The following is a 72,089-nucleotide window of genomic DNA, read 5'->3' on the forward strand; positions in this document are numbered from 1 at the left end:
TTGGGAAGTCCGTATCTATATGACAGGAAGGCAGTTTTCTTTCGGCACGAAAAGAAATACCACCTCACGAAGGACGGGGTGGAATATATAGTCAAAGCTCATCATACGAAAGTTAGTGCTAGCCTTGTCAATGCATGATAGATTAAATGACTAGTTAATTCCAGTAGAGGGTGCATGCTCATGGTAGTGAGAGTGAAAGAGGCCGAGAGGCTAACGCTTTCAAAGATTGTGATCCTGATCATAAGAAAGAATTGTTTGAAATTATTTCTAACTATGAAGGATTGTTTCAAGAACCGAGAGGATTTCCCCCAAAATGGGAAATCCAACATGAGATCCATTTACAACAGGATGCTACTTTACCGAATATTGGCATGTACAGGACGGATTCTATCGAGATGGGGGAGATCAAGGAACGGGTGTAGGAGTTGCTAAATCAAGGGGTCATCAGACCAAGTTCTTCTCCGTGTGGCTCATCGATCGTGTTGGTGCCGAAGAAAGATGGCACATGGAGAATGTGCGTAGACTACAGGGTGTTAAAAAAAATTACGGTGAAGAATCGATACCCTCTCCCTCACATTGATGAATTATTAGATCAATTGAAGAATGCTATCTATTTTACAAAACTGGATTTGCATAGTGGATATCACCAGGTTAGAGTTGCAGAACAAGATGTTTGGAAGAATGCATTCAAAACTAAACAGGGGTTGTTCGAATGGATGGTGATGCCATTCGGACTGTGCAATGCTCTGGCCATGTTTATGCGGGTAATAAATGATCTATTTAGGCATTTTCTTGATAATTTTGTGCTTGTATATCTGGATGATATTCTTGTGTATAGTAGGACATGGGATGAACATGTATGTCATGTGGAGAAACTTCTTGATGTTCTGAAAAAAGAAAAATTGTATGTAAATATGTCAAAGTGTGAGTTTGGGAAAACCTCCCTGGTTTATTTGGGTCACATAGTCGGTAATGGGCAATTGAAAAAAGATCCCTCTAAAGTAGAAGCGATTATGAACTGGCCTGAGCCCACAAATGCTACAAAGGTCTAAAGCTTTTTGGGTGTGGTACAATATTGGAGAAGGTTCATTGCGAACTTCTCAGTTATTGGAGCCCCGTTACACGCATTGACAAGTGTGAATTAGGCCTTTCAGTGGGGAGGGAAGTAGCAGAAATCCTTTGACACGTAGACCCTGACTTGGCAGCAGGTCGGGACCTTTGCCTTGAGCAGCAGGGAGGTTATGATAAGTTGCAGAAGGACCGATTATCTGAATTGGGTGTTCGGATATGCGTTTTTGCACGATTCTTTGCCAGGATTTTGGTGGTACTTTTTGTTTCTAAAGTTGGGCTCTCCATTCTTCATACATCTTCCAGATTGGAGGTATAAGGATTGTAAAGAATGTTTCTTGTACTTTTATCTCTTTTTATGCCACTTAATGAATTAAGGCCTCCCCACTATTGAGCAGGACCCGGAGACATAGTCCAAATTGGACGAACTTTGTAATCAAATATTTGTGTCATGGTTTCTTTATTATCGTGTTATTTCCGCATTGTTTCATGTTCTTTTAAGTTCCATGGTTTATAAGCTCTGTTTCATGTAATTTTGATGCATCTATAAGCAAAATATCTTCGATCAAGCATGCATTTTAGGTTGCTTAGGTGGAGTAGGATGAATGAGTTGTGGCTAAGGTTGGGGTGGATGTAGTAAAGAAGGAGGTTAGTTAACTTTAGGCCTCCACCCTTGTGATGGGTTGACCCATTGAGAAGATTGGGGTGGATATGGCTGAAAAGGATTGTTGAAAAGTGGAGGAGGATATGGAGGAGCATAAGGCAAAGAAGGGGGTGTGGACTAGGATGGGTGAGTGGAAGAGTATCAAGCTTACAAGGGTGTATTATGATTTGGATTATAATAAGATAGTGTGCACCTTGCATGCCTTGTTGATATGGCCCAAGTCCTTGAGGTATTCTTTGATTGATAAAACAAACTTGCTCTGAACACCCTTTTGCTCCTTGATACACATCTTTTAATCACAAAAAATAAGGGCACTTGTCTGTTTCATCATTTTCTTCATAGACTAGGCATACCTCTATGACATTTAAGGGGCACTCGTTCCTAGGATATCTTTTGGTGCATCTTAGGCAGAAAATAACTAGTGCATTTCCGCTTCCTCCTATTTTCTTTTGATTTGCATGGTATCCATTTGTAGTGAAAATATATGCAGCATTTCACTCTTGAAATCCTCCAACATGTTGCCTATCTCATTCTTAATGGAAGTTGTGGAGGGAGAGGAACTGACCAAGCCTTGACTAGCCTGACCCTTCTTTCTAGTAGCCCTAGAGTGATTCTTGAACACAGTCTTAATGTCATCATACAATAACTAACAGATATATCCCCCAGAAAGCATGTTGAGGGTCTCCAACATGTCTTCCCTGATCCCTCATTGAAGAACTAGTTTGAGCGATTCAGGATCAAGGGTGCCGTTGGCCCTCCTATAATTGAGTTGAGATCTCTCATCATAGTCTTCTAGGGATTCATCAAGTCCAAGAGTCATCCTAAATATTTCTTCCTTGGTTTATTTGGTCCTATAGTAGTCCTTGTACTTATTATTAAGGGCTTGTTTCAATTGGCCCCAAGTAGTGATGCTACCCCCAAGCAGATCCATAAACCAGGAAAGGCTACATCCTTAAGGGTAGACGGGAATAAATTTAGCTTATGTTCATCATAGGCATAGTCATAGGTCCTACAGACAAGAGAAAATTCTAACATGAAGGTATCAAGATCATCATAGGTTAAGTCATGGAAGTGTGGAAGGGCGGTAGGGCTTATATTCTTCATTCTAGCCTCTCCATTGGTCTCTCAGATAGGGAAAACCTCATTGTCCATGTTTTCAGCCATAGTTTGGGTAGGTGAAGTGGATTCTTCTTCTTCCTCAATAGGTTCTTAAAAAACTTTAGGTTGCTCACCTAGAGGGTCTTCTAAATCCCCTATAGTCAAAAAGGGAAGTTGACAGTCACCGAAGAAGAGTGAAGGTTGACTGTTTGAGGGTGTGGGGGTTTTTGGTAAAATATTTCCTTGAGTATCTCTACTCCTACGAGGCATGAAATAAAAATTTTCTCTTTTTCTTTTATGTTACTTCTTCAAAACTGTATCCAAAACAAAAAACAATGCTTAAGAAAAAACAACATCTACCTAGACACCTCCCCAAAAACGGCACCAAAAATTGGTGATCCCTAGTATTGCACCAAGGATGTTGCAACTCCCAAGGGCTCCTCAACTCAAATTATCAACCCGAGGTTCATACAAACTTCGAGGTGACATTGCTAGTGCTATAAGTGATTGCTACAGGAGGCTTGTAATGCTACAGGAGGGCAATCTGAGTGGTTTTTGAAGGTGAAAACGTTGGTTTGAGGGTATGGAGAGGTGAATAGTAGTTGAAGAAAATGAAAGAAGGATGGTTTGAGCCCTAGCCAAGCTTAGGACCTCTCAGAGGCCTGTCTTGAACTAGGATGAGTGCTCTCACTGACCTAGATAGAATAGCTTATAAAACAAGGTTTTTAGGCCAAAGCTTGGGGATGGAAGGAGAATGTGAAAGAGCTCAGGATGGAAGTGATTAAGGTGCCCTTCCCTGTAGATAAATCAGCCCTACAATCAATCACATGCATGAATCCATTTATCATTTGCAAAATGAAATAACTTATGATGGAAAACATGAGTTGAATTTAAATGACATCTAATTCATGCAAACCATTGATCTACTCGTTGAACTAACTTATAAACTACATAAAGAAGATGTAAAATAGGACAACCAATACTAATCTATTTCTAAGAAATCATAAACACAATATTTTTCGGTTGTGGTTGTGAATCCTTCCACTCATTCTCCCACAAGAGAGGTGATGTAGAGGTCGCAGCCATAGGATTGTATAGGTTAACTTATACTGAAATTCAATAAACAATGAACTAAGAGGGACCAAAGCCTATGGGTTGGGCCTAAACCCAAGGGTCTCATCCCTCTGAAGCTAACTCAGATGCAACTTAAAATCCATCTTCTCATTATCAAAAAGTGCAAGTCTAATACATCACATAAAAGTTGAAAATAACAATGTCAATTCTTGGAGCTCAATAGCTACACCTGGCTTAACAAAAACTTTAAATCCTAATGATTTATTCTTCTAGTTTGTTTATACAAAAGGGCAGCTGAAACAACTCCCTTGAAAATAGGAATGTTTCCCTCCTTGATCTTGAAAATGGTGGATCTTGTCCTCCCTGATCTTCACTTAGACTAGGAGTCACTCGGCTACCAAGGAACTCGAACTGGTGAGCGAGGATATGGGGATACCAAACCAATTTTAGGGAGTTAAGGAGGTGGAAAAATCCCCTAGATTATCTCCTATTTGTCTCCACTGAGCCCTGCATAATAATAGCCTCAAAAATGCCTCATTTTCATGCAATTAAACCACATTAGGCCACATACTATGAAAAACACCTTCTAATCCTCTTACTAAGCATAAATTAATGAAAAATGTGAATTCATGCAAGAGAAGGGCAGTTTTAAGGCCGAGATGGCATATTAATCTTCAAAATGTACCTATTGGTGGGACTCATCAATGTTAAATGAAGTTGATTAGGTTTTGGATTTATTTTCAGGTTTATACTAATTTACTTACTTATTTATTTTGTGCTTGATGATTATGTACAACACTAGCATGTTGCCTACAAAAAGGAAGAAATTGCATTGCCATTGAAAAAGACCCACTACAATGCAATTTTATTCAACAAAGAATTAATGCTCTTCAATTTCTTCCAGATGCAATGCAAGAAGTTGGTTTGAGGAAAGGAGATTTTAATGAATCACGTGTGGCAAAAAAGGCAAAGGAACCTCAACCACTGTTATATGGAATGATTGGAAAATGACACTTTGGGAGATTTGCAGACATGAAAGATCCATTAGAAGAGGAAAATGAGGAAACTGAAGAAGAAAATATTGTGGAAGAAGAAAATAATGAAGCTCTAGAAGATGATGAACATGGATTATATGATATTGTTGATGAACTTTAAGTTATGCTTGCAAATCAAGCTCAATTTTGAGAGATATTCATTAGTTTTACTTGTAATGTTTTGACTTTGAGATTTTATGAGAAGAATGAGTATTTGATTATTGTTGTTATATGTTTAATATTTGTATTATCTGATTTTCACTTTAATTTTTATGTGAATCATTTTTTTTGTTAAAAAATTGTGATTACTATTAATTTTTAACATAAAATTCATAAAAATGTTATTTGTTTGAGTTTTTTTGTTAAAATTTTCCCATATAAATCATTTATTTGACATGTCATTTTTAACAAAAGTCTCAAAATGTGTAATTTTTTCATTGTATTTATATTGAAAATGTGTATTTTTTTATCAAATGTTTAAAATTATTGTTTTTTTAGTAACATTTATTATATGTGTATTGAAATATTAATTAACATTACATAAACATATAGAAAATACTAACATTAAAATATTCACCCTTTTTTTATTTTTTAACTATGCAAAAAAATTAAGATTTCATTACAAAAAAAAAATGGAAAGGAAAATATAAAAACACAAATACATAAATACACTTAAAAAATAATATCTTAGGGAAGAAGAAGACATTAGAAAATTTAAAGTGTCAAAAATAAACCCTCTAAAAAAAGGGGGTTGATGTTGCATCAACACTTTTTAAAATCATCATGAAAATCGCTCACATTTAAAAAAAAATGTTCATACTTGATACATAAGAAAATTCAAAGTGTCAAAAATATGCTCCAAAAAAAGGGTGTATTTTGAATCACCACTTTTCAATATCGGGTGATTTTTTTGCTACCTCAAAAAAATGGGTAATCGGTAATTTTCTCGTTTGATCAGTAATTATGTTCATGGGGTAAGCATAAAATTGATCTACTATTCATCGCTCCTTTTGAATAGATATCCCAAACCACTCAGAGTAACAAGGGCCAATGCACAAAGTAACAAGAGCTAGAGCATAGGAATGAAGGTCAAAGCTATTCAAACCTTTGAAAACAAAGACCAAAAAAACAAGACCCTCAAAAAGGTTCAAAATGCAGCCGACAACATAGAGTAAAGGAATAAGAACACCCAAAGACAGTTGAACAATAGGAATTTGAAACGTCTAGTAGGAAAGAACTAAAATTAATTAGCTATAAAGTTTGAACAACAACCAAAATGATAGGGAAGTGAAGATTAAAAGTAGACCTAGCCATAAAAGCTTTGAAAAAAGGTGGAATCCTACTGCATTATTCTCTAAAGAGGCGAGAAGTTGTTGAGTCCCTCTACTCTGCAAAAGATTATTCCAAATGATGTGCCTAAGCATTTCAATACTTGAATGAATTGTCCAACTCCCTCATACTTGGATCCTTCTCCCGAAACAAGAAACTACATCCTTGTGACTCCAATCACTTTGATGAAGAACCTCAATTAGCCTAGTAGTGATGACGGTCCACAGTTGGTGGAATGTCATGTGCACATCCCATATACAGGGTTCCATTATTGCCCATCAGGCGTCCATCAGCCACCTCATAACATGCATTAATTGTCTTTGTTTTTCACTCACCATAGGGAATCCTCTTGAATTAGAATTAGAAATAGAGAAGATTGTTAATTTACCATATTTAATTAATCATAGTCACAAAGATTTACTTTTTAGAAAAAATACAAGTCGGTTTTCAAGTAAAAAAATACAACTCAACATTAAAGTAAATTTAAATATATGAATTTTAGTTAGAACTAAAATTTTGAAAATTAGTGAAAAATAAAATATTGTTAATTTTACCATATATCACCAATAATAGTGACACATATTTAGGTTTTGAAAAAATACAAGACAATTTCAGAGTTAAGGAAATATAAATTGACATTAAAGTAAATTTGAATTCATGTTTCTAAGTTAGAAATAAAATGAAAATTATTGTAAATTTGATCATATGGCAATAGCAATAACAACAAATATTTAATTTTGATTATGATTTGGTCTTGGAAATAGAAAAGAAAAAAAAAAAAACAATTTCCACTTAATTAGTTTGTAATAAGAAAAATAAATAATTGGGGGAGGTAGGAGCAGGAGGGGTTATCTATTTCCTCGATGAAAAATAGAGATTCAATATGCTTGGGGGTTGGGCAAAGCTACAAACAATCAAGTGGATTTTTCGGCATTGTAGCAGGGCTAGAATTGGTCATATTGAGACAAATTTGATATTTGATGGAATTTGAGGACTTCTTAATTGTCATTCAACAAGTGATCAAACCACGATCAAACTCAAAAAAAAATTCAATAATGCACAACCTCCAATTTTACAAAAGATACAAATGAAAATAAGGAAATTTGACACAGTAGAGTTCAATCATGTCAATATATACTTAACTCCATGGCAAATGCGCTAGCAAACAAAGGAGTAGATTTGGAACAAGAGATGTTGGAAAAGGATGAAAGTGATGCTATATTTAAACATTTCCCATGAGACTGGATCCAAAAGACTATACAAACGGTGCTATAAAGGGAACCAGAGTCAATTGTAGTTGAATTAGAGTGGTGGAGGCCTATTGGATTCACATCAGGCCTCGGCCTCGACTAGTGTTCCAATTAATACAGTAAATTATATAATGACGACTTCAATTTAAAGAATGGGCTTGGACCACCTTAAACACCTAGCCGAGGATTGTTATGGTATGGGAAGCTTGGGACAGATGGAGGTATGGCATCAATCCTTATGAATGAAAGTGTGAGTTGCATTATAATTCTTGTTTAGCTTTGTTGTGGAGAACATGCTTGCATAGTAGATACTTAATGGTGGTGGTAAAGATTGTTAATGGGGAAGGAATGCATGGGGAATGTTTTCCCAGTGCAATGAAGACTGCATAGTACCAATTTAATGAGATTGAATGGTCATGCTAGTTAACAAGGACGAAAAATCCTAGAAGAAGCTTATGTAATACCAATAAGGATAAAATATTAAACATAGAGATCAATGAATAGAAGTAAGACCCTGTCGCAAAGAAGGTTGATCGATGCATTGGTAAAGGTATGGAGGAGGAAGCTCAAACATAGATAGGTGGTGAGAATGAGGAGGTCACTTATTAATTGGACTATATTTTAGTGACAATGGAGTACATAATCACTCTTCTCAATAGGCAAGGGGAAATGGTGATGTCAAAACAGTAGGCTAAGATGCATCTCCTCGATCAAAATATAGATTTGGTCTTAGAGTAAATTTGAGGGACTTCAAGCCAAACTGGATTTGATGGTGACTCACCTACGTAGATGGAAGTTGTGAATAACAGTGATGGCTCAGAGGCAAGGGAGGAGGCGGAACCGATACATGTTTATGTTGATGAACAACCACTGCAGTTGGGAGCAAAGGCTTCAAGTGGGAAAAAATTTGACAATGAAGGCCAGTCTCAATGTCTTTCTGAATTATTTTTTGTAGATATGTTCTAGTATTAGGAGTATTTTGGAAGGTTCTCAGATAGTTTCAATATTTTTATCTAGAAAGTAGTCTAGTGGTGTAGAAATCAAGGCCATTTTTGGACTTGTGTGAAAAAAAATGTAGAGATATCTGTTGAAAATGTAAAAGGACTTGGCCTTGAATACAATTTTATGATAATACAAAAACCTATCTATTTCATTAAAAAAGTGAGAAAAATAATGAATACTTATTTATGTTCATGAGTTATTAATGAAATTTAAAAGTGATTGTTTTATATTAGTTGACAACGATGAAAAATATTAGACTTTATTCAAAGTTGATTGCATCACCAAGTGTTTTATATCCCAGTGGAGGGGAGATGTTGTCACGTAACATTATATGACAACATAATTATAAATAACTACATATATACATAACTACCAAAAAAAATTACATATGTATATATATGTACATGGCAATATCTAAAAAAATAAACTAGCATATATCCATCTTAAACATGGATCTATCAAGTATTGAGAGGAATCAAATTTCTTAAGGCATCATTTTTATAATCATTTAATATGAATGAATTAATACATTATATGGAATAAAATGATAAAAAAAGTTACAACATAAGAAATTTTATCTCTCTCAATGCTTGATAAATCCAATTCTAAAATAAATATGAATTGGTCATAATATAATAATTGCAAAGGACATGCATATAAGTTAAACTAGAAAAATAATTAAATGTTAGGGTTTCAAGCATTTTAGAGGCGAGAGTCAGAGCATGGCTCCATCTGAGGGAGGGGGACCAACCCCCTCCTATCGAAATGCAATCCCTGGGAATGGACCATTGAGGTAGCTGTGTAGACCTGAGAACACTGACATAGGGAAAATCCAATATCGTGGACTTCAATCCATAGGGAAAAAGAAACCAACATACCGAGGGCATAACATGAAAAACAAGTAGAGGAAATGGTTGTGAGACAATAGGTGAAAATGGGGTCATTCATTCCACAAGTAGAGAAAGTGCCCAAACATGAGATAACTTCTTTAAAAATTGTTGAGAAGATATTATATGTGCAATATTGTGCCCTAATTCGGAAATTTATAGGCCTTTGGCCCATAGAAAGAGCCTTAATAGGATCAAGAAAAATTGGAAGCCGAAAGAGGATATGGAATTATTAGGCTCTAAGGGATTTTTTCTAGGAATATTAAACAACCTAGAGGAAAAAAACAAGATATTTCATAATAGGCCATATTTATTTTAAGTTAACAAGGTTGTATTTGTGATTTTAGAAGGATTGTTTCCATATATACGAAGAGTATTTCTCCACTCCTTTAGTATGTATCAGACTATATTCATTCCCACAAGAATTTTGGAACATAAAACCTTTGGAAGGTATAGAAAATGCTTCAAGCTCATATGTCATGTGCTTAGAGCTATAAGGCAAGGAAGATTCACTTTATATGCATGGATTTCTTTATACATGAATATATCACAGTTGTTGCCTACCAAAATATGCATCAGTGATTAAGATAAAACCTAGTATCAACCAATAGACTATGAGCATATTTCATTTAGGTGCAGAAGTAGCATGAGCATGGCCACCTATTTTCGAAATGCCCACTAAACTCTCTTCTGCAAGCCATGAAACCTCACTTAGTGAAATACCAAGATGGATTCAAGAAAGTCCTCAACAGAAAGTGAACTAATAGAATGTTCCCAGGTAATGCATAAAAATACAACATGAAAGGAAGCAATAGATATGAAACCTAGAAAATATGGAAGGGAACCAACCAAATAATGAGGAAGAACAATCAAATAAATAACAAAACGATGAGTATAATATGCAATCCATACAAGGGGAATCGATTCAAATAAATGTACCAAAATCAAAATCTCAGAGAATGTGGAAATGATGAGGTAGCAGGATGGGGCCATTAAGGAAAAGGAAGCAAAGGAAAAGGAGTTAGAGAGCATTGATCTAGTGGCTCCAACAGCGACATGGGAAAGCTAGGGTTCATTAAAACTATTAGATCAAGAAGTGGAACTAATTTGAAGAGAATATTTTCACTTCCAAATATCATTGCATCACCAAGTTAAAGGTAAGAACAACCCTGGTTGCTCCACTTTAGGATTTATAAAAGTTAATAGAAAGGAAAATATGAAATATAGCAAAGAAGATAAAAAAGAAGCCAAAAATCCAATAGGCAACTCATTTTGGAAATGGGAGAAAAAATAGTTAATTATGGTAGGATAAGCCTAATGATAGACTCCTACCAACCCACTTACATGTTGGAAACCTTTGAGCACTATTGAGAGCGGGGGGGGTGTTGAATCAGTAGTGTGACCTATATATGATTTTTTCCAATTATTAACTTCACTCACTGAATAACACAAAAATGCACCAACAACTCATTAGATTATCCATGCATATAACATATACGCAAATAAATCATAAACCATGTGAGCAACATAAACAATAATCAACACATCAAAATTACATCCACACAAGAGACACGAGATTTCTAGTGGAATCCCTTCCAGGAGAAAAACCACCCTTGTTGTTGTTTCTCTACTCTGAATTTCTATTATGTAAACCAATTGATCTTTTACATACTATGTTGACTCCCATCATCATGGAGACTTTACCTCATATAAAACGTCCCAACCACCATTGTCTAGGAGACTTGATACTACTGATTAGCTGGAAGACTCTATTCTTTAAGTATCTATGGATTACCATCCGCTGAAGGCCACCACGATCAATGATCCTTACCTAGTTATTCATGAACTATCAATCAACTCTTACAGACTTTGATTTGTTGGTCATCACCATTACCAATGAGCCTCACCTAGTTTCTTCCAAACTATCCAACCACCATTGGATGAGAAACTTGTTCCTTTGCTTAAGCTTCGCTATCTTTGCTCCTATCTCATGAAGTCACTACTCCTCTACTACTATGCATACCTCCTTTCATGTATTTTCAAACTGGATCCCAAGAAACTATGCTCAACCAAAAAGCAGCTCTGCATATATGCTCTCAACAGCAAGATCTCATCATAAAATCAAAATAAAAATAATGCACAAAACATGTGCGCTTATGGCCACACAAATCAGATATCAACATATATCAAACCCTCACATCAAAAAATAATTGTTTCATACTACAATTAGGAAACATACAACACTAAGGATATGCACCAAAACTAATAGCATCTCCTGCAAAAACATATGTGAGAGTCTCCACAAAACTCTATCCAGCAGCATACAAAACTCTCCAATCGATCTCTTCACCAGCAACTTCAATTCTGATCTATTTTGCAGTATTCTTCAGATCTTCTCATTATTCAGTCATTAACACTCATGGACTGAAGCATATAAGCTCACAACTAGGTTTGAATCTTATTTCCTAACCACAACCTTAACTCATTCACTCACTCAATGAACCAACCAACATCCAACTCCAAGATCAAGTATATAAAACATGTAGGGTGAAATTGAGATTGGGGTTAGTATCAAAGTTGCAAAAATTGGACCAAATAAATCCAGTAAGGTTGCCACTAGTGCACTGAATGCATTCACATCATGAGAGGACCTTTTCAAACCATTCTTGACTTTTTCAAAATGTCATGAAATCCCTCAGTCTCACCCTTGGCATTGTCTGACCTTGACTAGGGTTATAACTGTTGCCATAGATTTCCCTACATGCGACTGGAGCATCCCAACCACTCCCATAGGCCTTTATGCATGCGACTGGGGCTAAAAGTGAGGAAAACCATCAGTCCTTCAACTCAAGACCTCAGCCACCCATTACATCCTCTTCCCCTTCATCTATGCATGCCTCCATATCTCTAACATGGCCTTAGACACCTCTGAAAATCGATCAAACAAGTATCCCAAGTGTCACTGCCAAGTTGACCTAGAAGGGCCAACAAACAAGTTGGAAAGTGTGCCAACAAGTCCTCCACTCTCCATCAGACCTATGAATAAGATGCAACACCTCTTTCAAACCTACAAACACCTTTTTAGCACCATAATCAAGCCATCACATCACTAAAACAAGTCTTCTCATAGGCATAGCCATGAACACCTAATGACTACCTAGTTGACAACTCAACTAGTGTGCCATGAATGATCTCCATCACATGTAGATCTGCATGATCAACATGTAGTAGCCTCCTCTACATGTAGAAGCATCAAAAAGCAATTATTACATGTCCATAAATCCACATGCCAAGACATGCCAACTCTTCCAAGACCATCCTGCTACCATAAATCTCCATCATTGTCAACACATACTGACACACACCATGGTCCAACAATCTGCATTATCATGAGGTTGACATAAGTGTATGACCTCTAGAGTTGACATCAATGCCAACACATCCATTTCATTGTCCATGCATCATGCCAACGAATAGGATCATCAAGTCAACATCCATCACACATGCATATGACAAGTATGACTATGACCATGGCCTTGTTGACATCAATGCCAACAAACTCCCCCTTTGGCATTGATATCAACCTCATCAACATGTGGCGTTGATCTCCATACACTCTCCAAAATCTAAAGTTGCACTCTATTTATCCAAATATCTCCAAATTTCCCCCCCTTTGACATCAATGGCAAAGGGTAAATTCCATATGAATAGGTAGCAAGAACTAAAGCACAAGAACTAGAGTAGTACATGTCTACATGGCTGAAATATAATGCATCAAAAATCATCCATGCCTCCATATAAACACAAGTAGCATACATATACAATCAACATCCATAGTAGAATACCAGCCAACAACTAATAGCATCAAGCAGCATCATACCAACATAAGGAAACCATAATCAACATATACAACATCATCATCCACATGAGGCAACCACACACAATCTCCCCATAACTACATAGCAGAAACTATCAAAATATCTCATCACATGAGGTCAAGAACCCCACTGTCATAGCATAGTATGAGGTATAGCATGAATATCTCCAAGCGGATCACAATGCCAACAATGTATGGATGAAGTAAATAGGAACAAATAATGCTCCCCCTGAACCCATGCCATCTCCAAGTTGATACCAATTGTTGAGTTGAAATGACTGTTTCCGCTACAAAAAATACTTCCTTTGACAGATAAAAGCACCATATGGACTAAGACTCCACATGAACATGACTCATATGACATATACAATGATACATACATGGGTGTAGCAGCGCTACAAATACCTCATACATGAAAATTTCGTGACCTCATGACTCATGGCTAACTGACCTAGAGATAGTACAACATAAGTACATGGCTCCATGAGCATTATACATGAATACATCAATGAAATACATAGTTGCTATGATCATCCTCTATGGACCAGTGACTCAAGTACATAATACATCATGACAATTACATCATCATTTTCCCATACATGTGACTGCAAAATAACTCCATAAGACTCCTCAAAAACAATCATATCATCATGATGACTCATCAACTATTTATTGGACTCTCAACCAATACATAATGATGAAACAATAGCAAGTACATGGTTATAGTAATCATCCTACAACAGCTCATACATGGCTAGTCCATGTCACAAGTCAACTCAATACATCCTAAAATGATGATCACAATCTATGCATGGTTGCACATATTTTCAACCAGTTGTTAGTATAATCCAAAAACATATACATGTTTGAAAAATGTGCTCTTCTTTCTACTCATGAAATACATATAAAGATGCTATAAACACATTAGCGGAAATGAATGAAAGAGAAAAGATAAAACATGAATCTCAATACCATGCATAGCTCCCCCTAAGCTCAATATACCTCCAATAGACAGGTTGATCATGTGGACCTGAATGTGCATGAGGATTAAATGAACTCATCATATGTTGCTGCAAACTCCATCATACACTTCCCCTAAGATTATGCACCTCCCATGATCTGTAGTCCTCTATAAAGTATGTATGAATAATCATGGACTGCAAGAGGGAATTCTCTTCACTAGATGAAGAGTTGTTGCTCCTTATTTCTCCACACGTTTTTGGGCTGCTTCTTCTCCTATTTGATCGCTTCTTCTCTTACTTCTCTTGTTTTGTACTAGATCCTCTTAGTTTTTGCTGATTTTGACGGTTTTCCTTGAGTAATGGGGCAGCAAACAATTTCTTGCCATATGGCCAAATCTATGACATATATAGCACTCCACGTGGTCAATATATGAAGTAAGAGGATCAAATCTCCTACTACTCATGCCAGATCTAAACTGTGCATGAAATGTATCTCTCCTCCATCAGTTAGACCTAAAGTCTATTGCCTTATGGCCAAATAAGTGACATGAGTTACAATAAACATAAAAATCATAAGTATACATGTTGGCCAATCTTCTTGGTTACTGGAGTTGTTGGAATCTCTGCTAATATATATTCTATATGTTTTTTCTCTAGCAATTTGTTGCAATGTGCCCAAACTTGTGATAGTTGTAACATTCTACATTATGCACAAAAGGACCAAAATGACTTTGATTACTTTGAAATCTTACAAATCTATCACCACTATCTCTAGGAGCAAAAGTTCTTCTGAATGTAGGTGCTACTTGAGATTTTCTTCTCTACTGTTGGTTTTTCTACTTGCTTGGTTGTTGGTTTTGCTTGCTTTTCTACTGCTATTTATTTTTAATTTTGATTGGTTGTAGGATCTTCTTCTTATTACCTTGGATCTCATTTTTTTTGTTGGTATTGTTTACAATAGGTTTCTTGGGTTCTTATTTGATACTTTTGCCTACATGCAAACTAGATTCACCCTTTTGAAATCCAAGACCAGATTTATCCAATGGTGAGCTTTGGATGTCAAGAGGATTATCCATGACTATTATGATCTTCTCCTTTTTTCGTTGCTTTCTCAAGGAAACAATTCTAGCTTCTAATTTCTCAACTTCTTCTACCTTCACTTGATATTGTTTCCTCACACTTTCCTCCACTTTTTCAGATTCTGCCAATTTAACCTTTAAGCTCACTATCTCTTCCTTGAGATTGGCCTCCTTATCATCACAAATCTGCAAAAAAAACTCTTGATCCTTGCATGCAACGTCTAGAAATATTAGATCTAAGACTCTTAAGAACATTCTCATCTTTACTATGTGCTTCAGCATGATCAAAATCTAAATCATCAAAATTATAACTCAATAGAAAATCATTAAAATTTATACCTTTGGGTTCAATATTTTTTAATCTCTTCTCATCATCTGTTGAATCATGTGCACTGGAAGAATGAGACTCTTGTGAATGAGATTCTTGTTTTTGGAGGCTCTTCTTCTTGTTCTTCTTCTTATTTCTCTTCTTCTCAATTTCATTTTTGTTGGTGACTCCATCTCCAAAAATGGATTCAAACTTGTCCCACATATCTTTGGCACATTTCAAACCCACTAGTCTCTTCATATCATCATTATGAAGATTCTTGTAGATTATGCATCATGCTTGTGCATCCTGCTGCGAAACCTTATCTGCAATTGCATCTTTGCCACAACCTTCACATATTATTCTCCAAATTTTAGATCCACAAGATAATAATTATTTTGTGCCATACCTTGTAATTTGCAGCAGTGAGGACAACCATTCTAAAAAAATAAAAATAATAATAAATAATAATAAAATAAAATAAATTCGCCAACAAACCCCAGATCTACTCTTCAACGATCAATTTGCAACCAATATCCTCTCTTTGATACAATTTTTTGAAACCTTTCAACACTACTAAGAGGGGGGGTGAATCATTAGTGTGATCTCTATATGATTTTTTCCAATTATTAACTTCACTTACTGAATCGCACATACGTGCACCAACAACTCATTATATTATCCATGCATATAACATTTAAGCAACTAAATCATAAACCATGTGAGCAACATAAACAATAATCAACACATCAAAAGCACATCCACACAAGAGACACAAGATTTCTGGTGGAAACCCTTCCAGGAGAAAAACCACTCTTGTTGTTATTGTTATGCTCTAAATTTCCATTATTTCAAGCAATTTATCTTTTACATAGTTTTTTGACTCCCATATACAACATTCCAACCACAATTGGCTAGGAGACTCGATACTATTGATCAATTGGAAGACTTTATTCTCTACATATCTATGGACTACCATCCGCTGAAGGCCATCACAATCAACGATCCTCGCTTGGTTACTCCTAAACTATCAATCAACCCTTTTTGACTTTGATCTGCTGATCACCACCATGACCAATGATTGTTGCCCAATTTCTGTTGAACTATCCAACCACCATTGGATGAGAAACATGTTCCTTTGTTGAAGCTTCAATATCCTTGCTCCTCTCTCATGAAGTCACTACTACTCAACCACTATGAAAACCTCCTTTCATGCATTTTCAAACTGGATCCCAAGACACTATGCTCAACCAGAAATCGACTCTGCATACATTCTCTCAGCAGCAAGATCTCATCATCAAATCAAAATAAAAACAATGTACAAAACATGTGCTCTCCAATAGCAAAATTGTGGCCACACAAATTTGATATCAACATTATATAAAACCTTCACATCATAAAATAATTATTGCATACTACAATTAGAAACATATAACGCTAAGTTTATGCACCAAAAGTAATAGCATCTCCTGCAAAAACATATGTGAGAGTCTCCACAAAAACTCTATCCAACAACATAAAAAACTCTCCAATCAATCTCTACACCAACAGCTTCAATTTTGATATATTTTGTAGTATGCTTCATATCTACTCATTATTCAGCCATTAACACTCATGGACTAAAGCATCTAGCTACAACTAGGTATGAAGCTTATTTCCTCAACACTACCTTAACTCATTCACTCACTCACTGAACCAACCAACATTAAGTTCCAAGATCAAGTATATAAAACATGTAGGGCGAAATTGAGCTTGGGGCTGGTATCAAAGGTGCACAAATTGGACAAAATTGATCCACTAAGGTCACTACTAGTGCACTAAATTCATTCAGATCATGAGAGGACCTTTTCAAACCATTCTTGACCTTTTCAAACAATTCTCAGAGCCTCTGAGAATTTCCAAGCTAATTTCCTTCCAAACAGTGTGAGGAATGCAGATTAAATGTCATGAAAACCCTCATTCATACCCTTGACACTATTTTAACTTGAATGGGGATATAACCTCTCCCATAGGCTACCTCCATGTGAATAGAGCATCCCAACTTCTCCCATAATCTTTTGTGCATGCGACTGGTACTAAAAGTGAGGAAAACCATCAATCCTTCAGCTCAGGACCTCTGCCATCTATTTCATCCTCTTCCCCTACATCTATACATTCCTCCATAGCTCTAACATGGCCTTGCACACCTCTTCAAATGGATCAAAGAATCCTCCCAAGTGTCACTGCCAAGTTGACCTAGAAGGGCCAACAATCAAGTTGGCAAGTGTGCCAACAAGTCCTCCACTCTCCATCAGACCTATGAACAAGATGTGACACCTTTGTCAGACCTACAAACACCTTTATAGCACCATCATCAAGCCATCACATCATTAAAACAAGTGTCCTCATAGGCATATACATCAATATCTAATGAATACCTAGTTGACAACTCAACTAGTGTGCCATGAACGATCTAGATGATCAACATGTAGTCGCCTCCTCTACCTATAGAAGCATCAACACACCATCATGACATGTCCATCAGTGCACATGCCAATACATTCCAACTCCTTCAAGACCACCATGCTACCATAAAGCTCCATCAATGTCAACACATATCAACACACACCATGGTCCATCAATCTGCATCATCATGAGGTTGACATAAGTGTATGACCTCTAGAGTTGACAACAATGCCAACACGTCCATCTCACTATCCATACATCATGCCAACCAATAGGACCACCAAGTCAACATCCATCACACATGCATATGACAAGTATGACTATGACCATGGCCTTGTTAACATCAATGCCAACACAACAATGCCAGCATTATCCATTCATTCATGAAATTTATATCATGGAACACAAGAGGTCTGAACAGAAAATATAAACACTGGCTATTTAAAGAAAAAATAAGATCATAAAATCCAATTATTGGTATGTTTCTAGAAACTAAATGTTGGGAGAACCAAATCTTAAAAATAGCTCATAAAATTTTGAAATGTTTCCAATGCATAGAAGTGGATTCTAGGGGTGCATATGGAGAATAGTGTCTTTTTGGAATCCTAGGGATATCTTTCTTTTAGGCTTTATAGCAACATCCATATCTATCTCAACCAATTTTTAGAAGCCAAGGTCAAAAAATAAATGATACATAACCAATGTTTATAAATTATGGTCCCACTCTTTCAAGAGATAAATTAGCTTTCCTAAGAAGCATAAAAAATCTCAAATACTATTTTAACAGGGGAAGTGAATAGGAAAATAGGGAGAGAGTTTAAAATCATGAAATATTTGTCCAAAAAAAGGGAGGAATTTGCAAGCTAGAGGAGGATTATCATAATTTTAAAAACACGATTGAGGGCCCAAAATTAGTGGATATGGATACCAATAATGGTGTTTATATCATAATTATTAGAGAGGGGGGAATGCACAAAAGCGTCATGCTTAGACCTATTTCTAGTAACAAAATCAATTGTAGTCATAGGAATGCACATGGAAGTGTCAGTCATGCCAAGGTCTTATCTCTAGCCAATAATTCTAAGGTTAGACTATAAAGGAATCCCATTCAATATACCTTTCAAATTTTATGACTTTTGGATAAGGAACCACTCTTTTAAACACCATGTTTCAAAATGATGGAGCTAGGCACCCATCATTAGAGGATCAATAATGCACATTTTTTAACAGTGGTTGAGATAAGTTAAAAATCAGTTAAAGGAGTGCTACAAAAAGGAATTTGGAAACATCCATGAGTCCAAGGAACAACTCCATTGAGAAATGGAGGCAACTCAACAATAAATAATGGTGGAGATGAAAATAGAGGACTTGGAAAAAAAGGGAGACAAAACTTCAAGCACGGCTGAAAAAACACTACCACTAGGAGGAAATTCTATGGAAACAAAAATCAAGGGTCTCATGGCTAAAAGAATGAGAAGAGAATTCCAAGTTCTTCCAGATACTCATGATCCAAAATAAATAACACAATAAGATATCTTGTATCAAATATTCCCAAGGAATCATATTAGAAAATAATAAGGATATTGAAGAGGAATTCATATTAATTTACAAGCAGCTTCTCATAAATCCAATATTGAATAGAAGACCTACTATGAGGAAAATCACTCAAAACATTCTAGTGGTTATCACACCTGAGAAAAATTATTTTTTACTCAATATAATATCAAAATTGGAGGTTGAGCAAGCTATAATTGAGATGTGTAAAGGAAAATTCATGGGGCTAGATGGATTTACAGCTAACTTCATCCACACTTGTTGATCCATCGTAAATACATATGAGAATTTATCAAGGTTTCAAGAACAACATCTTCCACACTCAATAATAGATGCTTCCTTCATAGAACTCATTCCAAAAGAAAAAGAAAAAGTGAGACCCCTTCATCAAAACTATAGCACTATTTATTGTTATTTAAAAAATAGTTTCAAAAGGTATTGATAATAGACTAAAACCATTACTCTCAAAGATAATTTCCCCAAACCAAACAAGGTACACAAAAGGTTGTCATGAATTGATACACTCACTAAAAATTACCATGAATCCTAGAATGTGCATTAAGCTCGACCTTTCGAATGAATTTGATCAATTAAGTTGGAAATACATGTTTCACCTTCCAATCATCTTTGAATATGTTGAAAAATGGGTCCATTGGGTCCTTCCCCTTGTATCAAAAGCTTTCTTTGCCATACTCATTAATGGAACTCTTTCTGCTACTTTCACTCCAACTAGAGGTAATAGACAAGGGGAACCTCTTTCTCCCTTTCTACTTCTCTTGATGGTTGAAGGGCTAGATTATGTCATCAAAGCGGTTGTGAATAATGGAAAAATAAAATATATCAAGCTTTATATTGAGGACTCTTTCATTTCTCATCGACAATATGTAGATGACATGACGTTATTTGGATACCTTCCTGTAAGAGAAGAAGAAGCTTTTAAGAAAATCCTATACTTTCAAGAAACCTCGGGAATTGAAATAAATCTTGGAAAATATCTTTCTTTTTCCTTTAATACTCCCCAAAAAGTGCAATCTCATATCTCTATAACCCTAGGTATACATGGGAGTTCTCTTCCATCCAAATATCTTGGTGCTCCTATATTAAAAAATTCCCTATGTTACACTTCTTGGGAAGAGCTTCTACGAAAATTTGAAACAACTCTCTAGATGGACCTTCAAATCCGTTAATATCGTAGGCATATTAAGATGCTAAATTTTGTTCCCCAGGAAATGTCACTTCAATTGTTCTCTACACTAACAACACCTAAAATCATTATCAAAAAAATTAGAAATATTTAAAGAAGATTTATTTCAAGAGGAGCAAAGATGGAAAGGAAATGGACATCAGTGGCTTGGGATCAAATATGAATACCCAAATTGAAAAGAGGCAAGGAACTGAGAGATCCATAATTTTTAAGAAATATTCTAGCTAAAAAAAGATGGTGGAGATGGATCAATTCTCTAATGGAAATATGGAGCAAGTTATGGAGAAGAAAATACACCCCAGTCACAGAAGAACATAATCTAATAATTGGAAACCATGGGTTCACAAATCTAGAATAATGCCTGGCAAAATCACTCCCTCATTCAGGATCATATATTTTCAAAGGTAAGAAAAGACTATAATGTCTATTTCTAGGAGGATGATTGGAATCAAATGCTAAAAATTCAAGAGTGTGATAGCTTTGAAGCAATCAGAAATAGGTTCATTCAACTAGGAAATTGGAAACGTCAACCTGATCAATACCAATAGAGAAATTGGATACCTAAAGAAAAAACTCCAAAACTAGACAAATTGAGATGGTTGATAGGCTTTATGAAAACCTACAAAATAGGAAAAGAAAATTCAAACATGACCAAATAAATTAAGATGAGGGTATAGGAAAACTATTAATTATGATCTAAATGAAGTCTATAACATTGTCATTGGGTGCATCGCACTTCTAGAAGGCAGTCTGGAATAAGATCTAGGAACTGAAATTATGGTTGAAATTTTTCATGCTTCTCTCGCAAGTAGCGCATCGGAAAATACTAACCTGGGATACATTAAGAAAAGATTTGTTGGACCTTCATTCTACCATTTATGCTTGTAAGAAGTAGAATCCATTGAAAATATCATCAACTCGTATTCCTTCATATCAAATTTATGGGACAAAGGGCCCCATATTTCATCAATTGGACAAAGGCAAAGACAGTATCATACTTACTATCTTAATATAAAGAGGTTTTTCTTTCAACCAAGTCATAATAGATAGATCATGGAAATCGCTTCCATGTTTCATATTATGGGAGACTTAGAAGGAAAGGAACATGAGAATTTTCAAAGACAGCAAGACCTCAATTGATAGGGTATAAAATAAAATCCTTCAAAACATCAATGAAACTATATTATCCACTAATCGGTCCCCTCAATACTAGCCTTGTAATATGTAGGAAGCTAGTATTATGTTGTAGCGGCTACAACCACACTCCAAAATTTTGCCTTAGCCTCATTTTGGAGCCTCCTTACCAACCTTTCACAACACCTTGTCTTGCTTTATCAAGTACACAAGCTTCAGCGTTTTCTTGCACAAAGGTAGCCTGTCAATCACAGCTTGATGCATTCCCCTCACAAGCTATTTACCTGGACTCGATCTAGCTACAGGCTGAGTAGATTCCCAAATAAATTATGCATATCTGGAGGGAAACCAGCATTCCCTCTAGAAATTGTGCAATCTTGTCTAGCAACCTGTTGGGCTCCAAAATTGCGCAATTCTGCCAGTCAACACTCCTAGTGAAAATTGCATAATTTTCCCCTGCAAGGCTGCTCAGCCCAGAATTTGTGCAAATCTGAGCAACAATCAGCTGCTATGCCCAGAAATTTGTACAAATCTAGGCAACAGTCAGCTGATCTGCCCAAAAATTGCGCAAATCTCCTAGGCAGCCAGCCCAGCTCCTAGTCAGAAATGTGCATTTTTCTCAAGCAGTTGACCAGTTTGGTTAACCAGTTCCACCCGTGACCAAGGAAACTTGACTTGCATGCATAGCTTGCTTTTCCTGAAATAGAAAATGGCAACATGCAAAAGGAACCCCATGATTCAGGGAGCTATTTTTAGTAGTTGGAGGTTACATGCAAAGTTGTTTTAGAAACTTTCCTCCAAGTGTTGCTTTTTCCTAGATTTGTGGCATGCGCGTCATCAACCCAAAATTATTTATTCAACACATCAGAGCTCATTCTTTCACATCGATCTTGGAGCTGTAACATCACATAGCACATCCAAGATTCTTTGACACATCCGACTCAGCTATTCACAAGTAAGTGGCCTCAACTCGTCTTTTTCAGCGTTTTTGTAACTTTTTTGTATCCGCTTGTGTGAGTGTTGATTGTTTGATTTCTTTGAACACTTGTTGTCATTTACATGTATACAAGCTTGTCCTAGCTCTATTTTAGTTTTCGTTGCTATCTCACTGTTGTCGCATGCATGAAACTGTTTTGCATGAACATTCGCCAAATCAGCGAATCGCTTCACCCACATGCATGTTGATCTGTTTTTTGAATATTTCATTCATGTTTTCATGCACTTTCAATCACTTCTGCTTTCACTTAGTGTCATCATGCATTCATTGTCTTATTTGCTTTCAGTTGCCCGTCGGCGAGTCGGGCCAACCTTGGCCCGGACTCTGCCTTCACTGAGACAACGTTGCGCAATCTGGGGAATGAAGGCTCTCTCTTCCTCTCCAAAAATGCACATTTCTGCCTAGCACTGTCCTTTGGGACTATTTTCTACATTTCTAATGGATAGCGATTGTTGGCCCGGAAAATTACGCAATGTAGTCCCTGAGCCTACAGTCACTCCCAGCTGGAATTGCGCAATGCACAATCCCAGCAGCCAGTCTGGATTGCGCATTACACAAGTCCAATAACCAGTCTTGCCTCCTAGATAGCCTAGACTACCTTTTGCACAGTTCTAGCAACCAGTCACCCAGCCTCCTAGAAGAAATTGCACAATCTTGCCCATTAGTTTCCCAAGTATGTGCTGTGTCATTCCCTAAATTTGCTTTGTTTTTTGCTAACAAATTTCTTGCCATGCATGTTTCTTATCTCTAGATATTTCAAGTGTTCATGTATCTCAATGGCTTCCAAGAGAATAGGATCATAAGAAACTGATGGAGATGCAACTGGAGCAGCAGCTGAGCGAGTGTCCTCTAGTCTTCCAATCTATGAAGATACAAAGTTGTATCTAGACAAGGACATCAAACTAAAGTGGCAAGAGTTCAATGAAACATTTGCAAGCACTTTTGGGGAATACCTCAAAGACTGTCAGGTGTACATGAACATTCACAAGTCTGGCTTGTACCAGATTGCATGCAGATATCCCGCATTTGCATGCGTGGACATGATACACTGGATCGTCTCTCACACTGATCCCGAGACGATGAGCTTGAGCAGTGTCAGTGGAATGAAGCTTGCGACCTTCTGGGGATGATATTATGATGAGATGTATCAGATGTCAGAGCCCATGACTGTCATGAATACTCCATTCAACTTACCCAACAACAATGCTAACTCCAGAGACATTCTGAAGAACTAGGTAAAGGAGCTGGCTCGATTCAGGTTGACACCCAACCAGATCTACAAGAAAAAGATACTGAGGAAGGCATACCAATACTTGGTTATATTTTCTTGTCGACTGTATGGCCAAGCAAGCACAGAAACCTTCCCACAGAGTTGGGTGATCACACTCGACCAAGTGGCTAGAGAAGGAAAACCATGTAACTAGTCTGGCATACTGGCTCATCAGCTAAAGGAACAAGTAATGAAGGCTCGACAGTCACCCGAAGGTATGCATGCAGAGATTTACATGTCCGCCTACATCTTAAATGCAATCTGTGCCCAACAAGAGTTCATGGGTTTGGAGTGGGCATGGTCACCAGCGGAGACTGCTGTGAACACATATTTCAAGTTGTTGTCTGAATGCAACTTCAAAGGAGTAATCACATGATTGTATGGTCATTTTGTCACCCCAATGTACAAGATGATATTCAAACAAGATCCACCCTGCATGTCGAAGGAAGCAATGGAGGCACTAATAGGAATTGTTGATTGGTATGCCTCACTGTCTAGCACCTTCATCTGAATGTTCAACGCGGAGAAGCCTCCACATGTTCTACCGAAGTTTCCTTGGATGTTATTGTCATGCAGGAAGTAGCATATCATATATCAGCAGGATTAACAGCTAGACTGCATTAGAAGAAGAAGGCACCTTGGCACTCTTCCGTTGTGGATTTACGTAATTGTCATGCAGGAAGTAGCATATCATATATCAGCAGGATTGACAGCTAGACTGCATTAGAAGAAGAAGGCACCTTGGCGCTCTTCCGTTGTGGATTGGGTTATATGAGATTCAGAGTATCAAGCAAGCAAACGTCGAAGAGGAACTGATGAAGAAGTACCCATTTGTTCTCTAAAGCTACAATCTGTATTACCCACATTTTATTGTGAAGGATCACTGCACGAGAGTTCAATTCAACTGGATTCATGGGGAATGTCATTGGTTCGATGAGGACCCATGGAAATATTGCTACAGTTTCTCCAGACCAAATGAACAGGTTAGCTTCATTGTGGAGTGGTTAGTGAAGCAACATGAAGCAGCATCACGGAGAGTACCAACAGTAGTAGTAGTAGTAGTGGTAGTGGAGGCAAGCATACTAGTGCATGACAAAGGTAAGAGGAAGAATATCAATCTCATGGAGGAGGATCAATGCTGCAAGTTTTGAGCAGATCCACTTATAGAGCAAGAAGCTATGGCTATAGAGGCAAAGAGGCACCAACGTGACAAGCGAATCGTGCAAAGGTAGAGGGATAGTAAAATAATGGAAGAAGAAGAGAAGGAGTTGCATGAGCTGAAGGAGCAACTTTGAAAGGAACAAGAGTTGTGCAAACAAGAGAGGGAAGTGCAGCATCAGCAGATATAGCAGGGGACGCAACATGTGAAAATAGATGAAGCAGCACCTGTAAAAGTAGTTGATTCATCAAAACAGCTGGCATCAGAAGAACAGGGTGAACCATCACAAAGGAAAGACTTCACTCATGATATAGAACAAACACTTCAATAGTTGGATGCAGACATGGAGCAGCAGGAATTCGAATAGGACACTGACATCATGCCTCACCACAAAGAGGTTGACTCACCCACTTCAATGCATCCAGATGATGAGCAAGTCTCGAATGACCAAGGAGGCACTGAGATCCTTGGTGATCAGTCGGAAGAATAATTGCACAACATCTCATTTGACGAATCCCAACATAGGGTTGTGCAGTATCGCAGAGTGTCAACTCCAAAGGATCATTTGTCTCCTGCGCAAGTTAAGGAACAAGTGATCATCACTGATGTGCACGAACATCCAGCTGCCTTGGCCGATGCAACCAGAGTGTATGTCGAAGCCACTAGCTCAAGTGTTTGCTTTCTGATAACTGAGAATGAGCGAATGGCAAAGGAACTACAAACAACCAAGCAAGGAGGAGACTTGGTGACAATGTCCACCCGAGCTGAACTAAAGAAGGAAATACTAGATGAAGTATTGTCCCTTGACATAGTTATGCAAGCATTGTACTCCAAGTTTGGTACCGTGCACAAGGCAGTCGTCCATCTCAATGGATGGCAGCAACGATGTGCTAGAAGAGCATGTATCTTGATGAACTTGCATGTTGTTGTTGATGACATGCAAACATGGACGATGAAGTACAAGGGAGCCCCACTTCACTTGCCTAATATGATGAGGGTCAATGCAGTTGAGCTAAAAGCATGTATCCAGAGTTAGATCCAGAATTATGAAGAGCTCCCGCAATTCATCACTAGCATACAGGCTTCCCATGCATGAGTATTCAAGAGTATGGATGTTGTGGTGCGCACACATGCAATCCCATCACTTGGGACTCTCACCCAGGTGAAGACAAAGAAACAGGTCCAACTAGAGCTTGACTCGTACTTCGACGAGTTGATGCGCATTGCCACTAGCCCAGACTTGCCCATCATTGCAGACATCATGCACAAGTATGTTGTTGGTCCAGCCACATTGAAGATAATGATGTGCATGATTTTAGAGGAGTTGGACAGAGGAGCTCGAGCAATGTACCCAGATGCTATGGAGGCAAGAGTCGGGATTCAGATGGATGTCACCATGGAACACACGGACACCATCAAGGACTAAAGATCTTGGCATCAATATGTTACTATTGATTAGCATGAGGATGTTGAGGAGTTGGGCTTCCATGGTTTTCTAAGTCAGAGTGATGTCTAGCTTGGCTTTCTCAAGCCATTTTGTTCACATGGGTAGATGTGCATTGTATTGTTAAGGCATGTCAAGTGTAAGTCAAGTGTCAATAGTTGGATGTAACAGTCATAGAGTAGGTGAAGAGTCATGAGGGTAGTTAAACGGTCACAAAGGGGAATGTCAAGGGCCACCCCACCCTTTGCTATAAATAGTCCCTCATAACTCATTGTATAGGATCTTGATCAGCCAAGCTTCCGATAAGACTATCTTGGAGAGAGCTTGGACAGTATTGTAATGCGCATTGGCTTCTCCACTGCACAGAGCTAGTACATCTCTTTGGAGGAGCAGGCGGATGTGGCTATAACATTCCACTGTTGGGGCTAGCAGGTGTACATGGATGTATTGTATGACTAGAACTTACACTTCTTTATATAATAAGAGCCAACATGTTTCATGCATATGTTGTATTGTATTCCAGTTGTCTTGTTTACTCTAAATGGCATATGTATTTGCTTTCTTCCGCATGCATGTATAAACTATTCCTTATGAGCATGTATGAATCTTTCTGAAATGTGTTTATTGGTTTAACCATCACTTTGGATTTCCAGCTTACTTGTTTTCCAGCTTGTGATGCATCTTCACTCGTGTGTTCCCTTCCCATCCGAGTACTATTATAGGTTGCCAAGGGGTGCACTCATCTCAACCCACTGGTGTTAGAACCTCTCGTGCACCTTCCTTGACTCACTGCAGCAGTCCAACCCTTGCTACTAACAGAGTTATCTTGCTTGCCTCTGTACGAAATCATGGTCAAGGCATTACCATACGACCCACTGTTGGGACTCCTACACCAACAATCTGAGGTCTAATTGGGACTTCTTACCGGGGAGATCCCCTTGACGTGTTGGCGGGTCCAGAACTGTCAACATTTTTGGCGCTAGAAGGAGGGCCTGATGACAAGTTGTGTCCTCTCATCTAGTTTTGAACATTTGTATACCTTTCATGGATTCTTGCACTCTTCTCCCTCTGTGATGTTTCTCGAATCGGGAAGATGTCTCCATCATGGAGGAGTTTTTGGATCTCTTGTCAACTTACACGTATGATGATGAAGGTGAAGAGGTCTGGTCTGAGTACTTACATGCCTTTATTTCCATGCTTCATGAGGAAGACGGGTGTTCTGATGAATAGGCCAGCTTGTTGCTTGTACACACACTTCGTGAATCTCCACGTCGATGGTTTCTCAGCCTATTAGCTGATAGCGTGCACTCACTTGAGCACTTCTGTGATATCATTGAAGACACTTTCTATCATTTTGATCCAAACCATCTTGATCGAAAATTGTTACAGCAACAGAAGGCTCCGCATGAATCGGTTATGGATTTTTGGCAGCACTTTCGTGACTCGCAATTTCAAGCTCTAAGGAGCCAGATGAAGTTTTCCTATCTTTGGGACCGGTTCAAGTATTGCCTTAAGAAATCTTCCCATCCCAAGAAGAAGCTTGAGATCAAGCCTCGCTCAAAATTCTTCACTTATGAAGCTATGCAATCTCATGTGGATGTGGTCATTGTCTCAACTGACTGTCCTCCTTCCCCTCATTCAACAGCTCCACCACTGTCGGGTGATGTTGAGGATCATGCTCACACACTTGTTCAGCTTTCACATCCTCCCAACATCACTTCACTCAATTTTCACGTAGATTTGGTTGTGATTCCTTCGATTTCTCATATGCTTTCTATTCTATGACCTTCATCTTCGCACTCGGGTGTTCCTTCGGATGATATTGTCTTGTGTTTGTCCATTCTGGGCTCTTCACTTGTTTTGAATGAGGAACAAGCCACTGATGGAGTTGGTGTTACAAAACCAACATGTGTTTTCATTCATGAAGAGTATGAGTGGGAGCTTGATCATCAACTCTCGGTGAAGGATACTCCCTTCCGTTCGAGCCCCCTCCATTATTTCCTAACATCGTTGGTGAACCTGCCATCCATGATTTCACATGTGTGTCTTCATCCATGGATGCACCCATTGTTGATCACTTGCAGGACTCGCCGGATGTTGGTCCATCATTCGATAATGGAGAGGATAAGTTATTCGTTGAAAATCTGCTTGATCTTTCATCTGTCTTTTCTGGAAACACAGAGGATGAGTTTCTCCGCTTTTCATCTACCCCTCTGTTTGATTCATCTGATTATGAGGATGCCGATGAATTCATTGATTTTCCTAATTGTGGCAGACGTGATCCATTTTTTTCCATATTTTATCATGATCATGGCTCTATCACAGTTGATATTTGAAGCCACCGATTTATGATGATCTATCTGATGATGAAGTTGAAACACCCGAGATTGTCAAGGCACTTCAGCCCAAGCTGGTGGTTATGTCAGGCCCTCACTCTCTTGGGGTTACTCTCACTTCCGATCATGAAACTATTCAATCACCCAAGGTTCCTCATCACTCATTTGTATGCATTGAAGATCCATCTCACACACAGATCATACTTCCTCCACTTGAACTGCATGATCCCATCACTCATGCATTGGAGGAATCTTACATTGCAAGCACTCGTTCACGACACAAGTTGTATTTGTTTCTTTCATTTGCTTGCAAGTCACACTCAAGAGTGTGCTTATGCTCCAAAGTTTCACGAAGTGTCACACAGCACTATGATAAGTCCACAGACTACTCATCATGCACTCATATTCACTTATGTCCTGTGGGCACTTTGGAACACGAAGTGTGGCTGCTTCATTGTTATATCTTTCTTGCTTGTTGGTTCACACAACTGGGTTGCTCACGGACCAAGCCTTCACCAACATGGGTCAACCAATGCACCAGTGGCTCCATTGGAAATATCACTTCACATGATTAGATCCATGCATTGTTAGTGTAGGAGTAGGAGTAGTGTTTGCTTTCAGTCAGTTTGCTTGCATGCATGTTTGCTTACTTGCTTTGTTTGATTGTTTTTCTGCTTGCTTGTTTTCTTACTTGCTTTGCCATCACTTTTTCTTCTGCTCTTGATTTTTTTCATTGTCAGTAAGTTCGCTTGTTTAATTCGTAGGTTAGTTTCGCATGAAACCATGTGTGACTCTTGAAATAAGTTGGGTGAAGTACAAGAGAGCTTGTATAGCTATCACTACTTGGTTATCTATCATCTTGCCTCTATATGAAGAACTTGTTACTTTTAGTCCATGATACGTTGAAGGAAAATATGTATTGTTCAAAGTGAACCTTGGTGAAAACACAACGCTTGCGCGCTAACTAGTGTCACCTTCTCTAGTAGGTTGTTTTTGGGTTAACCCTTGTCAGCTCAGTCAAGTAGAGTAAGGTGATGGGGAAAACTTTAACAAGAATGTCAGAGATACAATAAAATACTTCTCTGCTGGAACAACCTCTTCTGCTCTCTATAAGTCAGGATCCCTCTTATGCCTCTGAAATGAATAAGTGTTATGCACAGTTGAAAAAATGAAAAATTAAAAATGAATAAGGCGAAAGGAGAGAAGGTATCCTGTGCAGAGAGGTGATGCAAGTAACTTCGTCGGGGTACTAACCAAGCTCGCTGGCAGCGGATCCATGCTTGTGTTCCTATGTGACTCCATCAGGGTACTATCCAGGCTTGCTGGCAGTGAAGCAACACCAAAGATGAAACTAAGACTCTAACGACTATACTACTTGTGCACTGATATACCCCTCAACCCCAATCAAAACAACTGTGTTTCCTTAGCTTGGAATGTGTGTTAATCGATGAAGATCTTGGCAGATGCTACATCTTACAATCAAGCGAGTGTGAAGCCAAGATGACCTGAGAGCTGAATAATACTTCTGGAGGTGTTAGACTTGCTTTTCACGAACAAGGTCCATTTAGAGAGCTGGAGTTCTACCAGTGTGTCGCCAAGTGTTGTAGCGGCTACAACCACCCTCCAAAATTTTGCCTTACCCTCATTTTGGAGCCTCCCTACCAACCTTTCACAGCACCTTGTCTTGCTTCGTCAAGTACGCAAGCTTCAATTTTTTCTTGCACAAAGGTAGCCTGTCAATCACAGCTTGATGCATTCCCCTCACAGGTTGTTTACCCAGACTCAGTCCAGCTGCAGGTTGAGAAACTTCCCTAAGAAATTGTGCATCTCTGGAGGGAAACCAACCTTCCCTCCAGAAATTACGCAATCCTGTCTGGCAACCTGCTGGGCTCCACAATTGTGCAATTATGCCAGTCAACACTCCTAGTGAAAATTGCGCAATTTTCCCCAGCAGGGCTGCTCAGCCCAAAATTTGTGCAAATCTGGGCAGCAATCAACTGCTTTGCCCATAAAATGCGCAAATCTCCTGGGCAGCTAGCCCAGCTCCCTGCCAAAAATGTGCATTTTTCTCAAGCAGTTGAGCAGCCTCATGAGCAGTTCGGTTGACCAGTTCCACCAGGGACCAAGGAAACTTGACTTGCATGCATAGATTGCTTTTCCCGGAATATAAAAAGGCAACATGCAAAATGCATCCCATGATTCAAGGAGCTATTTTTAGCAGCTAGAGGTTACATGCAAAGTTGTTTTAGAAACTTTCCTCCAAGTGTCGATTTTTCCTAGATTTGTGGCATGCGCGTCATGAGCCCACACTTATTTATTCGATGCATCAGAGCTCATTCTTTCACATCGATCTTGGAGTTCTAACATCCCACAACACATCCAGGACTCTTTGACACATCCGGCTCAGCTATTCACGGGTAAGTGGCCTCAACTCGTCTTTTTCAGCATTTATGTCACTTTTTGTGTATTCACTTGTGTGAGTGTTTTTTGCTTGATTTATTTGAATGCTTGTTGTCGTTTACATGTCTACTAGCTTGTCCTAGCTCTGTTCCATTTTTTGTTGCTATCTCACTGTTGTCGCATGCATGAAATTGTTTTTCACGAACGTTCGTCGAATCAGCGAATCGCTTCACCCATATGCATGTTGATCTGTTTGTTGAATCTTTCATTCATGTTTGCATGCACTATAAATCACTTCTGCTTTCACTTAGTGTCGCCATGCATTCACTGTCTTCTTTGCTTTCATTTGCCCGTCGATGAGTCAGACCAACCTTGGCCCGGACTCTGCCTTCACTGAGACAGCATTGCGTAATCTAGGGAAGGAAGGCTTTGTCTTCCTCTCCAGAAATGCACATTTCTTCCCAACACTATCCTCCAAGACAGTGACTGTTGGCCCTAGAAAATTGTACAATGTAGTCCCTCAGACTGCAGTCACTCCCAGCTGGAATTACGCATTGCACAATCCTAACAGCCAGAAGCCAGTCTAGATTGCGCATTGCACAAGTCCAGCAACCAGTCTTGCCTCCTAGACAGCCCAGACTACCTTTTGCATAGTTCTGGCAGCCAGTCACCTAGCCTGCTAGAAGAAATTGCGCAATCTTTCCCATTACTTTCCCAAGTATGTGTTGTGTCATTCCCCGAATTTTCTTTGTTTTTCGCTAAAAAATTTCTTGTCATGCATGTTGCTTATCTCCAGATCTTACAGGTGTTCATCTGTCTCAATGGATTCCAAGAGAACAGGATCATAGGAAACTAATGGAAATGAAGCTGGAGTAGCAGTTGAGTGAGTGGCCTCTAGTCTTCCAGTGTACAAAGATACAAAGTTGTATCTAGACAAGGACATCAAACTGAAGTGGAAAGAGGTCAATGAAACATTTGTAGGCACTTTTGGGGAAGACCTTGAAGATATTCAGGTGTACGTGAACATTCACAAGTCTGGCTTGTACCGGATTGCATGCAGATACCCTGCGTTCCCATGCGCGGACATGATACACTGGATCGTCTCTCACACTAATCCTGAGACGATGACCTTGAGCAGTGTCAATGGGATGAAGCTTGCAACCTTCTAGGCATGAGATTATGATGAGATGTATCAGATGTTAGAGCCCGTGATTATCATGAAGACTCCACTCAACTTACCCAACAGCAGTTCTAACTCCAGAGATATTCTAAAGAACTAGGTAAAGGAGCCGGCTCGATTCAGGTTGACACCCAACCAGATCTACAAGACAAAGATACTGAGGAAGGCGTACCAATACTTGGTTATATTTTCTTGTCGACTGTATGGCCAAGCAAGCATGGAAACCTTCCCACAGAGTTGGGTGATCACACTGGACCAAGTGGCTAGAGAAGGAAAACCATGTAACTGGTCTGGCATACTGGCTCATTAGTTGAAGGAACAAGTAATGAAGGCTCGACAGTCACCCGGAGGTATGCATGCAGAGATTTACATGTCGCCTACATCTTAGATGCAGCTTTGAACATGTATTTCAATTTTTTGTTTGAATGCAACTTCAAAGGAGTAATCACATGGTTTTCTGATCATTTTTTCACCCCATTGTACAAGATGATATTCGAACAAGATCCACCTTGCATGTCGAAGGAAGCAATGGAGGAACTGATAGGCATTTTTGATTGGTATGCTTCACCGTCCAGCACCTTCATCCGAATGTTCAGCGCAGAGAAGCCTTCACATGTTCTACCAAATTTTTCCTTGGATGTACTTGTCATGCAAGAAGTAGCATATCATATCTCGGTAGAATTGACAGCTAGACTGCATCAGAAGAAGAAGGCACCTTGGCTCGCTCTTCCATTGCGAATTGGGTTATATGAGATTTGGAGTATCAAGCAAGCGGATTTTGAAGCAGAACTGATGAAGAAGTACCCATTCGACCTCTGAAGCTACAATACGTATGACCCACATTGTATTGTGAAGGATCACTGCACGAGAGTTTAGTTCAACTACATCCACAGGGCATGTCATTGGGCCGAGGAGGACCCATGGAGATATTGCTACAGTTTCTCCAGACCCAATTTTCTATGATGCTAGACCCACCAACATGTCAAGGGGATCTCCCTGGTAATAAGTCCCAATTAGACCTCAGAGAGTTTGGTGTAGGAGTCCCAGCAGTGGGTTGTAAGGTAATGCCTTGACCACGGTGTCGCACAAAGGCAAGTAGAATAACTATATCAGTAGCGAGGGTGTGGCTGATGCAGTGAGTCAAGGAAGGTGTATGAGAGGTTCCAACACTTCGAAAGGGGAAGGAAGTGAAGGTGAGTTCCAGGTTGAAAGGGATCAATCCCAACTTGGCTAGGAACACACAACACAAAGGACATGCACAGCTTCTGGCGGAGCAGTCCACTCGGATGCGGCAGTCACATCATACAAGGTAAGATAACACGTACAACACTCACGGATTAGTCCAAGATGAGTGTGATGGTTGTTATAGCAAGGTTCAAGTGGAAGGTTTTCCTGATGTCCGTCTGAGCAGTCGACATGGACGGTGACAACATTAACAACATATGCAACACATTAACAACAAGATTCATATAATTGCATGTGAATCAGTTCATACACAAGTACGTAAGTTAAAAAACACGTATCATTAAAGAAACCAGAGCAGTCCAACCACAATAACAACATATGCATGAATATGTGTTGGCTCTTATTATATAAAAAAGTGTAATTCTTAATCATACAATACATCCATGTAAACCTACTAGCCCCAACAGTCGAACGTTGCAGCCACATTCGTCTGCTCCTCCAAAGAGATGTACTAGTTCTGTGTAGTGGAGAAGCCAAGGCACGTTACAATATTGTCCAAGCCTTCTTCAAAACAGTCTTAATAGAAGCTTGGCTAACCAAAAGCCCATACAATGAGTTATGAGGGACTATTTATAGCAAAGGGTGGGGTGACCCTTGACATTCCCCTTTGTGACCATTCAACTACCCTCATGACTCTTCACCTACTCTATGATTGTTACATCCACTATTGACACTTTACCTACACTTGACATGACTCAACATTACAATACACATGTACTCATGTGAGACATCATGGCTTGAGCAAGCCTTGCAACACATCACTAACACTCGGTCCACTGTGGTGAGACAAACTCTTTAACATGCTTGTGATGGTGAAGGTGGTGAGTTGATTCCAAGCTTGGTCATCCGTGATGGTGTGCATGCACCTCATGATGACATCTTGTTGAACCAAACTCTTGCCTCCATTGCAACCGGTGCATTGGTTCGGCCCCTTCATCCAACTTGTCTTCTAACATGCACATGGTCTTCTTGGGTACGGCTAAACCGACAACACACTGATACATAGTGTCTGTGTTGACCTTCAAGGGTGTATTGGTGGTCATGTGCATCAACTTGTCGAAGTACATGTTCAACTCCAGTTGGACTTGCTTCTCGTCTTCGCCTTGGTGAGTGTGCTGAATAGGTTGGGTTGCATGTGTGCGCACAATGACATGCATGCTAATGAATCCCTTTCATGCAATCAACAACACTGCTCACCATGTCTACTCTAAGTTATCTATTGGGATGGATCTTTAACTTGTACGTGCGCAGTTTCATCCGTGAGTGCATGTTGCGCCCACTGTTGTTTCTGATCCAGCTGCAACGCATTCGTCTATCTGTGCAGCTTTATGTTCTTCCTTGAGTTTCTACTTTGGCACATGCAACTACTTCTTCGTTCCATTCTCTATATTTGCGCAACCTTCATGTCGTGCCTTCACCTCATAGCCTGAGCCTCCAAAGTTGCCTTCATTATCAGTGGATCTACTTGATCTTGCAACTTTGTTCCGCCTATGTGTTTTCAACAACCTTCCTCTTGCATTCACTGCATTCACTGCATTCGCTATTCTGCCTTCAGCTACTGTTCATGATGATGCTTGTTCTCATGCTGCGAATTGATGTCCTTATCTATGAAAAACTCGATTTCTTCATGAGTAGGCAATCTCATAGACACTTGATCGACTACATCCCCAAGCGTGCTCTAAATGGTGTCTTTGTCATTGCTCTCCTGGAAACCATTGTACCTATACTGCTGAGAAGCAAATGAACACCTATGATACCTGGAGACATGGAAACACTCATAGCAAGCAATCTTTCATTTGAAAACCAAAATGAACATGAGAACTGACTTGCAACATACCTGGGTAAATGATCATGAAGGTTGCGCAATTTCGGCCGGGAGGTCAAGAGACTAACTGCCAAGACTGCTCAAGGCACAGTCTGGGCTACTGGGAGACTATCTGACTGCTGGAACTGCACAATGCACAGTCCATTCTGGCTGTTGACTGCTAGGATTATGCAATTCCAGCTAGGAAGGACTGTTGGCCCAAGGACAGATTCGCGCAATCTTGGGCCAAGCAGCCATTGTCCTCCAGAAATGCACAAAACAGTCTTGGAGGCTAGTGTTGGGCAGGAATGTGCAAATCTGGAGAGGAGGTGAGCCTTCCTTCCCCAGATTGCACAATGCAGCCTTGGTGAAGGCAAAGTCTAGACCAAAGTTGGCTCGACTCGCCAACGGGCAATTGAAAACAACTAAGACAGTAAATGCATGGCGACACTAAGTGATAGCAGAAGTGATTGACAATGCATGAAAAACATGAATGAAGGATTTAGCAAATAGATCAACATGCATGTGGGTGAGGCAGTTTGCCAGTTGGACGAATGCCCGTGCAAAACAGTTTCATGCATGCGACAACAGTGAGATAGCAACGAAAACTGAAATAGAGCTAGGACAAGCTAGCATATATGTAAACAATAGCAAGCGTTCAAAGAAATCAAGAAAATAGTACTCCCACAAGTGAAAACACAAAAAGTAATAGAAATGCAGTACAAGGCAATGGAAGTGAGCTTACCCCAAAACAGCTAAGCTAAATGTTCAAATGTTCAAATGCTCATAGTGTCCAGTTGATGAGTTTTGATAACATCGAGGTCGTGACATGCATGCCACGAATCTAGGGGAAGCGACACTTGGTGAGAGGTTTCAGAATTTCTCCTTGCATGCAACCTCCAACTTCTATACATAGATCCCTGAAACAAGGGATTCCTTTGCATGTTGCCTTGAGAGAAGCAGCCCATGCATGCAAGTTTGTTTTGCTCAGTCCCGAAGGGAACTGGTCAACTCAGTTGCACATGCAAGAGACTGCTAGATAAAAAAGTGCATTTCTGGCTAGGAGATGGGTCAGTTGCCCAAGATATTTGCGCAATTTTTGGGAGAGCAGCTGACTGCTACCCAGATTTGTGCAAATCCTAGGCTGAACAGCCTGCTGCTAGGAAAATTTGTGCAAATCCTGTTGGGAGGGTTGGCTGGCAAGTTTGCGCAATCCTAGAGCCCAACAAGCTGTCAAAGAGGATTGTGCAATTCCTAGAGGTAAGGTTGGTTTCCCTCCAGAAATGTGCAATTTTCAAGGGGAAGTTGCTCAGCTTGTAGTTGGACCGAATTTGGGTGACCATCCTATGAGGGGAATGGATCAACTGTGATTGACAAGTTTCCTTTGCATGAGGAAAACACATGAAGCTTGAGTACTTTACAAAGAAAGACAAAGTGTTGTGTAAGGTTGGTAGGGAGGCTCCAAAACAGCTAAGGCAAAATTTTGGAGGGAGTTTGTAGCCGCTACAACACCAATAAATAGGTCGGCTTCGTTGTGGAGTGGTTAGCGAAGCAACATGAAGCAGCATCACAGAGAGCGCCAGCAACAGCAGTGGCAATGGAGGCAAGCATATCAGTGTGCGACAAAGGTAAGAGGAAGATTGTTGATCGCATGGAGGAGGAGAAAAGTTGCAAGTTTCGAGCAGATCCACTTGTAGAGCAAGAAACTATGGATATAGAGGCAAAGAGGCACCAGCGCGACAAGCGAATCGTGTGAAAGCAGAGGGATAAGAAAAGAATGGAAGAAGCAGAGAAGGAGTTGCATGAGCTAAGGGAGCAACTTCGAAAGGAACAAGAGATGCCCAAACAGGAGAGGGAAGCATAGCAGCAATAGATACAGCAGGGGGTGCAACATGTGCAAACAGATGAAGCAGTGCCCATACAAGCAGTTAATTCATCAGAATAGTTGGCATCAGGCAAACAGGGTGAACCATCGCAGGGGCAATACTTCGCTCATGAGATAGAACAAGCACTTCAACAATTGGATGCAGACATGGAGCAACAGGAGTTGGAACAAGACACCAACCTCATGCCTCACCACAAAGAGGTCAACTCACCTGCTTCAATGCATCCAGATGATGAGCAAGTCTCAAATGACTAAGGAGGCACTGATATCCTTGGTGATCAACCGGAAGAAGAACTGCACAACATCTCGTTCGATGAATCCCAACATAGGGTTGTACAATCTCACAGAGTGTCAACTCCGGAGGATCATACGTGTCATGAACAAGTTGAGGAATGAGTGATCATGACTATTGTGCGCAAACATCCAGTTGCCTTGGCCAATGCAACTAGAGTGTATGCCAAAGCCACTAGCTCAAGTGTTCGCTTTCTAATAACTGAGAATGAGTGAATGGTAAAGGAACTACAAACAGCCAAGAAAGGAGGAGACTTGGTGACAATGTCTACCCGAGCTGAACTAAAGAAGGCAATACTAGATGAAGTATTGTCCCTTGACACAGTTATGCGAGCATTGTACTCCAAGTTTGGTACCATGCACAAGGTAGTCATCCATCTCAACGGATGGCAGCAGTGATGTGCTAGAAGAGCACATATCTTGATGAACTTGCATGTTGTTGTTGATGACATGCAAACATGGATGATGAAGTACAAGGGAGCCCCACTTCAATTGCCTAAGATGATTAGGGTCAATGCGGTTGAGCCTAAAGCACGTATCTGGAGTCAGATCCAGAATTATGAAGAGCTCCCGTAGTTCATCACTAACATACAGGCTTCCCATGCACGAGTATTCAAGAGTGTGGATGTTGTGGTGCGCACACATGCGATCCCATCACTTGGGACTCTCACCCAGGTGAAGAAAAGAAATAGTCCCAACTTGAGCTTGGCTCGTACTTCGACGAGTTGATGCGCATTGCCACTAGCCCAGACTTGCCCACCAGTGCAGACATCATGCACAAGTATGTTGTTGGTTCGGCCACATTGAAGACAATGATGCGCATGCTTTCAGACGAGTTGGATAGAGGAGCCTGAGCAGTGTACCCAGATGTTATGGAGGCAAGAGTCAGGTTTCAGATGGATGTCACCGCAGAACACACGAACACCATCAAGGACTACAGATCTTGGCATCAATATGTTACTGTTGATCAGCATGAGGATGTTGAGGAGTTGGACTTCCATGGTTGTCTAAGTCAGAGTGATGTCTAGCTTAGCTTGCTGAAGCGATTTTTTACACATGGGTACATGTGCATTGTAATGTTAAGTCATGTCAAGTGTAATTCAAGTGTCAATAGTTGGATGTAACAGTCATAGAGTAGGTGAAGAGTCGTGAAGGTAGTTGAATGGTCACAAAGGGGAATGTCAAGGGTGATCCCACCCTTTGCTATAAATAGTCCCTCATAACTCATTGTATAGACTTTTAGTTAGCCAACCTTTTGATAAGACTATCTTGGAGAGATCTTAGACAGTATTGTAAAGCGCCTTGGCTTCTCCACTGCATGGAGCTAGTACATCTCTTTGGAGGAGCAAGTGGATGTGGTTGTAACGTTCCACTATTGGGAATAGCAGGTGTACATGGATGTATTGTATGACTGGTACTTACTCTTCTTTATATAATAAGAGTCAGCATGTTTCATGCATATGTTGTATTATATTCTAGTTGTATTATTTACTCTAAATGGCATATGTATTTGATTTCTTACACACGCATGTATGCACTGTTCCGTATGAGGATATATGAATCTTTCTGAAATGTGTTGATTGGTTTAACCATCACTTTGGAGTGCCAGTGACTTGCTTTCCAACTTGTGATGCATCTTCGCTCGTGTGTTCCCTTCCCATCCGAGTACTGTTACAGGTTGCCAAGGGGAGCACTCATCTCAACCCACCAGTGTTAGAACCTCTCATGCACCTTCCTTGACTCACTGCAGCGATCACACCCTTGCTACTAATAGAGTTATCTTGCTTGCATCTGTGCGAAATCACGGTCAAGGCATTACCATATGACCCACTGTTGGGACTCCTACACCAAACGTTCTGAGGTCTAATTGGGACTTCTTACCGAGGAGATCCCCTTGACATGTTGGCGGGTGCAGCACCATCAACACATTCTCAAATTGTTTGGTATTTATACCTTAGTGAAAATTCCTTCACTCCAAATTCCCCAAGTCAAATGTAAAACCCATGCCCCATGGAGAATCATGCATCAATGGAATTTAAAACTAAATTTCGACGGGGCCTCCAAAGGGAACCTAGTCCCCGATAACCATGGAGGGGTTTTCAAAGATTCTAGAGGTACAGTTCTTCACATTTATGCAATCTCATTGGATACTGACTCTAACAATTCATCTAAAATATATGCTCTCGAGCATGGGCTAAATGTTGTTATTCAAAATGGATAACATAATCTAATCCTAGAAGGAGATTCATTTCTTATTGTTGGCATTGTTAAAAGAAAATTGAATGGATCTCCTTTCTCTAAAGTTTTTAAATGTTAGAGACTTGAAGGAATTCTAGAGATAATTTATAATCTCCTGAAGAAAATTTTGATTTTCACTCCATCCCATGTGAGGAGAAAGGGGAAAAAACTAGTGGATAAATTGGCTAATGAAGGAGGCTCTCTTGAGGATAGCCCACTAGAAATTCAATGGACATAATTCAATCAGAAGTCACTGGTCTAGGTGGATATTGGTGGCCACCCACCTATTACACCTAGACCTCCAGTCGGTTTCATCTGTTTCCTTGATTATAACAGCATTTACTTTCGGAGTTGTTTTGACCCCCTAAATGGTATTTTTTTGAGGTTCATAGAAATCCCATTGCCATAGGCCCTTCCTGTGGTAAATTATGTAGTACTCAAATAGATATTTCCAATGAGGTATCATATATTCCAAATGGAGATCATATGACCAAGTTACAATCCCAGGACGTTGGTTTCCCAACTAATCCCAACAGGGCCCACAAACTCTTGGCATTCCATCTCCTCGAGTTAGGGTTTTAGTTGTTTAGGGTTTTCCCTTGTTGTTCAATAATAAAAAGTCCCTTAAGCTTCATTGAAACATAGTTCAAAGGCATGTAGCTGCCACATCTCTTCTCAGAGATAAGCTACCATCGTTTGAGCTAGTTTCTTTTAATTCTGTATGTAAGCATATTTCAGTTTTTTGATATTAATGAAATGAAGTTTTATTTTTGTTGTATCTCTATGTTTATGTTTATAGCGGTATTCCGTTGTGTTCTTGTATAAGTCTAGATCAGTCACTCAAATCATGTTGTTTGGAAATGGCTCAATAAGATCTCCTATCTCCCATGGAGGATGAACATTAACTAATGTCTAGTATTGCAATGATTCATCAGAGGAAAAATAAATGGAGGGTTGATCCTAGATCTTTTGCTTATAGATGCATCATAATTATATGAAACAGATCTTATAAACCATGGAACTTAAAAGCACATAAAACAATGCGGAAATAATACAATAAACAAGAAACCATGACACAAAGATTTGATTACGGATTTCGTCCAATTTGGACTATGTCTTCGGGCCCTGCTCAATAGTGGGGAGGCCTTCATTCTTTAAGTGGCATAAAAAGAGATAAAAGTACAAGCAACATTCTTTATAATCCGTATACCTCCAAGCTGGAAGATGGACGAAGAATGAAGAGCCCAACTTCAAAAACAAATAGTACCACTAAAATCTTGGCAAAAAATTGTGCAAAAACGCCTATTTGAACACCTAATTTAGATATCCAAGCCTTCTGCAACTTCTTGGAACCTCCTTGCTACTCAAGGCAAGGTCCCTTCTTGTTGCTAGGTCAGGTTCTACTGTGCTCAATAGCTTCTAAACTAATCTTCTAGTCCTCTCTACCTTTCTCCGACACGGATGGTCCTTTATATAAGTTGGCAGCAAAATCCCACAATACCCAGGAAGTTCCAAACAAATGAAAAAGTTTAGCAAGTGGGCATTTTCCAACAGAGGCTCTCAGGGCCCTGAATAGTATGTGGCAACAACCCTTACAGACATGGCAAAACCCCTTTAAATGCACGTTGAAATCAGAAACCTTTTACTATCGGCATTTTCCCACAATCGATAGTTTCATCGTTGTACAGACCAACCCATACATCAAGTAGCCTACGATACGGTGGACCCACTGGGAATATTAAACATAACATATAAAATATCGGGCTTGGAAACCCCATCGCAAATCTCAATCGGCGAAGCCCATCGGGTAACATATATACGGGTGCGATGCTTATGCAATATCACAATCACAACCTGATCTTGTTGGAGGCCGATTCTGGACCGCTGCACCTTGCGATGTGCGATTGTGATTCATCACATCACAACCCTGACTGTCGGGGGACAATTCTTTCACCTTCTCCTTTTGCGATGGGTGATTGCGATTTCATTGCATCACAAGCTTGGGCCGATTTTCCTTAAGCCATGACCTCTGCTTTCTACAATATGCAATAGGTAGGACCAATGGAAGCCTGCCACTTGGCACTTCTCCATTCACTGAGAGTGGTTTCCACGTCATCTCCTCCTACCACCTAGACAAGTCAAACATAAAATTTGACTTGATCTAACTTCTTCATATGAACTTGGATTTGAGTGTCGTTCACACCGTTGGAATCAGGATGACGAGCACTTTGATCTGATGCTAAGTTTATCCAAATTTTGTCACTCTGAGTTTTGAGCCTTTTACCATGCCACTGGTACTTTTTTAAGATCCACTTGGATCAATCCTCCCCACTAAGAGCTTTTGGACCACCAAAATCCTTTTCAGTCAATTGGCAAGTGAGGAAATTGCTCCCTCACTTTCTCTTTCTCCATCCATCGAGCTTTACTTGGATGCATTCCTTTGAAGCCAACATGAATGTACTCCACATCTCCCCATCGTGAAGTTCTGGTTTTCCTGTCGAGTATGATATCTTCGGGAAACTTATCTAGATACTCTGGTGCAAAATCATCCACTGTAGGAATCTGTGCAACCTCTTCGGTATCCATAATCAATGGAGGTTCATAAAGCTTCAGGTTTTCAACATTTACCACTGAGTACATTTGCATATAAGCAGGCAAGTCAAGATGAAAATCATTGTCTCCAATCTTTGCCAATATGGTGAAGGGACCATATCAAATGGGTCTCAATTTCTTCCCTTCTCCCTTCATTCTATCCTTGTTGATGTGGAGCCATACCTTGTCCCCAACTTGAAACTAATGGTCAACTTGGTGCTTATCATGTCGAGCTTTATACCAAGCCTGACTCTTCTCCAACTGCTCCTGTACTGCCTGATGGCCCCTTGATTTAGAAACTCCTACACCTATTTCTTTATCTCCTCCATCTCAATAGAATCCATCTTGTACATGCCAATATCCGGTAAAGGAGCATCCTGTTGTAAGTGGATCTCATGTTGGATTTCCCATTTTAGGGGCAATCCTCTCGATTCCTGAAACAATTCATCATAGTCAGAAATAATTTCAAACAATTCTTTCTTATGATCAGGATCACAACCTTTGAAAGTGTCAGCCATCTCAGCCTCTTTCACTCTCACTAGCATGCGCATGCACCCTTTCCTGGAATTAACCAGACGTTTAATTTGTCTTGCACTTACAAGGCTAGCACTAACTTTCTTATGATGAGCTCTGACTATATATTCTACCCCATCCTTTGTGAGGTGGTATTTATTTTCGTGTCGAAAGAAAACTTCCTTTCTATCATATAGATATGGACTTCCCAAGATAATTCCACAGATGTCCAAAGGCACAACATCTAACTTTACCTCATCAACTAATTTGGAAGAAATAACAAATCTCGAAAGGTTGTTGAAGGTCTGGTAAGGCTAGCACCGGTGTTTTGTTGATCTTTTCTTTCAGCGTGTCAAAGGATTTTTGTTGCTTCCGTCCCCACTGAAAGGCCTGCTTCGCACTTGTCAATGCATGTAAGGGGGATGCGATGACAAAGAAGTTCGCAATGAACCTTCTCCAATATTGTACTGCACCTAAAAATCTTCAGACCTCTGTAACATTTTTGGGCTTAGGCCACTTCATAATCGCTTCTACTTTAGAGGGATCCTTTTTCAATTTTCCATTACCGACTATGTGACCTAAATAAATCAAAGAGGTCTTCCCAAACTCACACTTTGACATCTTTACATACATTTTTTCTTTTTTTCAGAACATCAAGCACTTTCTTCACATGACATACATGTTCATCCCATGTCCTACTATACACAAGAATATCATCCAGATATGCAAGAACAAAATTATCAAGAAAAGGCCTAAACATATCATTCATTACCCGCATAAACGTGGCCAGAGAATTGTACATTCTGAATGGCATCACCATCCATTCAAACAATCCCTGTTTGGTTTTGAATGCAGTCTTCCAAAAGTCTTATTCTGCAACTCTAACCTAGTGATATCCACTACGCAAATCCAGTTTTGTAAAATAGACAACATTCTTGAACTGATCTAATAATTCATCAATGCGAGGGAGAGGGTATCGATTCTTCACCATAATTTTTTTAGCACCCTGTATTCTAAAAACATTCTCCATGCGTCGTCTTTCTTTGGCACCAACACGATTGGTGAGACACATGGAGAAGAACTCAGTCTGATGACCCCTTGATTTAGCAACTACTGCACCTATTTCTTGATTTCCTCCATCTCGATAGAAGCCATTCTATACATGCCAATATTCAGTAAAGGAGCATCCTATTGTAAATGGATCTCATGTTGGATTTATCCTTTTTGGGGCAATCCTCTCAGTTCTTGAAACAATCCATCATAGTCATAAATAATTTCAAACAATTCTTTCCTATGATCAGGATCACAACCTTTGAAAGCATCAGCCGTCTCGGCCTCTTTCGCTCTCACTGCCATGAGCATGAACCCTTCACTGGAATTAACCAGTCATTTAATCTGTCATGAACTGACAAGGATAACACTAACTTCCGTATGATGAGCTTTGACTATATATTCCACCTCGTCCTTCGTGAGGTGGTATTTATTTTTGTGCCGAAACAAAATTTCCTTTCTGTCATATAGATACGGACTTCCCAAGATAATTCCATAGATATCCAAAGGCACAAAATCTAACTCTACCTCATCAACTAATTTGGAGGCAATAACAAATCTAGCCCTACATTGCTTGGTTACCTATAATTTTGCTTTATCGCTTACCCAACCAAGCGGGTATGGACTCAGACGAGGCTTAGTTTCGAGGCCTAACTTTTTCACTAAGGACTCTGAGATTAAATTTTCTTGGGAACCTGAATCGAACAAAGTTTCCACCTTTGTGTGTTTTATAATAACCCTGATGTGGAATAGTTCAATTCTCTTTCGCTCATTACTTACAGGCTCATTCAAATAACTAGTACTTGCAATTGAATCAGAACTATTATTCATAGAAAGAGTACCTTTTGTGCCCACGGCTGTGATCAATGTCTCATCGTCGAAATCTAATCCAAGGTCCTGCTGCACCATTGCCACTGTCTTATGCTTGCCCTTTCTGCTAAATCTCTTTGGTCTAAGCTCTGGATGTAGCTTCCAATAGTGGTCCTCGTCATGAACTTCTCTCTTGAAATGCATGCAAGATAGTGTTTCTCTGTTCTCTTTCTTGGCTACGATGGTCTGCTTAGCCTTCCCCTTGCCTTTCTTCTAGAATTTGCCATGTTGAGGGTTGAATAGTGTTTTCTTGGCTTGGTGATCTCTCTCATTCTTGCCTCGTCTTTCAACGTGAATCGCCTTTACAATGGTCGCATCAATCGTAGTAGGCTCGAACAATAATAGTGTGTGTCTTATGTAACTAGGTAGCGCACCAACATACTTAGTTACAGTCTCAGGCGAATCTAATGAGATGCCCAAATTCAATGCTTGTTTCCAAAATTCTTCAGTGAAGCTTTGCACATTTTGGCCTTTACCTTGCCTTAGATATTTCCATTCCATTAGTTCCTTTTGTTTATAACCCAAAGGGTAAAATTGGTCTTTCAATGCAGAAATAAAATTGGACCAAGAGGAAAGAAGGTTAACCGACTTTTTGTTGCCCTTCTGCAACTTGCTCTCCCACCAAACAAGAGTAGTGCCACTCAACCGAAGAGATTCTAACTAGACCTTTGCCTCGTCTTCTTCGATCTATTGGATCCTACAATAGACCTCTATCTACCTTATCCAACTATTAAGTTTTTCTGCACTACACTCTCCATTGTACATGGGCAAGTCAAACTTTACATCTAGCTTGAAGAATGGTTTCTTAGATGTATGTTTGGAATCACGATTAGAGTGATGAGAACTATCACTTGAAGAAGGAGAGGGAGGAGGCTCTTCTCCACCACCTTCATGATTTGTTGATCTATTATCATCGGCACCTTCCTTCTCGTGCCCAAGTGCCTTCTCATACTATGAAAACATCTTGTCCACTTTCTCTGCCATATTTTAGAATACCTTGCGGAAATTTTGTTCCTCTTCCCAACGAGCTTCTTCATTTGCCATGTTTCTCCTTTGTTGTGCATGTCCTGATTCAGGATTAAAGGATTTAATCGTTCCTTCTGTTACACTAAAAAATGTCACCTTGACTACTTACAGTTAGTATGGCTCCAATCAACAAGTCATGCTACCCTCTTAGGCAAGTCTCATGCCTCTGTTATCCATCTCAAACTCAAAGAAGAGAGAAAGTCTTGTAAAAATCATGTTTATCTCTGGGGTCGCAGGTTCTCTCTAGCCTTACCTGCGGGGACGCTAACCATGTTCACAAAATATGCGTCCATGGACGCTCTGTATGTTAAGGGACAGGTGCGTCCCTCTGTAAAAGGCAAAATGCGCGAGTTTTATCTTGAAAAAGTTACTTGTGGTTACTTCTAGAACATTCTAGAGGTCGGTTTGATGAAATGGATGCGCCTCCAGTTGGTTCATGTATCTCTATTAAGGGGGAACCTATCCCATCAATAAGGGAGTTATCCCACCCATAGAGGGGGATGATCCCATTGATAGTGGACCTGAATAACCTCTTTACAGCACTATAAATGAAGGCATTGAGCCAGAAGGAGAAGAGGTTGGAGCTATACATTTTCTTTGGGTAAATGCTGCAGGATTTAGGTCTTCCATTAGAGCCTTTGTGAGGAGAGATTGTCTTCACTTGATTCTACTTGGGAGAGGGTGAGCTTTGTCAAAGTAGAGGAAAACCCTTGATGGACCCTGGGAGGAACTTGCACAACACCAAGGCCAGGTTGTAAGAGTTTCTTTGTTTCGTTATTAATACAAACTGGTTTATTTTTCTCAATAGCTTGTGTTAATGAGTTATTTCATGTGTTCCTTGGTCTGCATGTTGAATATATGTTTTATTATATGAAATGCAAGTGCTTGGTAATTGTTTGATTGTTTGTGGTTGCAGGAATTGACTTGAAGGAGGAGCTCATCCGGATCGTCAAGAACGGACTTCAACAACAGCGTTTTGGAATAAGGTAAGCCTAAACACTTGTAGTTTTCATGTTGTAAAAGGTGTATTTAGAGAAAGATCACTCCATTTTGTCTTGTTTGTCATTAGAATGTCTTAGACTTCTAGGAAGGTCAGTCGTGTCCGCACCCTTGACAGATTCCGTGTGACAAATTGGCGACTCCGCTGGGGAATCCATTAATGAGAGAGTCTTTTCCTTTATATGAACTTTGCTTTGAGAAAATCATTTTTATTTTCTGGTTTTTGACTGTGAGAATTAGTATTTGGGTGGCTTAGCTGTAGCTTTAGTTGGCTTTAGTTTTTCTTCTTTTTCCAGAAAGACGCAGTCTCTGTGTGCTGCACAGTGCGTCCTTGGACGCGCTGTTGTCGACTGCACAGTGCGGGGTCGCACCTGTGACAACTGCTGGCCTGCGTCTTCCTGTAAAAGTTAAGAAAATTCCATTTTTGCCTTAAATTACTTTTAGATTTTGTTTTTTCTTAGTGTTTTCTGCCCAGATCCTTTAGTACCCTGTCAAGAATTCTTACCTGAACTGGTTTTGTGAGCTTTGAGTGTTTTAGTGGTTTTCAACGAAGTTTAGACCTAGGGTTTGATTTTTGGAAAGGCTTTGTAGTAACTTTGAGCTTAGAAAGTTGTTCCAGCCTTAGATATCTCTGGTTAGTCAACCTTCTTAGAAGTTGAGCCTGCCGTAAAGTCTCCTTGTTTGAGCAACTTGTCATTTGAGTTGTTTTGGGTCAAATTTCGAATTGCTTGTTTTTAAAGTATTGATTTCCATTTTCAAAAAGGACAAAAAGATTAGAATTTTGTTTTGACTAGTTTTTGGTTCTGCAATAAGCTAGTCCTTGATTTGATTGTGATCAAGTAAAACACCTTAGAAATAATCATTGTTAGTTTTGGCCTCGTTAAGATTGCTTAGAGTAAATTTGCCTTTAGTTTGCTTATGAGTGCATTTTCATAGATTTTAAGAGTTGTTAAGATTGATTTTTGGTTATATTAGATTTATTTGCTTTATTAAAAGAAAAATACAAAAACATCTTCTTAAAAGTCTTGTTTCAAGTAGCTTTTTGTTTTCAAAAGAAGAAAAGAGTTTTTTCGTGCATGTAAAGAGAAGTTATGTTTTTATGCTTGGAAAAGAAAAACGAATTGTTTCTTTGATTGTCTTCAATTAAGAAGTTGCTTTTATAAGGATTGCATTCTCTCAACTTTTTAGTTAAGCAATTCATCGAAAAAGTAAAGTAGTGGATAAATCATTTTAGGTGCATTTTGTAGTGGTTTCGAGTCGAGTCAACATACCACTAGTTTCACTTCCATCACCTTTTGACTTAAGAAACAACCTTAAAAGTAACGCTTAAATTAAAATCAATCTAGTAATCTTTATTTTTCTAGGGCTCTGAAGCACCAACATAGCTTAGGCTAGGGTCTTGGAGTAGGTGAGTACTTAACTCTCCAAGACTACAAAACCAAACAGATAGTCTATCTTGAGTAGAACAAATCCAATTGTTTCAGTTACATTCTGGGAAAGCTCCTCTTAAAGGAGAAACACGAGCTCGTGTCCGAACCAGTGAGGGGATCATTCCTCCCTCGTTGGGAACGACGCCAGGCAGTACGTATTACAAACGGTAAACCTCGGATTAACCATTGTCGAGGAGCCAGGGGTCACTTATCGGTAAACCTTGGATTGTTGTCAAGGAGCCGGTAAGGGGATTGGAGCTTGCTACTCTGCCCTTGCGTGCTGTCGGAGTTTAGACTGTTCCCCCAGGTGTAATTGTTGTGATTGGTAACCTTAGTGGCCATAATATCTAGGATTCTACCCAAGGTGACGGTGGAGGGAAGGTCCCACTGTACCTGGAGCAGACGTCGGTTATACTCACTTGGATTTTCTGGGGGGTTCGCTTCACTTCGAGACGGTTAAAGTGGAGGAACTTGGTCCAGTCTATTCATTAAGCAGGTTGCCGGGGTAACTGTTCCACCCACTATTTCTGTACTGAATCCTGCGAGGTTGGGCCTAATCACCAACTAGCGCTTTTGGTCCGGAAGACTACTGTTTGTGTGTGGTTTGACGCTCTAGATTATTTAGGCGTGTGCTTCAAATTTGATTGGTTCTTTAGAAGACTTTAGGTGGTTTGATTTGAAATTTTTTACTTTGTTTTCGTGTGTTGTAGTTAAAATCTTTAATTGTGGCGGAATTACCGAGAAGGTCCCGTCGTATTGCGGGCCAGTCTCCTGAAGTTGTATCTGTGGCCGAATTGTTGAGAAGATCCCGTGAACTTAGGGGTTCACCTCCTCGAGACGACCCCAGTTATTTAGAGGGTTTAAAGGTCCTTGTAACTCCTAGTGGCAGTAAAGTAGGTTCACCTGAAGAAGGAGAATCTTCTTGGTAGTCCATCCAGATTACGAAAGATTAGAAACAGGTTACAATCCCGAAGCTGTTACAGTTTCCGAGCTTGCTGGTAGTTTTTCATCTGCCAGTGAAACAGGCGAAGAACCTGAAATTTCAGAACCTGTTACTCCAACTCCTAGTGTTCCTGATTCACCAAGAATAGAAAGAATTATCACCGAAAATCTTCCTGTTGGATTAATTGCTATAGAAGAACTTGTTCCAGAGGAAGAAATAGGCGTTTCTGATTCTGAAGATCTAATTACCCTTGATCTAAGGGAGCGTGAATCCATCTTTTACAGTCCTCCTAGAAGTGAGTCTTGGTACCTTGCATTAACCAATTTTTTAGACAACTCAGTAGGTTTTTCTACACCTCGTACTCCGGTTCCACCAGAGGAATTCATTCTCCTGTAAATATGTCTGGTCAGTCGTCTGTGTTTTCGCAAAGTCCTGAATCATTTTTACATGGCGGTCCTTCTGTTCCTACTGGGTATCAGTCACTTTCTGGTACCTTTGCGGGAGCATCTCCTCAACCTGTTGATCATGGGTTATTAGTTGGAAACAGTGGTAATGTACCATTGAGTATAGGTGAAGTTTATATGATGTCAGGTTCAACTCCCATTAACCAACCTCAAGGTGGCCAATTACCGCCTGGGGGGCAACCTTCGTTAATGCCTGGGGGGCAACCTCAAGGTACTTCATTTGTGACTGGGGGGCAACCTCAAGGGTATCAACCCCAAGGGTATCAACCCCAGCCTCAATACGTACCCCAAAGTCAACCTCAGTATCAGTATCAACCTCAAGGATGGCAACCTCAAGGATGGCAACCCCAAGGGTATCAACCCCAAGGGTATCAACCTCAAGGATACCAACCTCAAGGTCAAGGTCAACCCCAGTATTCGTATTTACCTCAAGGTTATCAACCTACGGGTCAATACCCTGGTCAAGGTTATCAACCACCTCAAGGGCAATCATATGGGACTACACCTTACAGTTATCAACCCTATCCTCAATACGGCTATGGATCTCAGTATCCTCAACCTGTTACGAGTCAATACCCTGGAATGTTAACATGGGATCCGTCACAGGGTCAACAGATGTCGCAACCAAGTATACAGTCGGTACCTCAAGCAGGACAACCTGCAGTTCCTGGTCCACCCCAGCAACCGCAACTTGTCCAGTCAAGTGTTCAGACCCCTGTAACTTCTGTAGTTACTCAGCCGCCAATTGCACCGAGTACTCCACCTCACACGGCTGCAGCAGCTACCGCTTCATCTACCATGCTTACATCTGGAGTATCGGCAGCTCCGGTTTCTACTGTCCCTGTAACCGTTCCTCAGACATCTGTACCGTTGTCTGGACCCACGATTCAAACCACAGTCCAGATGCCTGCAGGTCAACCTGGTACAAGTACGGTTGTTACTACTCAACCTCAATTTGTTCAACCTCCGTACCAGGGACAGTATCAACCTGGTCAAGCTGCCCAACAACCGGTTTACCAGTATCAACCGTATCCTGGGTACAATTATCAACCACCTCAACAACCCCAGTACGGTCCGGTTAATCCTGGTTTTCCAGGAGGATATAATATCCCCAATGCGAATCCTGTTCCTAGTTATCCTGGATATCCTCCTCCTGGGGCTGGTATTGTGACTCAGAGTTTCGAGATCCTAACCGGCAGTTACCATTTATTGCGACTTTAGATTTACCCGACTTGACGCGCCTAACGAACGATCCAATTCAATATCTTCCGTTCTGGCCGCCAATGCCAAATAAGTTGCCCAGCGATATACCTAAGTTCGAAGGTAAGTCTGGAGAGGATCCGTCTAATCACGTGATGACTTACCACCTCTGGTGTGCATCAAATTCCATCTCAGATGATTCTATCCGCTTACGTCTTTTCCAGCGTACACTCATTGGTCTCGCAGCCAAGTGGTACATTGAGTTGCCACGGGCTTCTTTTTACAACTTTAGCCAGTTAGCTACTTCATTCTTAACTCATTTTCAGTTACCAGTCAGATACGATAATGGTACAGAATTATTAACTTCGCTAAAACAATCGACATCCACGTACATTTCTGATCACATCCATGAGTGGAGACGTCGAAGGAGATTAGTGAAAGTTTTTATCCCGGACCAAATTTTAGCTGAATGGTTTGTAAAATCATTATTACCAAGAATTACTGAAGATGTAGCTAAGGCCGGCGTAGTTACTGAGGAGCAAGTCATTGCTCAGGCACAATACCTTGACTTAGTTTACACTCAGTCGGGTACGTTACACGAGAAAATTCCGGATCTTCCAAAGTCAAACCAAATCGCTGCTGCTCCTTCGGGATCTCATGCCGCTGATGGTATGATCGGTATCGTGACTACGAAGAGTAAGAAGAAGTCTTCCAAGACCTCCAATACTCCAATTATCACTTTGCCTGATTCTCCGACAGGAGAGTCTTCTCCTCCTGAACTTACCGCCGACATTCACGCTGTAGAGTCATCTACGGCCAAATCCAAAAACGGTGGAAAGAAGAAAGGAAAGAAGAAGGCTAAAGCAGACAAGGCTCCAAAGGAGAAAACGGAAAAGTCGGAAACTAATGACGAAAAGCGCAAACCTCGTTATCCTTGTCTCATTTGTGAAGAAGATCATTTTACGAGAGACTGCCCTCATCGGGCCGAGGTAGTGAAAATAGTTAAAGGTTCTCCGACTCCTGCTGTGTTAAAGAATCCATTCCCCGAGCAGGAAAATAAGATGATAGGTTCTTCTTCGAATGCCAGTGAAGAACCCATTTTGATGATGTCTCATGTCAGGATTGCGACTCGATCGCAAGATTATGGTAGTAAGGCTCCTGTTGATGGTAAAGAAGCAGAATCTTCTAACTCTAACCCATCAACCTCAGCTCCTGGTTCCGATCCACTACAGATCGAAAAACCTAACCCAGACTTAGTGATTAAGCCGCCCGCCAAGGGTGTACTTCGAAGGTCTGCTTTCAATCCACATGCGAGAGCAGCCCAGAATTACAACATTGTTGAAGATTTAGCTGTTTCACCTTCAGCAATGTCGGCACTCGAAGTGCTGCAATCATGTCCAGCGCAACGAAAATTGCTTTTGTCGGCTATTGGAGCTGTCGATGTTCAGGACCCGAACCTAATGATCTTTGATCTAGAAAGTAGTACACCGCGTCTCCCCCATCAAATGGCTTTCCAAATTCCAGTGATAGTCAAAAACAGGCCTATTCATCGGACTGTGATTGATGAGGGAGCTTCTACGTGTATTATGTCGATTCAATGTTGGAGATCGCTTGGTTCTCCTTCGTTGAACCAATCCCCCACCATCCTTAAGGCCTTTGATGGCCGTGGGTTCCGTCCGTTTGGTATTCTACAAGAATTGCCTATAGGGGTCGAAGGTAAAACCGTTAGTCTGGATGTGGAAGTGGTTGATGCCCCTCTAGACTACAACCTTCTTTTGGGTCGAAGTTGGTCATATGCTATGACAGCGGTCGTTTCATCGGTCTTCAGAGTCATTAAGTTTCCACATAACGGTAAGATCGTGACTATTGATCAGCTGACATACTTTTCATCCGACCCAACCTCTTTAGAAACTATCCAGCATGTTGGTAAAACGACAATCCCTTATAGGGACATTGGTGTAGGTTTAGTTAAGGATTCCGGTTTACTGGGAACTTTTCCTCTCCCTCCACTCAATGCAGACCCTTCGTTCGCAACAATTCATATGATCACGTCAGAAAACATTATTTATGATGATCCTTGGTATGTTCCCTCTGACTCTGAGCTAGACTCACTCGGTAATGTTATGCCGTTGAGTCCGTATGAGATTGCTTATGAAGCTCTTATGTCTTTTACCGACTTTCATTCAACCGACCAAATGAATGTGGTCAGTGAAGAGTCACTTTTCACCTCACCCTTAGAACGGATAACGTTTCCCGAAGAAGTGTCATCTGACGAACAACTTCGCGAAATCCTAAGTGTAGATGATCTACCATGGGACGATCTCCATCACAGATCTTCGTTTTTACCTAAGGATGATGTCTTTGAAAATGATTTTTCATCTATCTTTACCGCTGAATATGTCAAAGACGCTCAGGATCCAACGAAACATTCTGATTCAGAGCTGAATTTAGGGAATATTTCTCGTACTATTCCCATTGACATTTCAGTGAAGCCCGGAATCAAGGAGAACATTCATATAGGTGCCGCATGTACTGACGAAGAAATGAAACTTACAAGGCCCTATTCCAAGAATTCCGCGACGTGTTTGCCTGGTCCTACGAAGAAATGCCAGGAATCGATCCTGCCATTGTTGTTCATGAAATCAAAACCTACCCGGATGCTAAACCCATTCGGCAACGGTTGCGTCAGATTCACCCTCGAAAAGCAGCTGCAATCAAAGCCGAAGTCGAAAAGCTGTTGAAAGCAGGTTTCATTTATCCGATCCCGTTAACGGATTGGGTATCGAATATTGTTCCCGTCAATAAAAAACAAGGAACAATAAGAATCTGTATCGATTATAGGGATATCAATCGAGCTTGTCCAAAAGACAACTATCCTACGCCTTATATCGATCAAATTATTGATGATTGTGCCGGAAGTGAGATGTTTTCCTTCATGGATGGTTTCTCAGGTTATAATCAAATCAATATTCTACCTGCCGATCAACCAAAAACGGCATTCATTTGTCCATGGGGGACATTTGCTTATTGCAAATTACCTTTTGGCCTTAAGAATGCCGGTGCTACTTTTCAACGGGCCATGTCTTATGCATTTCATGACATCAAGCACATTGTGCAACCCTATCTCGATGATTTGCCTGCTCATTCTTTACACCGAGCTGATCACCTTGTCCACCTACGAGCAATCTTTATGAGGTGTAGGCATTATCGAATTCGGTTGAATCCCCACAAGTGTGTTTTCTGTATAGAAACAGGTCGATTGCTGGGATTTGTTGTTTCCAAAACCGGCATTCGCGTCGATCCCTCGAAAGTCGAGGCTATCATCCAATTGTCCTCCTCCTTCGAGTTTGCGCCAACTCCAAAGCTTGCAAGGGAAAGCAAACTTTTTACGCCGATTCATCCCTAACTACGCCGAGGTCACTAAAGGTTTTACACGGTTGTTGAAACAGAATGTACAATTCTTTTGGGACGAGATTGCTCAACAATCTTTTGATGCACTGAAACACGCGTTGACCCATGCACCGTTATTGCATCCTCCCAACTACAACCAGGACTACTTCTTATACCTCGCAGCTTCGCATTCCACCATTGGAATGGTGTTAGTTCAAGAAGATGAATTCAAGGCAGAGCATGTGATATATTACCTTAGCAGAACCTTAAATCCAACTGAGTTAAAATATTCGCATGTGGAGAAATTGGCCCTGGCAGCCGTTCAAGCTGTCCAGCGTTTTCGTCACTACATTCTTCTCCGCAAAACTACTGTTATTTCGGATTGCAACCCTATGATTTATATCTTGACAAAACAACTGCTAGGGGGCAAGTACTCTAAATGGATCGTCATCCTGCAAGAGTTCGACTTGGAGTTTGAGAAGTCCAAGTCTAAGAAATCTTTAGTCTTCGCGGAATTGATGTGTGATTTCCCGAGTGCTGACACAGAGACTGTGGCAGAGGAGTCCATTGCGGACGAATCTTTGTTTCTTATTAGCACTGTAGATCCGTGGTATGGGGATATAATCATCTATCTCCAAACCCAAACCTTTCGGCCTGAAACTTCCAAGGAAAACCGTCGAAAAATTCGGTTTCAATCCCAGCAATACAGAATTATTGGAGATACACTTTATCGCCTGGGGGCAGACTTAGTTTTTCGACGTTGTTTAACTCACGATGAGGCTGAGAGAGTTTTGAATGATTGTCACTCTGGAGCATGTGGCGGTCATATGTCTGGGTATGCCACAGCTCAGAAGGTGTTGCGCGCTGGCTATTTCTGGCCGTCTATGTTTAAAGATTGTATCCTTGCCGTCAGAAAATGCCACAACTGTCAAGTGTTTGATCGCAAGATGCGCGCTCCACCTGCTCCTCTCCACCCTATAATTGCCGCTGGTCCATTCGCCAAATGGGGCATTGACTTTATTACTTGTAACCCTCACTCGGCCGGGGGGCATGCGTATATCATCCTTGCGGTTGATTATTTTACTAAGTGGGCCGAGGCGATGCCTACATTCGACGCAAGCGGCAAGACAGCTGCACTTTTCGTATTCAATCATATCATAACTAGGTTTGGTGTCCCACAAGCAATCATTACGGACCATGGAAGCCATTTTCGAAATGTCATGATGACTGAACTTACAAGCCAGCTTGGTTTGCGCCACGATAGCTCTACACCTTATTATCCGCAAGCCAACGGTTTGGTTGAGTCAATCAACAAAGTTCTAGTCGTCATGATTCGACGGATCATTGGTATCCATCGAACGAATTGGCATAACATGTTATTTTCGGCACTATGGGCATATCGAACTTCAGTGAAAAATTCAACAGGTTTCACCCCTTTCAGCTAGTTTATGGCTTAGAAGCTGTGTTACCTATTGAGTGCGAAATCCCATCACTTCAAATGGCTGTCGAATTACTTCCAGCTACTTCCGAAGAGGAGAAACGGTTGTTATACTTAGCTAAATTAGATGAGACTCGACGTGACGCTACTTTAGCTATCGAGACTCACGCGAAACGAATGAAAGCTCAGTACGATAAAAATGTAACCCCTCGAAGTTTTTCGGAAGGAGACCTAGTACTATTATATGATCAAGCAAACGATAAGCTAGGTGCTGGAAAATTCGTTCCCATGTGGCATGGGCCCTACATTGTAAAGCGAAAGCTAGCAAAAGGGGCTTATGAGTTAGTTGATTTTGATGGGGACTCTTTGGGCAAACCCAGAAATGGACTTTACCTAAAGAGGTATTATGCTTAAAATGGTGGATGGAGAAATTTTTAGATAGGTTAGATTTCCTTTCTAGCTAGCAAGTGTGTTAGTTTAGTCAGTGTGCTTAGCTTAGCAAGTGTGGTTTTTCGTCATTATTTTGGCTCATCTTGGTTTTACTCTTGATATTGTAGATGTCGACGCCTCTCCAAACATACATTGGATTTGCTGATGGTGCTTGTCGTAGTACACGGAATATCTCTTCCGCAGCTTGGGTTATCTATTCGCCCTCTGACGAGTTAGTTTCTATGCATGGGGTAAGCCTCGGTCAAACAACGAATAACATTGCAGAATACAGTGCAGTGGTTGAATTATTATCCGAATCTATTTCATTTGGAATTCGACGTTTGATAGTGAGGTTAGATTCTGAACTTGTTGTATTACAGCTTAATAGAGTTTATGCCATTAGAAATCCTGTGTTATTAAGGTTGTTTTTGAGAGTGCGTCTCTTGGAACGTGAATTTGATTACATTGAATATCAACATATTCCAAGGTCTTTGAATACATTAGCAGATGCAATTGCTTCTCAAGTGTTGGACAGACATTTATAATAATCATGCAAGTAAATTTAAAGACATTTCATCATACATGTTAAACAAGATAAGCCGATAATAGTGATATATAGATATAGATAGAAGTGTGTCCAAAAATATATACATCGTCTTCGATCATAGGTTTAACACACCTTATGATCGGCAAAATGATAGTGCAAAAAGTCAAAAATGTCACATGTGACTACAAAAGTGACTAGTCAATCACTGGTGGTGCTCTCTGTACGACACCACTGCGCGGGCTATCTTGCGCAGAAATCTCCTAAACGGTCCAGGGACTGCAACCACGAAGCGCTGAAGCCTCATTGGAATGTCATCCATAGTAGTCTCAGGTATATCTGCCGTGAGACGCTCTAGATCATGCTCCAAATCGGCTAGTACTTCTGCTGTCGCATCCTGTAAGGCCGGTGCCGGTGCAGCTGGATGTCGTCTGTCGTAAGGCCGGAGATTGGCTGGACGCTGTGGTCCAACATCTGCATTTTAAAATTTTACTGTTACTTTGAGACGATATATATGAAAAATAAAAAATACATAATTAGAAAACTTGTGAAAATGAAAGTACCTCTGTCATCCCATTGTTCTCCCTGTGGAAGAACCATGTCCGGATCACCTCTGAAATCCATTCCGGCATATGGAAAGTCTTGTATCACAAAAAGCTGGCCCTCTAGCCAGTCGAAGTAACTGTCAGAGAATCGAACCACTGCAGCACCCTCGTCAGGATGCCGGGCCATCACCGCAACCCATCGAACAAGCTTTGGCTCCCGAGGACCCAAGTCATCAACAGTGAGTTGCTGAGGGATCAGCATAGGAACTCTCTCCAAGGCAAAGCTCACGACTAGAGGCCCATATCCAAAAGTCTTTAGTCGTCCGTTCTTTGCCTTGGTTAGTTGGCTCTTCATATGAGCCGACACAGCTTCGCACCAGTTGAAGATGGTGCCTTGGTAACAGTCAACTGCCATCCGCATTTGGGATCCGGAAGCAATGTGCAAGGCGGCCGCGCCACAAATCCTAGTGACCGTAAATGCAATAACTCTAAGTTCCGCCAGAGCGATGTGCTTTATCTCCACGCCCTTTTTATGGCGAGTCCCTGGTCTGCACCACTCCTCGCGGAGATCATCAAGGGATTGGCCACCCGGCCTGGTCCCCGCAAGGTTGAGTTGCTCACCTCTGTTTGGCAAGCCAGTGAGAAAGTATACATCCGAGGGCTCTATCTCGAGCTGGTGCCCTCCAATGTAAAAGCATTGATCTTGAACGTTCCATCGCTCAACTAGCCATTCCAAAAATCTTACCTGGCCCCTCATGCCCGGTATGGTCCAATATTTGTACAATCCACATGTTCTTAAGGCATCCAGAGAGGGTTGGTGGTTAATCGCAGCTTCATCGTCTTCTACGTGCTCTCTCTCTCTCCAGTCTAACATGTTTTGGCCCCTGCACATCAAAAGAGTCAATTAGAAATTAATTTGAGAAAATTTGGTGGTTTTTTGAGAGAGTTAGGGTTTTGAAATGCGCCCTTTGCGGAAGACGCACCCCGGCTTTTTAGCACAGGGCGTCCGGACGCAGCTCGCCTGAAGGCGGACTGCGTCCCCAGACCTTTTTCCCGTGTGAGAAAAAGTCGGGGGACGCGGCTCACCCGAAGGGCACCTGCGTCCGCCGAGGGGCGCATTTTGAACCCAAAACCCCCCCAAAAAATGAAACAGAGACCAAAAACAAAAAACTAAACGGATAAAAATGAAGAGTGGGATGTGTAAAATACCTCGGTGAAGCGCGTTCGATTCCGACGGTCAGATTTTCCGCAGCAACCACGGGAAGTTTCTTGTCAAAAGCTCCTTTTTCAACCTCAACAGTGAAACGGTAAAAATGACATGGTAAAAGGTCTTTTTATAGGTTTTTTGGATGAATTAGTTCATTTTTTACCATGAAAAGATGTTTTCAAATGTATTTTTGCCTATTTTAAACAGGTATGAGTAATGTGTCGCTTTTGTGCAGGACGAAGGGATTTCAAGGGAAATTATAATTTTTCACAAACAAAATTTCAGAGTCATCTTTTAAGCCCTTTTCTGACTCCTAAAACATGAAAAGATCGCCGAGTGTTTCTTTTTCACTCGTTAAAACGGAATTAAAAGACGGTCCCCTTTTAGCTCTTTTCTGACCGTAAAATCAGGAAAAGATTGCCGGGTTTTTGTCGTTTCAAACTCGATAAGGAAATAAAACGACGTGTCTTTGATCGCTTTTTACTTTTCAGGTCAACGATACTATTATGAAAGTACTCCTTGGTCGCAAGATCAAGCGGTTCCCCCAGGTATTATTTTATACTTTTTCGGGCTTGAGGGACACAAATATACGAAAAAGTTCAACGTGGAGTTTCCTTAAGTTTTTCAGACTCTCTAAAATTGAAAAACGCCGAGTTTCTCCTATACTGGGCTCGTTAAACTTTTACAGTAAAGGACCTGTTCAATTACAAACAGGAACGAACCACTCCTTCCTAGGGTTCGCATTTAAACTAGGTTGGACTCGTCCGAAGGATGAGCTTATAATCAAGCATATGTTATCCTCCTCAAGCTTGTTAAAAATAAAGAGGTACTTGCCAGAAATGGTGGGGGAAAAAAGAGAAGAATGAACCTATTTGTCACCTTTTGCCTCAGAAGAAACTTTATTACCGCTCTTGAACACGACACTTTTCATTCACCTGGGTTGGGAAATCTTTTACCTCACAGTTGACTAAATCACTTTGAAAATCTTTAACCGGGTTCAGGGATCAACTTTGAGTTATTCGTCACCAAACCATCTGTTGTGTCGTTATGTGTTCAAGAGGTCTGCAAGCAAAACTTTCATCTGCAAAATACTTGTCATCCATTGACCATCCCTGAGTCAGTCCTTACAGCAACATTTCTTCAACTTGAACAATGATTTCGTGTTGCAGGCTTGCCTGCAACGGGTCGCTTTCTATCGACATCGACACATTATCTAGAAAGATGACTTAGGAATCGACAGTACCTTGAAGTCTGCATGCATCAATGGCAGGTTTCTCGCCTTTGACGTCAGTTTACATCATTGACTTTCGATCAGAGGATTCCGTGAAGTGTTCGACATCAAAACATCTATTCACATTTCACGGGTTGTGCTTGGTACTTTGAGAACCATTGACATTACTGGTGGTTTCTCTCACGCTTGTTAACAGTTTACATCATTGACTGGTAATCAAGTGGTTTCTACCATGTTCGACATCGAATCATTTAATCACATGGCTAGAATCGTACCAATTCGGGAAGTAGAAGTGAAGACCCTGGATCTAGTTTCTACCATCCAGGCTGCGAGGAGTTTTGTATTCATTATCTATGTAGACTAATCATAAACAGATGGCTGCGTCCATACTGTGTCTACAAAAGTCTATAAAAATGATGTACTGCAAGATCATTCCTATATCAGAATAGTTAGTCCATTAGTTAAAGTTTTGAATCTGAGTATGGGAATGCCTACCTCAGTGATGATATAATCTTATCCATGTATTTTGTGTTGAAAATTGCAGGTTCCAACCAGGCCATCCACAAGGCAATCCTTGAAATGATAAAGCGCTTCACCCTTCCTAGAATTACAAAACCCTATTCTATTCCAGGCTTCGCACTTTAGGGGGCAATCTGTTACACTAAAAAATGTCACCTTGACTACTTACAGTTAGTATGGCTCCAATCAACAAGTCATGCTACCCTCTTAGGCAAGTCTCATGCCTCTGTTATCCATCTCAAACTCAAAGAAGAGAGAAAGTCTTGTAAAAATCATGTTTATCTCTGGGGTCGCAGGTTCTCTCTAGCCTTACCTGCGGGGACGCTAACCATGTTCACAAAATATGCGTCCATGGACGCTCTGTATGTTAAGGGACAGGTGCGTCCCTCTGTAAAAGGCAAAATGCGCGAGTTTTATCTTGAAAAAGTTACTTGTGGTTACTTCTAGAACATTCTAGAGGTCGGTTTGATGAAATGGATGCGCCTCCAGTTGGTTCATGTATCTCTATTAAGGGGGAACCTATCCCATCAATAAGGGAGCTATCCCACCCATAGAGGGGGATGATCCCATTGATAGTGGACCTGAATAACCTCTTTACAGCACTATAAATGAAGGCATTGAGCCAGAAGGAGAAGAGGTTGGAGCTATACATTTTCTTTGGGTAAATGCTGCAGGATTTAGGTCTTCCATTAGAGCCTTTGTGAGGAGAGATTGTCTTCACTTGATTCTACTTGGGAGAGGGTGAGCTTTGTCAAAGTAGAGGAAAACCCTTGATGGACCCTGGGAGGAACTTGCACAACACCAAGGCCAGGTTGTAAGAGTTTCTTTGTTTCGTTATTAATACAAACTGGTTTATTTTTCTCAATAGCTTGTGTTAATGAGTTATTTCATGTGTTCCTTGGTCTGCATGTTGAATATATGTTTTATTATATGAAATGCAAGTGCTTGGTAATTGTTTGATTGTTTGTGGTTGCAGGAATTGACTTGAAGGAGGAGCTCATCCGGATCGTCAAGAACGGACTTCAACAACAGCGTTTTGGAATAAGGTAAGCCTAAACACTTGTAGTTTTCATGTTGTAAAAGGTGTATTTAGAGAAAGATCATTCCATTTTGTCTTGTTTGTCATTAGAATGTCTTAGACTTCTAGGAAGGTCAGTCGTGTCCGCACCCTTGACAGATTCCGTGTGACACCTTCTCCTTTTCATAGCTTGTTCCAGGTTAGCATATACTCATGCAATATGCATCAACAAAGACCTTCTCTGATACCAAACTTGATCCAAGATCTTTTGATTATAGATGCATCATAATTACATGAAACAGATCTTATAAACCATGGAACTTAAAAGCACATAAAACAATGTGGAAATAACATGATAAGCAATAAACCATGACACAAAGATTTTATTACAAAGTTCATCCAATTTGGACTACATCTCAGGGCCCTGCTCAATAGTGGGGAGGCCTTCATTCATTAAGTGGCATAAAAAGAGATAAAAGTACAAGAAAAATTATTTACAATCCTTATACCTCCAATCTAGAAGATGGATGAATAATGGAGAGCCCAGCTTCAAAAACAGAGAGTACCATTGAAATCTTGGTGAAAAATCGTGCAAAAATGCCTATCCAAACACCCAGTTCGAATAATCGGGCGTTCCACAATTTCTCAGAACCTCCCTGCTACTCAAGGCGAGGTCCCAGCTTGCTACCAGGTTAGCATCTATTGCGCTCAATAACTTCTGAACTAATCTTCTAGTCCCCTCTGTCTTTCTCTGACATGGATGGTTCTTTATATAAGCCGGTGGCAAATTCCCTCAATACCTGGGCAATTCCAAACAAATGATGAAGTTTAGCAAGAGGTTGTTTTCCAACAGAGGTTCTCGAGGCCCTGAATAGTATGTGGCAACAACCCTTAAAAACATGGAAAAAACCCCTTTAACTGCACGTTGAAATTGGAAGCCTTTTACTATCGGCGATTTCATCGGTGTACAGGCCAACCCATACATCAAGCGGCCTGTGATACAGTGGACCCGCAGGGAGTATTAAACATAACATATAAAATATCAGGTCTGGAAACCCCATCGCAAATCACAAAATGTAGGGCCCATCAGGTAACATATATACGCATGCGGTGCTTATGTGATATGCAATTGCGATATTGCAATCGCAACCTGATCTTTCTAGAGGTCGATTCTAGACCGTTGCACCTTGTGATGTGCGATTGTGATTCATCACATCGCAACCCTAACTGTCAGGGGCCATTTCTTTCACCTTCTCCTTTTGCAATGGGTGATTGTGATTTGATCACATCGCAATCTTGGCTGATTTTCCTTAAGCTGCGACCTCTACTTTCTGCGATATGCGATATGTGGGACCAATGGCAGCCTACCACTTGGCACTTCCCCATTCGCTAAGAGTGTCTGCCACATCATCTCCTCATGCCACCTAGACAAGTCAAACATAAACTTTGACTTGCTCTAACTTCTTCATGTGAACTCAGATTTGAGTGTCATTCGCACTATTGGAATCAGGATGACGAACACTCTGATCCAGTGCTAATTTTATCCAAATTATGCCACTCTGAGTTTTGAGCCTTTTACCCTGCCACTGGTACTTTTTGAAGATCCACCTAGATCAAGTGCGACGACTCCGTCCACCTGTCATAGACATGCAATACATACACATGCACCTTCCATAGTCAAAGAAATGGTGATTAAGGTGGATTATGTGTTAGATTGGTTTCGTATTTCAGTGATACTCCACTCCAGAGAGCATCATTGTGCTCAAGGGATATCTGATGGAAGAGCAATTATGGCGATAATAAGGAACATCATCTAAGAATTTAGTTTGTGGTGACAAAAGAAAATGTAAATGTTTTCCTTTTACGAAAATCATAATGTTTAGCACCTTTGCATCCCTTGGATTTCATATACATCTCTGCACTTGTACAATAAGTTAAGTGCACATGATCAGTTGTTTGATAATCTTGATTGTGAGTTTCAGGCCATGACAGTTAAATGGATTAGGGGCTTTCTATTCTCAACTCTTTAAATATTTTCCTCTAGAGTTTCTTCCTAGTCTCTTATTAACCATCCTTGACTCACTCTGGTTTATTCAAGACCCTACTTTATCATATCAGTTTTGGATTACCTTCTTTGAGTGGTACAATGGTTTCCTTTATTCCCTCTCGTTTTCGTCTTATACTAGTTTGGTTACGATATCTTATAAACTCTATTTTTATTGGGCCAAACATTATTTGGGTTGTGGTATCTTGGGTTTCTTCTCTTTGTTTCAAAGCATCATTGAGGTGATAAATATCATCGAATATGCTCCAAGCATACTTTTGGTGGTCGGCTACCAATATTGATTGTGCATTTTTGGGAATGTAATTTATGCTCACAATTTTATTTTTACTTAAGTCAATTTTATGTTCTCCTATAGGATACACGGTTTTAATTTAGGGGCTTTACTAGAGTAAAGTTGGAGGATTTTGTTTGAGTCCATTTTGTTTGAATTTCTTCATCCCTTTCTTATTTTATTTGTTTTGTTTTCTCATCCTCACCTAGAAGCTTGTGTTGGTTTCAACCTTGTATTGTGTATTCTCTAAGTCAAGGGTAATTTCTAGGATCTCGGTATACAAGCTCAATTTTATCACGTGGAAGCATGTCTTGAGTCTTTTCCCTTGCTGAAATATATTTACACTTCTCTTAATTATCGCTTGATTCTACTCTCTTATCTAGTGCAAAATCATGCCCTAAGGAAGAAGCTCTTATAGTAGAAGAGGTCGTTGTAACAACACTGATCCATCAACCTCCCATGCCCAAACTGCAGCACAACATGTAGCACATTTCTACTATATCAATACCCCTCTAACAATCTAAAGGGAAATTGAGAATGTTGAGAGGGAAGCCAGAATTGAACATAGGTTTATAGCAAATGAAGAGGTCTTGGAGAAAATTAGAAATTGGGTTCTGAATACAAGCGATATGAGAATGAGGCACACCAACTACATGAAAAAGATTGATATTTATTGGCAATTCCAAACCATAGTGGGAAGGGTGTTGGTGGAAATATCGCAAGAGCAGTAGAAGATTTTACTATTCCTGGATGAGGTACATAAATAAATCAGAATGTCGGATATCAATATTATAGAAATGGCAAGGAAGCTTCCCAACCTAGAATTTATAGACTTGAATGAATATATCGGCCAACCTATTACATTCCAGGTGGATTCCCCACTGAATATATATTGTTGATGGAAATTGCTAATATGTTTGCTTGTAATATTTTGAAAATAAAATATGATGGAACAGGTTCTCAAGTCTATAAAATAATTCTTGGTATGTTTAGCAAGCAATAGCTAATAGGTTTTTTTTATTAGTTTCACACTCTTTACATTGTAATTAATATAATAATTCATTTACTAGTTCCTTTTATAATCCATTGACGAATTCCTCTCATTTTTGGGTGCTAAATAAAATTATGAATGAAAATAATTTGTATGCATAATTAATATTGAGAACTTTTTAGTTATAATTTTATAAATAATTTTTTTCAATGAAAAATTATGTAAAATTGTATACTCGAAATTATTTTGACGGGGTATAAAGTAATATGGATTAAAAGATGGGATTGTGATTTTACTTTTATCTTTTGAATTCACTTTTTTTTCTTTAGTTCAAAGCATATTTTATAAAAAGTTTAAATAACCAATAATTTGGGTGAACTAAATTATCTTTTTTTTCCATTTTAATATCTATATATTTTCCATATAAATAATGAGGAATTCTCTTTTAAGATCGAATCGAAAGACCCCTCATTGTTAATAACGAGCTTCACTTTTTGACATGTGAGCAAAAAAGACTAATTCCTTATTATACTTGCCGCAAGCATGATATAACACATTCAATTTTGCTTTTGATTAGATATTAATTTGTCTTTGACCAGAAATTTATAACACTTATACATAATTTATTTTCACCCCATCGATTTGAATCATAACTATAACTATAAGAGCAACACTAATGATATCGCTAAAGTAAGTTTATCTTATGTTGGAGTAGGTTTTCGATGCTCTCATGAACCGAACTTAAGATGCCTTAAATGAGTTTTAACACACTTTTTTTGGTTTGGATGATCGTAATCTTTTAAATTTATTTTTAAAGTATCAGTTTATTTGGAGTTTACGAAGCTATTCTTGGGTTACAAATACTTGTAAACTCTTTCTTATGAAGGTATGGTTCATCTTTTGGACTTTGGCGAACAATGAAATATATTTCTTTGGATGGGTGTAATCTTTATAAACTTTTCTTCGAGGGCTTATTTGGAGTTTACTAATATATTGTTTGCTTACAAATTCATGTAAAATCCATCTTATAAGGGTCACTTTTTGCACGGGGACAATGAAATATTATAATATTTTATTTATTTTTAATAGTGCTATGAAAATATATTTTTTCAATTTTTTCATATTTTTTCACTTTGAATAAAAGATATTTTTTTCCCTATAGAAATAATACTTACAATATTACTATATATAATAAATAAGTCAAATGAGTTTAGCTAAGGTGACTAGGAAAAATGTTGTAATCTTTCTTATTCATGAACGTGACATATTGAGTTTACAATGAATATTTTTTGTAATGGCTTTAAGCGGTGTTGTTTGAACAATCTCTCTAAAACTTAAATATTTATATCTTTTCCATAGAATATAAAAATATTTCTCATAGGAAAATTAATCTATAATAAAAAAAATTGAACAAAAAATCGTAGCTTTTATTAGCTAAATGAAAATTACATTTTATATGTGCTCATAGGCACATAAAAAAGAGCCTTTTCTAATTTTTAACAACTACCAGAAATTGGCCATCAACTATGATAAAGTAAATCTATAATAAATATGTCTTAACTTTAAAAAAATAAATATTGGATCTGAGTGTTCACACTAGCTTAGCCACTTGCCCAACCTCGAAGTGAATCCGCGCTCCACCTGGAATTCTCTCTCCATGGCTTTCCCACCCATGCTCCTACCCTCCTTTAATTCCCATCATTCGTTGCATCCTCGCACGCTTCGACCTAACGTGCTCCTGGCTACCACCGTGAATAAATTAATGATGCACACCATGTCAATTATTTAGAGTATCCATCCTTCTTCTCTGATCGTCCCGCTCCATGCCCAGCCTTCAATCCCCACCTATTATGCTTCCTTGGCCCCTGCTACCCTTGTGCCTCTTGCAAACTTCATTACCTTCCAATTCGCTCCCATGATTCGAGAACGCGTTCGAGATCAGCGTGATGGTTGTGGTCAGGGGCAAGGCCGTCAACTCGTAGCCCCAGCAGTAGAAGCATAAATGAATCTTTTTTGTAATGACATCCATGCCCACAATCATAAGTAGGTGACAGGTCTGGAAGTAAAGGAGGTTAGTCTATAGGGCAATTCCCTCTAGGCTCTTCGCAATCTCCTTGCTCGCCACCTCCTCACACAGGAATGAGATCACACGTATGCTTCCAAAAGGAATGTCAAAGTCAATGCCCACTCCAACCATATGTACTCTTTCCTCTGTCATCTCTCCCACGACCTTGGTATAGCATTCCCTCTGGAACTTCCCACCTCATCCTCTCTTGGTCCTTCTGCTTCTATTTTAGTCCCTCTTGGCTCCTCTTCATCATCCACCATTTACGCTATTGGGCGTAATTCTGTGGCTCATGGATTGTGAAACGTGCAGCTAATTTGTAACAAATTCTCTCCCCCTCGCCCCAGTCCATATAATTGCTTCATAATGGAAGAACCACCTAAATTTTTCCCTTACATCCCTAGAAACATAGAGGTTATTGGTTTGACCAATGGCGAACATGCACAACAACTACACATCCACGCTCCCTTTAGCTTATGTGGCGTCAGCGTAGCTTGACCAGGTCCATTTTGCCTCAAGTATGTTTTGTCGTATGTTTTGCTCACAGTCCAATGTTAGAACAGTGGCAGTGGAAATCTCTCTATCAACTGCTCTTCCCAACTCTCTTGATTTTGGCTTTTGCCTCTTTTAACTATAACAATGGCACTGGACTTCCACTTCTCGGGCAAACTATCCAATTTCCCCTTCCTGGGGCAGATGGTCTCCTTTTTGCACCCTTTTGTGGTGCCTATGGGAAATGGCTCTACATGCTTATTTGCTTATACTCAATGTATTCCATTATTGTTAATATAATGTATATCGTTTGCCAACAATAGAAAAACTTTAAAAAAAAAAGACAAAAAAAACAAAAAACAAAAACAAAAAAAACAATTATATACATATTTTGATGTTTTTTATTTAATTTAATATTTTTATTCTTAAGTTTTTATTTATATTAATTCGTTATAGTTTAATGGTTATCAGTAAAAGTTGTTCTCTTTCCCTTGTGATGTATATTTTTAGTGAACTAATTATCTATAAATTATATATAATTATTTATAGCTTGCTTACTTAATCTTGTACATAATATAATTTAAGATTTATTATGGATATCAATTTCAAAAGAGAAAAAGTATTTATGCCAATAAAATAAAATGAAAAAAAAAATATATATATATATATATCATATTTAATGTTTTTTTGAACCTATGGGGTGCAGCTCATTGGCTATTGTTTTGATATGAAGTATTATGTAAACAATGAGATTAAAAGTTCAAATCCTAGTGTGTGTGTGTGTGTGTGTGTGTGTGTGTGTGTGTGTGTGTGTGTGTGTGTGTGTGTGTGTGTGTGTGTGTGTGTGTGTGTGTGTGTGTGTGTGTGTGTGTGTGTGTGTGTGTATGTGTGTGTGTGTCTATATATATATATAATGTTTTATTGTTGTAAATTGAAGCATTTATATTACTCAAAAAAAACTTTACATAGAATTTCCAAAAATCTCCCTCATGGGTTCACTCTTCCTTCTCCAATTTATATGCTCAAGAGACCAGAATCTAAGATCATCATGAAAAAAACCAAAGGATAAGAACTCAACTAGAGAATGCACCCAATCCGACTCCAATATGATCACTCGATTCCATCAAATTCTTAGCCTAACTAGACAAGTAAATATCTTATGTGACATCAGAGTTGACGCATTACAAAAACGCAATATGCATACACCACAATGCCCCTGCAAATACATCAAATAAAAACGCCATAGTGGAAAGATAGGCCCTTGGATTTTTATCCAAACGATGCCTTCCATCATACCAAAAACATGCTAGGGAAGGCCCATGCTAAACCAAAAATGATAAAATAAAATATTACCCACAATATGTAGACGTCATACTTCTCTCAAGACCAGAGAACAAAAGGCCAAAAAATTCAAATTCGCATGCCAAGAACAAACACTGATAAGCCAAAGGCAAAAAGACTATAGTTCTTATATTCATGCCTAGAGACATTGACAAAAAACCTTAGCCATTGAAACCATCCTGCAAGCTCATTAGTCATTGTCAGAGGAGAATATATTCACAGAGACCCTTGCACTGGAACCTGGGGGGTCCATCAAGTCTCTACTGTCTGAGTTGCAGATGATGATTTTCTCTATGTGTCAATCAAGAATCAAACCTATCTAGACAAAACCTTTGATTCTTGAGCATCATTTTGATGTCTTCCAGGGCGAAGAAGACATTATATATTTCAACTTTCTTGTCTTTCAACACCAAACCCAAGAGGGTCTTCATTTTCCAGTGCAGAGCCACCAAATTTAAATATTGCTTCTTCCTGCCCCTTGTATGACTAGGGTCAGGAACCCATGTCGACATATCTTCCATCATCTCTATATCCAAATGATATTGAAGTTCAATCGCAGCTTGAGTCTCTAACTTGTGGATTTCTTTCCTGGTCTATGGTGGAACCACATTGAAATAGGTTCTAGCTAAGTCATGAGCAGAGATTCGAGATCCTCGCTAACCTTAAGGAGAATTTCCACCTCCCACTCATATGAATCTCATCCTTTCCCTTGGTATCATGGCTACAGCCACGGGAGAACACCTCAGAAATCTACTATAAACTCCCCTTCCTGCAAAGAAACAGGAGAATGAACCAAACTTTCCAACAACTGAACCAAGATGTATCGTGGCACATTCATCCAAATAACTAAATACACAAACACCCAACTCACCATAAACCATGTCAAAAGAAGACACGAGAACAATTTCCTCAAGATGAAAAACAACACCTGTTACCATTAAACCCATACAAAGACCCACATAAACCCCCCCAACCCAAGAGCCAACACCACGAGCACAACCTCTTTAGACAGAACTTGCAATTAAAGAATTAGTAGACTTGGCATAACTCTCTCCATAATCCACCATATTGATGTGAGACCTTCAGCCTGAATTGGGTGAACACCATAAGCTTTAAGACCTAAAACGCATACATAAAATTAAATCCCCCTCGTCTTGCAACACAACCCACCACTAACCATATTGACCCAAAGAGAACGATTCAAATACCTCAAGACCGGAAACTGACTAGGAACTAGAGACCCAAAACCAAAAGCAATGAGATTCACCTCTGGGCTAAGCAATGTTTAATGTTTTTGAATTGGCACTTGGGCTCCAATGAAGTGGATAGATTTCTAATTTTTGGGTTGTCCATTCCTATTTGCAGGTCAAAATTCCTCTTTGTAAATTTAATTCATTTGACTTTCATTTTCCTTAGTTTGGTTTCAATTATACTCGTAGTCAATTTTTGGGGATGTGTTTCTTTTATGTCTGTTTTATCTATTATCCCACATTATTGAGTTTTCAAACTCTCAAGGAACACTAGTTTTTGGGGGATTACTTATTTTTAGTTTCATCTAATCCTTGTGATTTCACATTCCTCTCAAGCCCTCTCTTAAGTTTTCCCTTTTGTATTGGGCCTTGTTCAAGACCACCCTTTAGTAGACACATGTTGGCTTGAGGAGCACAGACCCCAGTTTAGAGTTAGTTGCGCTAACCAACAAAACCCTATACCGTCGGCCCTTTCGGCAACAATCTGCTTGCGCAGACCGTAGTCTCACCCGAGGCAATATTGGCAGATGCTAGAACCATGTTTCTGCATCCAGAGGGACTATCCAGTGTGGTTGTAAGTTTTTTTCAGTTCAGGGCTTAATCTGACCTTCATGAACCATTAACCTTATTGTTACAGTTGTAGAGTGTTTTCCTACTTAGCAGACTTGTGAGTTGCGTGTAATTATTCTAACACACATTATTCATCATATAAAATAGTATTTGAACTTTCGCGATGCAAGTACAGAAGAAATATACAAAAGCTATCTCTAATCATGCAACAGAAGCTACGCGAACATAAGAAAATACACAGATCTGTGTCAAATTCTTCTTTATTAGCTCAAGTCTTCATAAATACAGTATTTTCGACCCTGTGCACACAACTCCAGGGGCCTGCACACATAGTTGCGGACTTACCAAGGTATTTTCACACACAGCTACAGGAGCCATCCCCTTCGCCCAAATATAGAAAGATATCAAAACAGATTCACAATATTACATTCATCATTGCCTTAGACTTGCTAAGACATCCCTTTATATATCCTTTACCCTTACAATACCATGGTCTGCAAACCATGGGTGGAGATCAAAATATTCTAATCCCATCCCATTACAAAATAGGGGATTTGACCCGCCCTAAAACTCCTTTTCCTCTTAGAACTTTGTGCTAATCGCACTCTGCTCCTTAAAATGTAGAGACTTTACATGACTTAGACAAAACTTAGACCTAGGGGACCCCTACCCAACAGGCCCCCAACATAAATATGTGACTTGTCCTCGAGTCACTCAGTTGGTACATCCTCGATATTTGTTTTGAGGCCATTGTATGCAACTTCAATGAATGAAGTGTCTTTGCGCATTGCGTTGTGGCCTGACGAACTTCTTCTATGCGCTTCTTTGTTGTCAACCCTTCTATTTCTAGACCGATTGTTCGTTGCGTTTGTTGCATGCTCTTCAACTTGCTCTCTATTTTCTGTGAGAGTTAGTAGGCCTCATCTTCCCAAGGTTGCGCCCACGCAGAGATCATCTATGCCTTTTTTTGTAACTCATCAATCTGTCCCTGCAGAAGCGTTCCTTCTTGAAGACAGGAAAACCATTATACAGGTGCTAATGTCTGCGTCATGGATTTGAGCTCATCAAACTGTAGTTGTTTGTCTCGATTTCTGCCTTGATATTCTACACATGGGGGTCCTCCTAAAGCGAGGCCCATATTTCCATTGTATCCTCAAAAATTTGACCACAATTATTGACTAAAGTGGCTATCTTGTCCATATTAGCTTTTATTTCAGGTTCGCGTTGTTCTGGAACTTCCATTGGTGTTGTAGGTTGTAGCTTCATTTAGAGTTTTGTAATCTCTAGCTGCAACTCAAATTTGACTTTTCCCACCTCTTCCTTTGACTCCTTGACCACTGCTGCTAGCTTCTAAAGTTTTTCTACTGAGGCTGCCTCTACTGGGATCTAGAGCTCTAGAATCTTACTGCAAACTTTAGT

The sequence above is a fragment of the Pinus tabuliformis genome, chromosome 9 (assembly GCF_031772625.1).
Source record: "Pinus tabuliformis cultivar Carrire ecotype Pingquan chromosome 9, CPIR1, whole genome shotgun sequence".
NCBI lineage: Eukaryota > Viridiplantae > Streptophyta > Pinopsida > Pinales > Pinaceae > Pinus > Pinus tabuliformis.